The 69,030-nt window shown below is 43.0% G+C and overlaps 1 protein-coding gene across 1 annotated transcript; it reads right to left on the reverse strand.

Moving 5' to 3' along the window:
• Positions 1-1,846: 1,846 nt before the first annotated feature.
• On the reverse strand, positions 1,847-41,596 carry LOC111152632 (SEC11 homolog A, signal peptidase complex subunit). Its single transcript, XM_022511167.1, has 6 exons — positions 41,417-41,596; positions 20,323-20,432; positions 15,186-15,335; positions 9,237-9,356; positions 2,565-2,622; positions 1,847-2,373 (listed from the first exon to the last, which is right to left on the reverse strand). The coding sequence occupies exons 1-6, from the start codon at positions 41,465-41,467 to the stop codon at positions 2,323-2,325; spliced, it is 540 nt and encodes a 179-aa protein (XP_022366875.1). The 5' UTR covers positions 41,468-41,596; the 3' UTR covers positions 1,847-2,322.
• Positions 41,597-69,030: the final 27,434 nt, after the last annotated feature.

The raw sequence follows: 69,030 nt of genomic DNA on the forward strand, positions 1-69,030 counted from the left end.
TTGAAAGAGGGGACAATCAAGTAGAAGTGTCCGGAGAGAACAGAGAGACAGAGATGGAGTGAGGACAGGCATTTGCAAACAACTCGCAGAGCCTTACTCCCTGGGAGTGAGGACAGTGGAAGAGTCACAGCCCAGAGACCATGCGATGATCAAATTCTCACTTGCAGTTTTATCGGTCCTCATTCTCCTCAATCCCCGACACTCACAGTGGCACTCCCAACTTCCCACTGGCCCAGCCATATCTCAGCGTATAATTCCATTCCACACCAAATCGAACATCTCTGGCATGTCTTACATTCTCTAAGAGCTTTTAAAACACATTACATTTACTAATAAAAAATTGCCCAGCTGTAAGTCTTAGGTTTTAGCACTAAACCAGACAATATAAAAACTGACAACATAAAATCTCTCTCCCAAAATAATCTTTATTTTTGGCTAAGAGAGAAATTCAAATATTTCTGAGTATTTGATTACTTCTCAGAAAAATTTAGCTGTTGCTTCCAATGAGAGCATCCAGCAAAGGAGGAAAACCAAAACTGGGTGTGAAAATATGCAAATGAGGAAAATATTTAATGTTTCAAGCGTATACGGAGCAGAAATGTGGATGGCTGAGGATACAAGTACGGGTCGGGCAAGCTAGAATCACAAAGCCCCCAGGATCCCAACACCGGGCAGCGAAGCACACGACTTCTCCAGACAAGCCCCAGAAAGGTTGCTGCAAAAGCAGAGCGAGGATGGTTAGGCCAAGCGGTTAGCCCCAGCGGTTAGCCCCACCCTCTGCAGGTGATTAGGAGGGAAAACATGGAGAGAGTAGCAATTTTCTGCCATTCTATGCACGGGGGACTGCTTCCACACTCCGCGGCTCTGAGAAAATCTCAGTACAGTACAAGCCTCACAGGCGGGCTCAAAGAAGCACTCGCTAGCCTAATGGGCCAAGTTCCTTACTCGGTTGAGGTCATTCAGAGCCCACATCCAGAATTTAAAGGCTAACGCCTAGTTAAGGGATGTCGGATGGCACTATTCTCTGCGTGGGAGAGCTTTGTAAGAGTAACTGTTCTTAGCTGTAAACTGTCTCCATGTTTTAATGCTGATTCCATTTGCGTTCAAGTGTGGACCGATTTCCACTTCAGCTGATTTCACTCAGCTGAACAAACAACAGAAGCGGCTCACTTAGCCCAACACAGAAAATCTGCTTACTTCCAGGTTTCACATTAAATACAAGACGAGAACAAAAAGAATCCTGAGTATTTTGTACTTAAAACACACTGGCTTGCTCTACACTGGCCCTTTCCCTAACTGCCTCAATATGAGAGGAAGAAAGACACAGCTGGGCTTTGCATTCACTACTTTAAACTTTTCCTCCTCCAAGTCTGCACGAGGGAAAAGTGAAGCCAGGCACTTAGGAGAACAGGCTTTGGCAAATGAGAGTTTTTTAAAAAGCAAGTAGCTCGCTCGCCTCCTAGCACTTTCCTCCTGCTTTCTCCATATGCTGAAAACCACTGCCATCGTGTAGAAAGGACTGAGAGTGTCTCAAGTGCAGAAAAGGAGAGAAGCCTTTACAGCACAGTGAGGTTTTCTGAACCTTTCAGCAACACTAACTGCGTTTCTACACATCTCAGTCGCACCCCGGCAAAGAATCCATTTTATGGCTAAGAGATTTCCTATGAACGCCAACAGCCATTTCTGCTCCACAAAAACAAAAACAGACCAACAAAAACCAGTTGTTAAAATGAGGACAACGTTCTTAGCTGAAGGACTGCACACATCAAAGCCTTTATCTCCCCCCAAGGGTGCTACGAACCAGAAGGCAAAGCTTTCCCGACAAACACAAGTCAGGGATAAGGGGTTCGATATGCAAAGTCTTTTATTTAAAATTTGAAAAGTTAAGACTTACGACCACCTCCGTATATGCCATTCCCACCTTATACGGAGGAATGACGGTTCCAAACTCGTGCAGAGCTGCGTTTTCCATTTCCAGAACTCTGTAGGCACTTTAGAGGTGAAGCTTGGCTTCAAAATACAAACACTGGGGGCTTTGGCTCAACCTTTTAATATAAAAAATTCACTGATGTACAAAAATGTGAAAGGGTGACAATGACAACATATGAAATCCTGTGATTGAGAGTCCCCTCGAGTGCGCGCCGCGGTGCCCGTGCACCTGCCCACATGGGCCCTGGCGTGGAAACAGAAACTAATGCAAACGTTGCTACCCAGAAGCGCCGACAGGTGCGAGCTGCACTCCACCGATCACAGCCCAGTATCTACGCCAAACATTCAGGAACGAAAAGTACGGCATCTTCCAGGAACAGCGACGCAGACGTCTTACTCACGGTGGACCAGCACGAATAAACCCAGCAAGAAGAGTACTGCATACTAGAAAACAAACAGAACGCAGGTCAGGGAAGCTTTTCCAAGTGTCCAAGTCCTCAGAGTTCAGTCATGAGCTGGCTCTTGTGACCGTGACCAATTACTAAACTAACCGATCCGTCTGTAACCCATGTGACAGTTTCCAAAAGGAAGAAAAGGAGCGCATGTTTAATGAACCGTATAATGTAGGCTCTTACCTTAAATTTCGGATAGTCGTTCATGAGGATCGTCACAATCCCAATATAAGGAACAAATCTAAACAGACAAGCAAACAGAAAACGGGTCATCACAATACTCCCCTGTAGCCAGTCTCATTTACAGAACAGTCTCAGTGTCTCCAGCGGAAACGGATTTGCAGTCTACCGAGTCCACTTGTGCAGACTCTCCTATTAGGTCCTTCCAACCACTCATGTGACAGGGAAGTTAGGAATATCACCATTGTACAGATGAGGAAACAGATGCTCGTGCCCGAGGTACGTGGTTTCGGTGCAGGAGGACCAGTACCAGACCTAAGGTCTCGGGCCTCCCGATGGGGACTCTCAGGCTACACGCGGATTCAGTGCTCGTGGCTGGGTTTGTTGTCATAACCTTCCAGGGGCAGGCAACGTAGCTGGGGCGACAAGGCAAACACAGCCCAATCATTACAAGGTACTTCAATGTTAAGCGTCTAAGAAGTGAGCGTAAGAGCTCCATATAGTACTTAAGATTTCGCTACCCTCTCATTTCTTAGCCACCTGTAATCTGGCTCTGGCTCTCCTGATCCCAAACTTCCGGAACACTTTAAATCGCCGCATGCAGTAGACCAGTCTCGCCTCCCGTCTTCCCGTTCATCTCTGCAGAATTTGACTTTGAGGACCACAAACTTCCCCTGAAATCCCTTCCCTCCTCGGTTTCTTGAACACCCCACAAATCTATTTTTCCACCTACCTCTTGGCTGCTATCTCTTTGTGTTTTTCACTAGCTCTTTCTTTCTCCTTGCCCCTAAAGTTTATCCCCTTAAACTCGAAAAAGATAAAACCATCTGTTAAATAATCTCACACACCAGATATATTTCCTTTGGAGTCTTTATCACATTTTTTTAAATTGCGTAACTGGTTGCAAAACTAACTGCACAGTGTCTGTCCCTCTGACTCGACTCTAAGCTCCATAAGGGCAAAGACGACGCCAGTCTTGCTCCCACTGTATCCTCAAGGCTTGGTGTAACCCTGCACACGGCAGACCTCTGGTAAACACTGCCCAACAGAATGTCTGGATGTCCAGGCCTCTTCTCTTCCTTTCCCTTGGAGATCTCATTTACTCCTGCATTTCACTTCTCCCGCCCAACAGAAAACACTCCTCGACCTCGCAAGAATTCAGGGGGGAAAGGAAAGGTTAGCAGGGTACTGGCACTGTGGGAGGAAATGGCAGTTAGCAAATGCACAACTTCCTTCTTTCTCCTCCTCTTTTCCTGCTGGACTCTAGAACAGGCCCAGTGATGCTGACCTAGAGCTTGTCCTAGAGGAGGGAGGGCAGGCTGAAGTGAAGACGGAACTTCGCATACTTTAAAATAGCCCAGATATTTCTATTCAGGGCATCCACAACCTGTGTACCATAGTCCCAAAGGTGCACAAACAGAAATCACCTCCCACATAACACCTCTACCATCAAAGCCTTAGGCAAGCTTGAAAAACAGAAATTTTGTCTTTGGTGCACTTCCTTCCTTTGAAGAACTCCTCTTACTTCCTGTCTCCTGTCCTCACCCCGTCCTGCCCCTCTCCCTTCTGGCAGCATTACCAGACCATCCCCTCCCCGCCACCAACCACCTCTCCGCATCCCCAAACTTCCATTCCATAAGCTGATGTTTCCTAAAACCAGGCCTCCTTTGTCAGAACCACTCGGAGAGCCTGTTACAAATGCAGACTGCTGTATCTTCCTCACATTTACTGAGTCAGCGCATCTGTGGAAGTGGGGCCCAAATAATGCTTCTGCACACGACAGCACCAGCAGCTCAGTTCTAGCTGGGGGATGCCTGCAGCAGGCATGTGGTGGCAAATAATATCCCCTCCTAGGACCCATGCTTTGGTTTCAACCCCTGGAACCTCTAAGAGCTGCAAAATGACAGTCCCTCCAGGATGGCAGAGCTAAGCTCTAGGAGGGTAGACGGGGGCTTTCTGTGTTTTTAAACACGTATTTTTTCTTTGTAATATAAGAACTTATTTGTCTCACTTATGAGATCTTCATAAAAGCAGTAGCTTTCAGTGATCGTAAGTCATCTAATTTAAGAAGGTGAAGGCAGATGCCTCACGGTAAGACGCAGACTAAAAGCTATAAAAGTATCTGTGATTTCTACTAAAACACTATCAGGCTGCTGATTCTGGTCTGATGATCAACCAGCAGCCACTCTCACAGAGAGAGACTTTTCGCTGTTCCCTCCACGCAGTACCCGTGCTCCGGGAACCTTGAGCTCCCCGTGATCACACAGCCTGGTCATGAGTTAGCCATGGAAACATTGTCCCTTCTAAACTTGGTTTTCCCTTGCCCCACTGTAAGAGAAATGGAAGCAGCTGGGTCTTTAGGAGGAATGTAAGTGACTAATAGGACAGGCAGTCCAAAGTCAAAGAAGAGATTTAATGATTTGTCTCACTATTTCCCTCCTCCGACAGAGACAGCAAAAGGCTGCTTATCAAGTACATGACGCTGCCATCATTATCACCTTCAATTCAAATCAGCTGCACTTTTTTCCTACTCTGCTTGGAGAAAGTCTGCTAAAGGCGAGTTGACAATAAGCAGAAGAAGGGTTAAAAGAAGTCAAACACGCCGCCCACAAAGGCAGCTCCAACGGCAGCCCGGGCCCAGTCAACATCTAGAAGGCCGAGTGCGGAGGAACACATGCCCCTGGGAGGTGCTGGTGAGGGAGGGGCCTCCGCTGGAAGAACGACCTGCTGATGTTTGGAAAAAATAATTTGGTCGGATGTCGAAGGGACCTCTATCTGGGAAGCCTGGACCCCGGGGAGCTGACTGGAAAAGGATCATTGTTTCTACCCCAGAATAATCGGTTTCAAGGTAAGTAAAAGGCATATTTTAAAATCCTCATCCATAAAACTGGTCTTAGTCCCCAGAGAGCTCAATGACTCTACTTCTTCCTTCTCCTGCGCGTCTCTCCTCCTGGTCAATAGTCTCTGTTCCCAGCCTCCGGCCTCTCACTCTCTTCTCCTCCTGCTCCTTTTCTGTCACTAACAGCTCCTCCTGTGTTTTCAACCTTCTCAACGGAGAAAGAATCACCCCTTCTTCAATACGTAGCTGGTTCAGTATTAGTTTCATTTTCTAACACTGTTTTTATTACACACTGCGACATGAACAAAAGTCGAGGACAAGATGCCAGGTGAAAGAAGCCAGACGTAAATTAAGACCACGTGTTGTGAGCTTCCATTTAGAGAACATGTCTAGAGACAGAAAGGAGATGATGAGTGGTTGCCAGGGACTGCAGGGAAAAGGGGATGGGGAGCGACTGCAAATGAGTATGGAGTTTTCCTTTTGGGGTGTGGACGTGCTCGGAAATTAGTGCTGACAGCTGGGTAACCTTGTGGATATAATAAAACCCACTGAACTGTACACTTTTAAATGGTGAATTTTATCTCCTAATATATGTGAATTTTATCTCAATAAACTTGTTTTAGCTTGTTTTTACTTAGGGCCTTAGGCCTCAGTGTAAAATTTTTTAGTTTGCAACTGTTTGAAAAAATCTGTTTTTACTGTGTGAAGACACTTGTACCACAGTCTCAGACCAGTCTGCAGAAAAGCTATCCTCAAGGCGTGGGTACAGTCTGACTTGGAATTACCAGTTTGTGCTTTATAAACACAATCTCCGCCAAAGGCAGTGCTGTGCCCCGCTATGTGTCCAGGTAAATGGCAGGATGATCGACGCAGAGCTGCCCAGGTAAGAGCCAGCGCTCCTGCTAGGTAGCTACGGGTGTCCCAGACGTTTCTACTTCTTCATGGGAAGTTACTTAACTCAGACAGTACCAGGTCACTGCTTTTTTTTTTTTTTAACTAAAAGCCACAAAAAGACCTATATTTTCAATGTCGGGATTTTATTTTTGTAAAGATTTTATTTTTAAGTAATCTCTACACCTAATGTGGAGCTCCAACTCACCCCCCTGAGACTGAGCCAGCCAGGTGCCCCTCAATGCTGGGATTTTAGAAATAATATTGTATGTAGTTTGAGATTTAAAAAAAAAAATTCTTCAGAAAGACGAGTTACTTGAGTGAAAGTCTGGCTCCTCTACCCATGATGCATCTTCTACCCAAACAGGGGGCCAGAGTGAGTGGACAGAACTGGATTAAATACCTAAGAATCAAGATCCACATAAAGGGACACTCTGTTATACTGGTTATAGTATAAATAAAACATACTTTAAAATTTAACAAAAGCCTTAAAGTATGCATAGGTTTCACCCAGTAATTCCACTTCTGTGAATTTATTGAAGAAATGATTACTGGGCAGAGGCACTGAGATGTAAGATGTTCATTATAACATTATTCACACACACACATACACACACACAGAAACAGTCAAAGCACCTACCAATAGGAGACCAGCTAAATAAAAATATGGTCTATCCATTCCATGGAATAGCATACAGCTATGAAAATGATGATATGGAGATATGTCTTTTGACTTGTAAAAATACTGAAAACTTTGGGGATAAAAAAGTGTTATAAACAACGTGACTATCTCTCCTCACACATAAAATGTCTTTATGTATATATACATACATACGTTATCTGCATCCTTTACATAAAGACTAAAAGAACCTAAACCAAAAAGTTGAATATTTACAGAGGGGGAGGGGAAGGAGAGCTGTCACTTTGCCTAAAAAAGAAAAGATTTTGGGGCACCTGGGTGGCTCAGTGGGTTAAAGCCTCTGCCTTCAGCTCAGGTCATGGGTCCTGGGATCGAGCCCCGAATCGGGCTCTCTGCTCAGCAGGGAGCCTGCTTCCTCCTCTCTAACTGCCTGCCTCTCTGCCTACTTGTGGTCTGTCAAATAAATAAACAAAATCTTTTTTTTTTTTTAAGACTTTATTTTATTTACTTATTTTACAGAGAGAGATCATAAGTAGGCAGAGAGAGAGAGGAGGAAGCAGGCTTCCTGCCGAGCAGCGAGCCCGATGTGGGACTCGATCCCAGGACCCTGAGATCATGACCCGAGCAGAAGGCAGAGGCTTAACCCACTGAGCCACCCAGGTGCCCAATAAATAAAATCTTTAAAAAAAAAAAAAAGACTTATTTTAGAGAGAGAGAGAAAAAAACTCAAGCCTACTCCCTGCTGAGCTCAGAGACTGACACAGGGCTCAATCCCATGACGCGAGCTGAAACCAAGTCAGATGCTTGACTGACTGCACCATCCAGAGGCCCTCTGACTTTACTTTTAGATGACTGTTATTTATGTTTCTAAGTGAATGTGTACATTACAATCAAAAGAAAAACAAAAAAGACTCAACGAGACTGACAAGTCTGAATAATCACATTAGCAGCATCTTGGGAACTGTGGAAGATGGGAGCATCATTTCTCCGAAGCACTGATGATCTCATTTGTATTATAAAAGTGTCTGGGGCACCTGGCTGGCTCAGTCGGTGGAGTAGGTGACTCTTGATCTCAGGGTTGTAAGCTTGAGCCCCGTGTTGGGTGTAGACATTACTTAAAAATAAATTTAAAAAGTACGTTTAGCTCCAACACGGGAGGTATGCACACAAAAGAAAAGACAAAACACACCGGTGCTTGTTCTGATCCTACCTCTCTGGCCCCAAGCCAGCATCTCTCATGCCATAACTGAAGCAGCTTTCACTCAGTACTGCACACTGACTTCTCTGTGGGAGGAGAACTGCTCAGTGCAGTGGCCTGATCTCTAGCAGAATCACTCTGAATTCCGTGTCTACAGAAGGAACAGATGTTCTGACAGGGGGTGAAAGCCCATGAGGCATCTGAATAGTGAGACCCAGCAGCTCTCCACTTTCAGAAGTACAGTACCAGTAACTCTGGCGAGATGGTTATGTAAGGGTGGGCTCCGGGGTCGGCCGGACCCATCTTCAGTGTGGCCTTAGATAAGCAACCTACCTCGCGTTTCCTCATCTGTAGAATGGAAATATTAGGGTTGTTTTGTGGTTAAAATGAGGTAATACTTGTGAAGAATTTAGAATGAGTCTCTGGCACATAGGAAGCCCTGGTAAGTGTGAGTTATTGTTAATACTATTAATAACATGAAGGTAGTAACAATTCTATTACGTCCTCATGTCAGTAACTTACAATTCCTGTCCTCCACTGATCTGTTCTCCTGATAAAATCTGAAATAAACAGGCTTAATATAACTTTTAAATTTCATTTGACCCCCAATAATTTTAAGGCTAGAAATAAAAACAGTATGAAATAAACATGGTAAAATTGATTTAGATGAATACTTTCAGTTGCTGATTCAGTAACTACTTAAGAAATACATTTTAGGGAGCAGGATCAATAACTGGTCTAGACCCCCAAACCAGCACGGTTTAGACTCAGAGTACAAGAGGGTGCCCAATAACATTTCCTTTTTTCTTCCCCACTAACATTTCTTGAATGAATTAAATAAATGAATTTTTTAAATTGTCACTCCGATCCATCATCTCATCACTAATATTCTACTCTTTTGCTGTACCCCATCTCCTACCCTCTGGAGCAGTATCCCCCCGGTTTTAGATGCATTTTAAGAAGTATGCTTTTTCAAAGGACACAAGGTGATTTGGTAGAACCAGGACCAAAACGTCTTATTTAATTGTGTGTGCCCAAACAATATGACTGGGGGCCACATTTCCCATGCCACGGAAGAGCTCAGTAAATGCTCCCCTCTATACTTACCCCCTTGCTCTCCCCACGACATCTTTCTTCTCTAACCAGTGTTGTCCTTGTTTATAGAGGCCTCTATCATCAACGGCATTATTATCTCCTTTGGTCAAAAACTTGATATGTCCATTTTGCCTTAAAAGAGCAAGGGGAAATAAAAGTGAAGGAAAGCCAGGTCATCAAGCACAAAATTTCCACAGCACCAAAAATGCTGTGGCACTGTGTATTTTATCATCATTCCGAATATCAAAATGATTATCTACTTAGCTAAAAGGATGTTCCTAGCTGTGTTTACACTAGGGAAAAACGAGAAACAAGCTGAAAGTCTAACATTCAGGAGTTGAAATATGTAAGCATTGAGGACAGTGTCACAGAAGAATAGTTAAGTGACGCTGGAAGATAATACACATTTATTAAGTGAAGAAAAACTTAGACAAACACAAACCACCAGTTTTCTGTAAATACAAAAGAGCAAAGGAACACATTAAACTACCCCACATGATATAATCCACAACAAATACTAAGGAAACGACAGAATAACTTAGTTTCTTCAACAAGTTGTGAGGAACAAAGAAAGTTGGAAGAAGAATTTACAGCTTAAATAAAAAAGATTATAAAGCCTTATCAACCAACTGCAACCAAGGACTTTAAGTGAATCTAGATTCAAACAAACTGTTAAAAAAAAAAGCTATGACACAATTGGGAATTTGAACAGAGATTGGAAACACAATGATACAAAGGTATGGTTGTTCTTTTTTGGTGTGTAAGCATGCTAACTGTAGTTATATGTTTGTTTGTTTTTTTTAAAGATTTTATTCATTTATTTGACAGACAGAGATCACAAGTAGGCAGAGAGGCAGGCAGAGAGAGGAGGAAGCAGGCTCCCTGCTGAGCAGAGAGCCCGATGCGGGGCTCGATCCCAGAACCCTGAGATCATGACCTGAGCCGAAGGCAGTGGCTTAATCCACTGAGCCACCCAGGTGCCCCAATGTAGTTATATGTTTTTTAAAAGCTCATTGTTTATGCTATATAGATATTTACTAATATTTACATATGACGTGATCTAGGATCTGATCCAAATAATACAGGAGGGAGAGTGGGAAGCGGTGGTAGTCAAAGTAGGGCAGACCTGGCCATAAATTCATAATTATTGGGACTGGGTGAGAGCACATGGGAGTTCATTATACAGTTCTGTGTACTTCTATGCACATTAGAAATTCTATTTATTTATTTATATTTTATTTTATTTTTAAGTAGGCCAACATGGCACTTAACATGGCTCTGAGATTGTAAGTTGCAGACTCCACTGACTAAGCCTGCCAGGCACCCCAGAAATTCTCCATATTTAAAAACTAAAATGAGGGACACCTGGGTGGCTTAGTCAGTTAAGTGTCTGCCTTCAGCTCAGGTCATGATCCTGGGGTCCTGGGATCAAGTTCCACAACAGGATCCTTGCGCAGTGGGGGCCTGCTTCTACCTTTGCCTGCCGCTCCCCCTGCTTATGCATGCGCTCTCTCTGACAAATAATAAAATTTTTAAAAAATAAAAGAAAAAATAAGATAGTGAAAAAGATCTAAAGTGATGGACCGAAGTATAAACAGTGGCCATCTATGGCTTTCTTTAGCTTCTAACTTTTCCCTTTACTTCTAATTTTTTTCTTCAAAAACCATACATTGCTTTTACATGCCAGGGTTTTTAGGAAAAGCAGTTTACTTGATCAGGAAATTATTAGTTTAATTCTGCTAAAGAACAGGAGGTTGGGGCGCCTGGGTGGCTCAGTGGGTTAAGCCTCTGCCTTCAGCTCAGGACATGATCTCAGGGTCCTGGGATCGAGCCCCACACGGGGCTCTCTGCTCAGCAGGGAGCCTGCTTCCTCCTCTCTCGCTGCCTGCCTCTCTGCCTACTTGTGATCTCTGTCAAATAAATAAATAAAATCTTAAAAAAAAAAAAAAGAACAGGAGGTTTCTAGTAATTTTAAAATTTAATTGAAAGCAGAGTACATTTTACTGTTTGATAAAGACTACCTTTAAAACTAATTCAAGTGTGTCTGGGTTAAGTACTACACAAAGAAGAAAATTAACCTCAGACTCCTACTTACTAACATCCACTTAGATTCTAAGCCAGAAACTGGCTCACGAGACATGAAATGTGCAGATGAAACCAAATCGGAAGGTGTTGCAAACACCAAAAACGGTTAAGTGCAAAGAGTCACATTAAAATGAGATTCTAGTTAGAAAAAAATGCAAATATAGGGGCGCCTGGGTGGCTCAGTGGGTTAAAGCCTCTGCCTTCCGCTCAGGTCATGATCCCAGCGTCCTGGGATGGAGCCCCGCGGCAGGCAGCGGGCTCTCTGCTCAGCAGGGGGCCTGCTTCCTCCTCTTTCTCTGCCTGCCTCTCTGCCTACTTGTGATCTGTCTGTCAAATAAATAAATAAAATCTTTAAAAAAAAAAGAAAGAAAAAAAAGGAAATATATACAGAGAAAAATAATCCTTAGCTGACAACTCAGTGAGGGAAGGAGAGGCTGAAAACTTGAGGAGAGTGGAAGAGAGCAGGTGCCAAGCGGGGAAGCAGCAGGAGCAAAAGGCAGGAGCCCAGGAAGGAAGAGCACACTGAGCCAGGAAAACAGCAGCGGAGCCCACGGAAGCAGAACAGGAATGTCAGATTCACGAAATGAAATGGGGGGGGGTGGAGAAGCTCCCCAGGAAAGGACAGGGACGCTCCAGGAGGCTGGGGCTCTCCTCAAAGACTTGATCTGCCAACAAGGCAGAGACACACACGTGTGCACACACACACACACTCAAGCTCCCCGCTCCGGGGCGGTGTCGGGAGACACCACTAGAGCTGGCGAAAAGGCAGGGTCTCCGTCTACGAAAGGGAGCGGCGGCACTGGCTCCTGTTGGAGCCGCTGTCAAACCTACCCCAGCACTTCACCGCTCACGGCCCCAACACGGACTGATGACCCACGCACGCGGGGCGTTCCCCCGGCTACCACGGGGACCAAATATTCAATACCATCCATCTCCAAGGAGCTCTACGCGCTTGCAGTTTAATTCAACCATCATAATACCGTGATGTTAGCAGGGAAGAATGAATCATTTTCTAGGTAAGAAAAAGTAAGACCCAGAAAGCTAAATGGGGCAAAACATACTCTCTCTCTGCCCAGAAAGAGCAAAGCTGAGGACTAAGTCATCGCAACTGCAAACTTTCTCCTGCCAAATATTTGACCACATGCCAGTGTTCACCATCATCAAACCATAATAGGAATTTAGTAAGTGCCCCTCAGAGAGGACTACAAAATCAAGCAGGAATTTATATGTAGGAAAAGCGTCATCATTAAGAGGGAGTTGACTAGCAGGCTAATGTGAGAACTACCCCAGAGAGTTAAGTAAACTGAGAATATTTCAAAGTGATGCCGTCTCTTAAATGAAAACACAAACCTCGCTACGTCCTAGCTCTTTCCTGACTCGTTTCTGTTGGAAGAAAATGGAAAACAAGAGAGCAGGTAGGGGGAGAAGGACTCAGAGAAGAGATGTTCTGCTGTCTGCCGGAGCATGTGTAACCTTGCCTGCTGGTGTTATACAGGGGGGAAATGTATATTTATAAAACAAAGAGTGAATTACCCAAAACTTAACATTTCTTCTGGGTGTTAAGGTTGTATGTGATTTCTGGTTGCTATATTTACCCATTTTATTTTTATTTTTTTAAGATTTTATTTATTTTACAGAGTGAGAGAGATCACAAGAAGGCAGAGAAGCAGAGAGAGAGGGGAAGCAGGCTCTCTGCTCTGCAGAGAGCCTGACTCGGGACTTGATCCCAGGACCCTGGGATCATGACCTAAGCCCAAGGCAGAGGCTTAACCCACTGAGCCACCCAGGCGCCCTACCAATTTTATATAGCATCTTATTATATGCTGTATAATAAGACTATTACAAGATGGAGAGTCAATATATGAAAAAATGAGCTTTTTCTGATATTTACAAATTTACAAAGGCATTGGACATAAGAAGCAGGTGGAGAAGGAAAGGAGGAATGAGACCAAAGAGACAGGTCAGCTGAATGATTCACCTTTCTTCTCAGAGTTCAGGATTTTATTTCTTAAGACAATGTTCAGATGAAAGAAATGAGTAACAGTGCACAAATCAGCCTGAAAATGTTCAGGGCACATTTACTAAAGCACTTCCTCCATTCTGGTCATTACTTAGTCTCGTATTTAAGAACACTGTTAACACTACTAAATCAAATGATATTCACAATCAGGAAATTTAGTGCCCCCAAAAGAAAAACAGAAATTGGAAGCTTCAGAATATTAACTGCAGCTGTCATCTAAGCAGACCTGCAAGTTGAAGGCATCTCAAGAGTCTGAAATGAAATCACCAAAAACCCTAGGTCAGTAGAGCTCCCTGCTCTTCGGGAAGCCTGCTTCTCCCTCTGATGGCCACTCCCTCTGCTTGTGCTCTCTCTCTCTCAAATAAATAAATAAAATCTTAAAAAAACAAAACAAACAAACAAAAAAAACAGTTGACAGTTCCCTCTTCTCTAAGTGGAGAAAATAAATGACTTTAGAGGGTGGGGTAAGAATAAGATACTGTTTATTCAGGGCTCCCTCATTCTCAGTAAGTGAAATCACTGCCTCACTGTTTCCCTTCCCCTCCAGGTGTCCTCCAGGACACTTACCTTTTCCTTCATTTCTTTCTTTCCTTCCCTCCTGAACGTTTTCTTTAACTAAAAATACTACAGAATTGTAAGGGAGGGGTGAGGAATATGGAGTTGGATAGGGAAGCATAGGCTCCAAACTCACAGATGTTGTAATTCATCTTCCTACTCTTAATATTGCGGATACGGAAACAGACCCAGAGAGGGAGATTTTTTGCTCATTGTTACGCCCCACCTCCACCTCCAAGTGATTCGAAAGGTTTCATATATGGCCCTTCCAACTGTAAAATATAAGAGTTTATGTTCAAAAGAGTAACTTAGATTTTAAACATTTTCTTTCTTTTTTTTAAGATTTTATTCATTTATTTGACAGAGAGAGAGAATACAAGCAGGGGAACAGCAGAGGGAGAGAAAGAGAAGCAGGCTGCCCGCTGAGCACAGAGCCTGACTCGGGGCTCGATCCCAGTACCCTGGGATCATGACCAGGCATATGCTTAACTAACTGAGCCACCCAGGAGCCCCAGATTTTGGAAATTTTCTTTGGAATTTAGAAATTCCCCTCAGTCAGTGAAGTGCGCAACTCTTGATCTTGAGGTTGTGAGTTTGAGTCCCATGTTCGGTGTAGAGATTACATAAAATTTTAAAAGAAAAAGGGGCGCCTGGGTGGCTCTGTGGGTTAAAGCCTCTGCCTTCGGCTCAGGTCATGATCCCAGGGTCCTGGGATCGAGCCCCGCATCGGGCTCTCTGCTCAGCAGGGAGCCTGCTTCCTCCTCTCTCTCTCTGCCTGCCTCTCTGCCTACTTGTGATCTCTGTCCGTCAAATAAATAAATAAAATCTTGGAAAAAAAAAGAATTTTAAAAAATTTTAAAAGAAAAAGAATTTTTCTTTGAAATTTGAAAAAGTTGGTAAATTTATTCTTATTGGATATGTCTGTCAGCTTTTTTTTTTTTTTTTTTTTTTTTTTTAAGGATTAGGTAGGGCTACCTCATCAATTACATTAGAAGATTCTGTTTACAATCAACCTTCATGTAGTTTTTTGGGGGGTGATACACAGGGCTATGGATCTCGTTGGGAAATAAAAGGAAACCAAGAAAAACTTCCAGAAAAAGCTTCAGAGAAATAAATGAATTAATGAATAACTATTTAGTTTTCCAAATGTTCACCAAACCTTCAGATAGTCATAAAAATGGATTGGAGGAAGGACCTATGCTTTCCCCACTCTTCTTAATCTTCAGGTTATCAAAATTAAACACTGCAAACACTAAAACATGTAAAGATCTTAAAACAGAGAAGATACAGTTTGCACATACTTTTCATGAATCTTCAAGACTCGGTGAACTATAGGAATCTCTCGTCCTTCTATCCTAAAAACAACAATTTCTCCCACTCGGATGGGATCTTCAACTCGATTTGTTAAAAAGAGAAGATCTCCTCTATGAAATGCTGGCTCCATGCTGCCACTACGAGGGAGAGAAGAATAGAAAACAAAAAGTGTGAGGTTAAATTTACTTTCAAAATTAGATACTCAACAAAACAATCCTAAGTATCACCCTTGGAGTATACTCAATACTTTAACAAATATATCAGCATTGATGTGTGTTGTTCCCAAAACATGGTTTCCACAGACTAATGAGTTATACAAAAGTTTCTTTAGTTATTAGCCTTTACTGACTAGATCCGTTTCAAGCATTACTATTCAAAGGAGCTTAAATCTTGAAAAGGGCAGTGTTACTAATTCCTTAACCTTTTAGAATTTCAAGTGACAAATGGAATATAAAAGAATGAACTTTATAATCACTGCCCTTATTCTCACCTCATCTGAAAACACTAAACACATTCAAATATTCAAACGAGAGCTGGATTGCCTTCTGCCATTTATAAAGATACAGACCAAGATGACCTTACAGTTTTGATTTGAAGAAGGAAAAACAGTTCATCAAGTCAAAGAATAGTCAGCTACAGAGATAAAACTTCTGTTAATAACTTAGGTATTTTAAAAAGAAACACAAGAAAGAAAATCAGAAAAAAATGCAGAGATTTTTGTTTTAGAATTTCAGAAAGGAGGAAAGGCTTCAATTCCATGGTAATGAGGACAAACTTCCAGAGTGTTTTCTTACCTCTCCCCTGTTCTACCCTATACCAAGTTCTTCAAAGAGCCCAAGATATTTGCAATAATTAATGAAACTTTTCTTGCTATGAAGAAGTAGCCCAACAGTATTATTTTCTGAAACTCAAACTCTAGTTTTCAGTAATAGATTTACTAAGAGAAAAATAGATAAGGGTTTAAATCCAATATAGGAATAGCGAAGTCCAAACATTTCCATATAAGCCTCTGGTACCTCAACATAAGAGAATACGGCAGTCATTCCCAAACTTACTAGAATCACCTAGGGAACTTAAAAAAATAAATAAATAAAAATAAAAATCCCAACGTCTAGGTCATAGCTCCAGCCATTTAAATCAGAATGCCTGGAGATGGAAGGCAGACATCAGTATTTTGTAAAGACCCCAGGTAACTCTGATATATAGCAGTATACAGGGAACCACTGGGGACATGGATTTTCAGTACATGTTTATTCTTAAAACTTTTGTTAAGATTCTTCAGGGTACAATGAGTTCCCTTTTTCAGAAGTTGTTCTGAAAACAGGACATTGGTGAAAATATTAGAGAAAGTATTTTAGACCTGTGGTTTTCAAGTTTTTCCTTTGATTGATTTTTAAAATCAGTGACATCTTTTGTTTAAATAAAACCTTGCTTGAAAATTATATCAATAAAACAGATACAAGCTGAGCTGCTATGGTTTATTCGCTCATTTTTATTGAGCACTTACTGTGTACAAAGTGCCATTCTAAGTTGTTTTTTTTTAAACAATCTTCAGAACTCTATGATGTAGATACTCTTATTATCCCAACTTTATGGACAAGGAGATTGAGGCTTAGAAAGTTATAGGGTTATAAATAAAAAAAAATGTTAAAGTTACCTTTTTAAGATCTGAACAGAATTCACTCTCACTGTGCTAACCTGACTCTTAAGCCCCTCTAGAGTTTTCAGCAGGGAATTTCATAATCACATTTGCATTTTAGATTCATCACTTCAGAAGGGATAGAGTATGTAGAGGACATCTAAGTAACTATCAAATTAATGAGTAAACCAGAAAAGATCAGAAGGTAGACTGGGAGACCAGTCCAGGCTATTACTTATAATTGAATTCTTGGCAATCATTAATTGTGTTATTAAAAATATGGACAGAGGAGAATCGTAAGGAGACACATAAAGAAAAGGACGCACATACAGAATCACTCCAATCACGTAAGAAGTAATAGACATGAAAAAAGAGACTAAAATGTTAGTAGTGATTGTATCCCAGAACTATGGGAAACTTCATTTCATTTAGATTTTTTTCTATGTTTTCAACATTTCATATAACGAAAATATATTAACTTTTTCAGATTATAAAAGCATATTTTTAAAGGTCACTACAACAACCCAGAGAGGAAATGAGGAGGGCCTGAACTAGAACAACAGTAGAGAAGACAACTATAAAGTAGAAGAGACAACGAAAATAACAAATCTGATGGCCAGTCGGATAGGACAGGAAGGGGTGATCAAGGATGACTCCTGGGTTTTTAACAATGGCGATGGAACAGATGGCAAGGACAGTCACAGAAACAGGAGGAAGGAGAACGTGTGTGGCGAAAGGAGATGAATTTTACTTTTATTACACGGAGTTTCTTTTTATTTTATTTATTTATTTATTTGACAGAGAGAGTCACAGTGAGAAAGGGAACACAAGCAGGGGGGGTGAGAGAGGGAGAAGCAGACTTCCTGCCGAGCAGGGAGCCCGATGCGGGGCTGGATCCCAGGACCCTGAGATCATGACCTAATTGAAGCAGATGTTTAATGACTGAGCCACCCAGATGGTCTCTTAACATGGAGTTTCAAGTGCCCCGTCAACATTCAGATGATGTCCAGTGTAGGGAGAAAACAAGAGTCTAGATTTCAGGGAAGAAAGCTGGATGAGAAATAAAAAGATTTAAAAATTCAGATACAGGGGCGCCTGTATCTGTGTCAGTGGGTTAAGCATCTGCCTTCAGCTCAGGTCATGATTTCAGGGTCCTGGGACCGAGTCCCGCATCAGCCTCTCTGCTCAGCAGGGAGCCTGCTTCCCGCCCCTCTCTCTGCCTGTTTCTCTGCCTACTTGTGATCTCTCTCTCTCTCTGTCAAATAAATAAATACAATCTTAATAAATAAATAAATAAATAAATCTTAAAAACAAAAACAAAACTGTGCAGTGAGAGGACCATTAAAGAAATACACTGGGGGACACTTTTTAAACATTAAATTATTAGTAAACTTTTTACCACTGCCTGAATAAAATTTTAAAATGAATACATCAATTGTAAATTTTATAAGAAGCTATACATAGACCACTTAAATATTTTTAAACTGACTTCAGCTCTACAAAGGGGAAAAAAAAGTTTTGAACGTTCACTGAAACTCCAGTTAGAAAAATAAATAAGAAAGTATTTGCCTTCACCTGGAACTAATATAACACTATGCGTTAAATATTGGAATTTAAAAAATAAATATGTATTTTTTTAAAAGTTATTTGTCTTTATCCCCAGTGACTTCACAAAAGTCCTAAAAGTGGATTCTCAGTTAACCTGAACCCTCTGAGGCATATTTAGTTCCAGGTAATTATTATATTCCTCGAAGTTACATGAAACCCAGGCCGCCTGGTTTTACTCGGTCACCCAGTCATGCACATTACCTTTCTCTAATGACTGCTCTTTCTAGTCTTGACCAGATTCCCTCCCACTAGGACCTGGTCTCTTTTAATTTTCCTTTCTTTATTCCACGTTGGTAATCAGAAAAGCTTAGTATACAAATAAACCTACCTGCGAAATAACTTGTCCAAACACCACTTTTTTTTTTTTTTAAGATTTTATTTATTTATTTGAGAGAGAGAGAGAATGAGAGAGAGCATGAGAGGAGAGAGGTTGGCAGGAGAAGCAGACTCCCCACTGAGCAGGGAGCCTGATGTGGGACTCGATCCTGGGACTCCAGGATCATGACCTGAGACGAAGGCAGTTGCTTAACCAACTGAGCCACCCAGGCACCCCCCAAACACCACTTTTAAGCCCCAATTTCCAACCGCAGCAGAAGTGAACTATTTTCAGGACCGCTGTGTTGAACAGGTCCTCAGCCGAATCCCCTGCTCACTCCAACATCCCCAGCTTACAGGCTATTAGACTGTCCTTAAGCATCTCCACTGAAGAGAACTCAATCTGAAATAATCCCAGAAGAATCCCTAAAAGAAGCCTCCCCTGGGCCCTCGCTCTCTCTTTTCCCCACAGTGCCAATTAGTTGGCTTCTCCTGTCAGTGTTTGAAGCCAAAGCTCTCCACTGAATTTAAAACTGTCTGGCAACTTGGGGCCACGTCTCTGTACTCCCAGAGTAGTACATTAAATGCTTTCCCAGCTTGTAAAATACATACATGCCTTTGGATCTGTCAAGTCACAGCTGGATGTGTTCACTAATAAACACAGAACAAAGGTATGAGTAAGAGTAGGCGTAAGGTAAGAGTAAGACACTGGACAGCCAGTGCCTTGCTGGGGAAGCACTTGATGCCGATGTAGGCAAATCCCAAGATGACAATGAAGGAACCAAACTGATCTTGTTAAGGGCAATGCACTGTTATCTACGCTGTAGATGACGTTAATGATTATTTTATATTTATACACAGCTATCTCCAGAAAAGATCTGAAATAGCTTGTATAAGTAAGCTCCAAATTAGACGAAACTATAATGATTCAATTATACAACCAAGTGGTAATTCTCCAAAAAGGAGTTAGTTACTAAATCTGGTTTTTAAATCACTAGAGTATGAGTTCAAGGGTAGAGAAGGAAGTACGGTGGGCAAAGATTCAGTACTGTCACTTTAAGAGGCAGCACTAATGTCTTCAAAATTCCAGAAGTCTGTTTAGAAGTGATATTTAAAGGTCAGCAGGAAACCTGGAAATAATTAGTGATGCTTCTTTACTGACACTGAGAACATGCTGTAGAAAAACTCTTAATTAATATGTCGAGATGATACCTAATCTAGCAAACTAACAACTAACAGCCAGCCCAATGTATCAAAATGAGGAATATAAGAAGACAGAATTATCTCAGGAAAATACAGCACACTGGAACACTTTCTTACAAGATGTGCCGAAAATAAAACTCACATAGTAAACGTTTTGGAGAAAAGTCATGAGCCTGTTGGGGGTCTGAATCCTAAGTGACTAACAAGGCTGCGCATTTTTCACAGTTGAAAAATGGTAATTGATTTTCTCTCAGGCCCGAAAGCATGGTTTCCCAAAAAATACAATAGTTATCCAATTTCTCATTTTCTTCCTCAAGTAATGCCATGCAATTCTATGCCTTGAAAAAAAAAATTGTTACCTGAGCACCACTACAATTGGACTTTCACTTCCAGTTATGACCATTAGCCCCTTCCAGATCATTAGTGCCGATGAGACAATCATTCCAAAATTTAGGACTTGATAATACAGCTGTAAGAACAAAAGAGAAGAAAGGAGATCCATAATTATCCCCACTCAAGAAAGCAACTGAGAGTAGTATCGATTTAGAAGTTTAACAAAGAAAATGTTTCAGGTAGTACTATTACAGCAGCTGAAGTTCTACGACATTCTTTAAAATTACATTAAAAAATTAAAATTAAAAATTAAATTCTTTAAATTACACCGTCAGCATCCAGCACAGCCAATAATCCTTATCACCCAATAACCATTCTCCCATTTGGTCGCTCAATGTGCTACCATTACATAATAACTTGTGTTCAAAACTCTTCACAGATGTTTTCATTTAGGTTTCACCACAATTCACCTTAAGTTCAATCACATCTGTGATACCTTCCACTGTTTCTCAACTCCTCTAGGACTTACTTTTCTACAGTGTTTATCCCTTGACAACAATGGGCTATTCCATGGCATTTAACTCCCCTCCTCATCTTACAGTTGAGGAAGCTTCGTCTCAGACAGAGAAAATGGCTTCACCAAAGTCATACAGTGGGTCAGTCACATAATTAGGACTCAAAAGCCAGCCTTTTCTGTCTTACTAAATTTCTACTACTTGACAAATTGTAAGATTCTACCTCAAAAAGCAGGTATGACACCAGAAAGGCATTTCAGGTGAGAGAAATAATGGGAGCTTACCGTGCTGGACTAAGGCTGAGTAAGAGGATGATGGACTCATTTTTTGTTATTTTAAAAAATATACGTGCATGTGGACATTCTGCAAGACAACTGTTCTAGTCTTCAAAAATTCAATGTCATGAAAATAAAGGTAGGAGACTGTTCTAGAGCAAAAAGGACTACAGAGACATAACCAAATGTAATGCATAAACTTTGGATCTTGGTTCAAAAGAACAAAATGCATATAAGAAAAAAAAATCCCAACTATTGAAGACATTTTGCCTGGCTGGCTTAGTTGGTAGAGCAAGCGACTACTGATCTCGGAGTCACCAGTTCAAGCCCCATACTGGCCATAGCAGGGATTACTTAAAAAAAAAAAAAGAGAGATGTTTTGGGGTCAAGTGGGGAAACTCAAACATGAAACAATAGTAGGAAATTAGTGTTAATTTTCTTAGGTATGATAACAGTATTATGGTTATGTAGGATACTGCATGCTAGCAGTAGTTAGCCAACAGGAGTAGTTGGGGGTAAACTGTCGTATCTGCAACCCATTTGAAACGATTCAGAAAAAAAATTACATGTACACATAAGTACACATGGAGCAAATATGGCAAAATGCTAACAACTGCTAAATCTATGTGGCAGCTTACAGGTGTTTGTGTACTATTCTTTCAAGTTTTTTCAGCCTTATTGAAATATAATTGACAAATACAAATGCAAGGTTTTTGTTTTTGTTTTTGAAGTAGGATACATGCCCCACGTGGGGCTTGAACTCAAAACCCTGAGATCAAGAGTTGCATGCTCTACCAACTAAGCTAGCCAGGTGCCTCCAAAGTGTAGGATATTTCAAGTGTATAACATGAGGGGGCGTCTGGGTGGCTCAGTTGATTAAATGTTTGACTCCTGATTTCAGCTAAGGTCATGATCTCAGGGTCCTGGTTTTGAGCCCACACTAGGCTCCGTGCTAGGCATGGAGACTGCTTGGGATTCTCTCTCTTCCTCTCCCTTTGCCCCTCCCTCCCCACCCTGCATAAGTGGATCTTTAAAAAAAAAAAAAAAAAAGGATAGACATGAGGATCCGATATATGTATACCCTGTAAAAGGGTTCCTCCATGGAGGGGGAACACATCCACCGCCTCATATAACAGCCCCTTCTGGCAGGGGAGGGAGGTTAGGTCTTTAGATTTTTCTTGAAACAAAGGTATAGGGGCGCCTGGGTAGCTCAGTCGTTAAGCGGCTGCCTTTGGCTCAGGTCATGATCCCTGGGTCCTGGGATCAAGCCCTGAATTGGGCTGCTTACTCAGCATGGAACTGGCTTCTCCCTCTCCCTCTGCCCGTACCACCTGCTTGTCCGCTCTCTCTCTCCTCTCTTTGTCAAATAAATAAATGAAATCTTAAAAAAAGAAAGAAACAAACAAACAAAGGTATACAAAACTGGAAGAACATAAATCTTTGAGTGGTTACATCTGGGGCTACAATACTAGCCCATTTGGTGTCATTTTGTTTATCTATATTTTCTACTTTTACAATTTTTATTTCTATCAAAATATTATTTAAAAACCAGCCATTATCCTGGTCATGGGAGGCCACCCCAACAATCATTTTTGTTTCTTTTAACTATTTCTTGTGCTATTTACCCTCATGCTCCTAAAACTAATTTTACTCCTATTTTGGTTGCCCTAGAAGAAAATATGAATACTTTATAACAGATACAAATATTTCCTATTCTTTGAGTAATGGAGTAAGAGGAGCATACAGGTATAATCTGATACCTAGTTAGACATTCCCAACTGGGGACATTTCTTCCCATTCACAGGGAAGGAAACTGAGGCACAGAGAGGCTAAGTGGTATGCTCATAGCTGCACAGCTACTGGCAGGCAAAGCAGCAACTATCAGAACGCACATCTCCTAAATTCCACCTCTTCAAGATGGTAGCTTTTTAAAAGATCAAAAAAAAAATGGTCCTCTCACTCAGAAAACAGAATTGAGGAAGTGGAGGGAGAGGTTAGAAGCAAGAAAACTAATTTCTAAGAAGTAATTCTTGCTAACCAGTGGATACACAGACAGGAATCCAGCTAAAGGTCCTACTTTCCAAGCTTTTGATCCTGAAAAATCACCTACAGTATTGGTTAGAACAGCAAAATCTGCACCCCACCCCTGAGTCTCTGGGGGAAGGGCTGTGAGATTCCACATAAACTACCAAATATAAAATATAGCTCCATGATTCCTTACCTGGGGGTCAGACAGGTTTCTTATTTCAAAACTGGCCGGATTCTGAAAAGGTAACCCTTACATGTACCACCTATTTACATAACATCCCTGACAGGGTCTATGGCAATATCCCATAATCAACCATGTTAATATTTCTGCAGCAAAACGTTAAAAATTCACACTGACATAAATAAAATCTAAAAATAGCCGCATGTCTTATCAGTTCAGGTCTGTTTCATTGATGAAAATCTTTCCATTTTCAGAAGGGTACCGAAGTAGCATTCTCAGAACAGGTGTGGGATACCTAATAACTATTCGTTTGCTTTTTTTTTTAAAGATTTTATTTATTTATTTATTTGACAGAGAACACAAGTAGGCAGAGAGGCAGGCAGAGAGAAAGAGAGAGAGAAGCAGGCTCTGCACTGAGCAGAGAGCCCGATGCGGGGCTCGATCCCAGGACCCTGGGATCATGACCTGAGCTGAAGACAGAGGCTTTAACCCACTGAGCCACCCAGGCGCCCCTCTAATAACTATTCTTTAAAAGAAAAACGAAAGACAAAAATTACAATTTCCCAGGTCCCTGCAAGGAGGTCACTATTCTCCCCATTATTAGCCTTCTCTTCTCCCTCAGACTGGTAATACTACCTTTCACTACAGAGTCATTGTTGTGAAATGTATCTAATCACCAAAATCACCGCCATCTTTCTTCTTAGTGAGAAAGAGGTTAAAAGTCCCTTGCTGTGTACACCCGGTGTGTTCCTTAAAATGTGCCTGCCTGTGCACTGCTAATTCAGTCTGTGAGCCAAAACCTAGACAGAAGCACACTACTTGCTGAAACAAATACTGCAAAAGTCTGCAAAATGTCATATTCTTCTTCCTTTCTTTTCCCCCTTTTTTTCCTATCAACAGTCTTCACTCAGAAGACAAACACATGGCCTCGCTAGCTCCTCCTTTCTTTACCGCTACACGTGAAGACTCATGAATATACATGATTACAAAAAGGGCCGTCTCTTTCTGGTATTAGCAGAAATAAGGTGGCGGCTACCTAACCTCCTACCATTTGGCAACATCATGGTAACTATTAATAAGACATTGTGACATATGTAGAAAAACAACCACAGAAGTGAATAGCCCTGTCACTGTTTCTAAGAAGTGACTGGAACAATTTGCTCTTCAATGCTCAAGGTGAAACTAGAAAAGAATGTTATTAAAATCAATCAAAGCAGGAGCATTGGGTAGCTCAGCTGGTTAATCGTTGATCTTGGGGTACTGGGACTGAGCCCCACATTGGGCTCCCTGCTCAGTGGGAAGCCTGCTTCTCCCTCCGCCTCTGCCCCTCCCCCTGCTCATTCTCTCTCTCTCTCAAATAAATAAAATCTTAAAAAAAAAAAAAAAAATCAGGGCACCTGGGTGGCTCAGTTGGTTGAGCAACTGCCTTCGGCTCAGGTCATGATCCCGGACTTCCAGGATTGAGTCCCGCATCAGGCTCCCAGCTCCTTGGGGAGTCCGCTTCTCCCTCTGACCTTCTCCTCTCTCATGCTCTCTCTCACTCATTCTCTCTCAAATAAATAAATAAAATCTTTAAAAAATAAAAAAAATTAAAAAAAAAATCATAGCTCTTGGTAAGCATGGTATGGGGATTTGTGTGTGCTATTTTACTTTTGTAGTTTTAGGAAGCAGAACCCTCCCCTACAAGTTCTGTGACAATTTAAAACACTGTAAGAAGTAACAAGAGTTTTTAAAAATGTTGGACAGAAAATACAGCAAAATAAAAGCTGACAAATTTAACAGCCGTAATCTGGAAGTTATGTACTGTGCATTTATCTACTATAGTTATCAAATACACCACTATATTTCCTATTCTTGCAAGAGATATTTGAAGTGCAACACATAGGTTATTTTCATAGAAGTCACACTTCCAGCAATCTAGCAAAGACAGAAGTGACCATGGAACCAAAAATGTGACTCAGACCTAAAAAATTGCGGCTGGCCTAAGTTTTCTACTCCTCTTATCTTAAGACCTCAAATGAAGAGACTCATCAATCCATAACCACAATTCTCCTGCTTCCTAACTCACAAAAGAGGAAGCGATTAGAAGCTGGGGTATTAGAGGCAGATACCTCCACGGCAACTAGAAGTAAAACTGATGGTGTTGGAAAAACTGAAGCATATTCAGAGTATCTGCCATTAGTATGGACCAATAAAGTCACTGGCAGTCCCAGTGATGATCTTAAATAATAATAGTAAAACAAAAAAATCCTGAATAATCTAAACAGGCATAATATCATTAACAGAAGACAGGTTTCATTTAAAAAATCTGTTCAATCTTTTGGGACACCTGGGTGGCTCAGCCGGTTAAGCATCTGTCTTCGGCTCAGGTTATGATTTGAGGTTCCTGGGATGGAGCCCCACATTGGGCTTCCTGGGCTTCTTGCTCAGCAGGGGAACTGGTTCCTCCCTTTCCCTCTGCCATTCCCCTGATTATGCTCTCCTGCTCACTCTCTCTCAAATAAGTAAAATCTTCTTAAAAAAATTTTGGGGGGGGGGGGCGCCTGGGTGGCTCAGTGGGTTAAAGCCTCTGCCTTTGGCTCGGGTCATGATCCCAGGGTCCTGGGATCCAGCCCCACATTGGGGTCCCTGCTTCGCGGGGAGCCTGCTTCTCCCTCTCTCTCTGCCGCCCCCACCCCACCACTTGTAGCTCACTCTCGCTCTCTCTCAAATAAATAAATAAAAAAAACCTTAATTTTTTTTTTTTTTTAAAAACGTAATTGACTAAAGCAGAAGTAGGGGCACCTGTGTGGTGCAGTCGACTGCGCATCCAACTCTTGGTTTTGGCTCAGGTCGTGGTCTCAAGGTCGTGGATCCAGCCGTACTTGGGCTCTGCATTCAGCACAGAGTCTGGGATTCTCTTTCCCTTTCCTTCTGGCCCTGCCCAGCTTGTGTGTGCTCTCTCTCTCAATAAATAAATAAATCTTTAAAAAAAATAAATAGGGGCGCCTGGGTGGCTCAGTGGGTTAAAGCCTCTGCCTTCGGCTCAGGTCGTGATCCCAGGGTTCTGGGATCGAGCCCCACATCGGGCTCTCTGCTCAGCAGGGAGCCTGCTTCCTCCTCTCTGCCTGCCTCTCTGCCTACTTGTGATCTCTGTCTGTCAAATAAATAAATAAAATCTTTTTTAAAAAAATAAATAAATAAATAAATAAAAAAAATAAAGCATGATAACAATAAGGTATTCTGGCAACATGTACAGAGGTAAAACACACAACAGCACAAAGGCCAGAGGAGGGGAAATAGAAATATATTACTGCAATGCTTTCATACTATACATGAAGTCATATAATAGAAGTTGAAGATAGGCTGAGGCAAGTTAAAAAAAAAACCAAAAACACAGGATGGGGCACCTGGGTGGCACAGTCAGTTAAGCATCCGACTCTTGGTTTTGGTTTGGGTCGTGATCTCAGGGTCAGGAGATGGAACCCTGCATGGGGCTCTGCTTTGGACTCTCTCTGCCCGGCTTCTCCCCCCAAAGTAAATAAGTCTTAAAAAAAAAAAAAGAAGATAAACCTTAAAACAAACAAATAAGGTATACCAAACAATACAACAAAAGAAATAAAATGGAAACATTGGAAAAAAAAAAAACCCTCAACTAATCCAAAGTAGGCAGAAAAAAGAGGAATAGGGAACAATAAACAAAGGGGAGAAATAGAAAATTAAGATGGGAAATTCTTAAACACATTAATAATCACATAAAATACAATGACCTAGGTATTATACTTTAAAAAGTAACCATTGTCCAATTAGATTAGAAAAAGAAGCTCAATTATACATTGCCTACAAGAAATGCATTCTAAATATAGATATAAATATTGTAAAAGTAAAAAGACAGGAAAACATACCATGCTAACATTAATCAAAAGAAAACTGAAGATCAGACAGATGGATGAAGTGGCCATATTAATATTACACAAAGCAGATTTTTTAAAAAGATTTTATTTATTTATTTGACAGAGAAATCACAAGTAGGCAGAAGAGGCAGGCAGAGAGAAAGATAGGAGGAAGCAGGCTCACTGCCGAGCAGAGAGCCCAATGCGGGACTTGGTCCCAGGACCCTGAGATCATGACCTGAGCCAAAGGCAGAGACTTAACCCACTGAGCCACCCAGGCGCCCCCACAAAGCAGATTTTATAGTAAGTAATATTACCAAGAATATGAGGGTCATTTCATAATGATAAAGAGGTGAGTTCACCATTAAGACATACTCTTAAACATCTATGCAACTAATAACTTCAAAATACAGGAAACAAATACTGGCAGAACTGCAAGTAGAAACAGACAAATCCACAGTTGTGGTTAGAAATTTCCAAATCCCAGGGAACCTGCGTGCCTCAGTCAGTTAAGCATCTGCCTTCAGTTCAGGTCATTATCCAGGGTCCTGGGACTGGGTCCGGCATTGGGCTCCTTGCTCAGGAAGGAGCCTGCCAAGGACCCTGCTTCCCCCCAACCCTCGCTCTGCCTGCTGCTCCCTCTCCTTGTGCTCACTCTCTCTGTCTCGGTCAAATAGATAAAAATTTAAAAAAAAAAAAAAAAAAAAGAAGAAGAAGAAATTTCCAAACCTCTCTATCAATAACTGATACAGCAAGACAGAAAATCGTTAAGGATAGAGAAAAGATGAACAACACTTCCAACCAATTTTACCTAATCGGTATTTACAGAACATTTTGCCCAATGGCAGGTACACATTCCTTTTAAGTCTACATAGAATGTTTACCAAGATAGACCATATTCAGGACCATAAAATAAGTCTTAATAAACAGAAAAGGATTTGCATTATGCCATGCGTATTATCCAATCACCACGGAATGAAAACAGAAATCAGTAACAGAAAGACACCCAAACCCCCCCCTCCAATATTTAAAAATCAAATAACAGATTTCTAAGTAACCCAGGGTAAAAGAATAACTCAAAAAAGAAGTTAGAAAGTATTTTGACCTGAATAAAAATGAAAATACATCAAAATCTGTGGGATGCACCTAAAATCTGTGGGATGCACCTAAACAGAAGGAATTTTATAGCAATAAAGGCCTATGTTAAGAAAAAAAGAAAAGTCTCAAATTACATGTTGTATTTTTGTTTATACTCAGTTCAAATTATTTTGTAACTTCTCTTGTGATTCTTCTTTGACCCATGGGTTGTTTTGAAACTGTTTAATTTCCAAATATTTGTACACTTCCTAAATTAAGCTTCTACCTTAAAACAAAAGAAAAAGCAAATGAAACCCAAAGTAACTCACTGCAAGTGAACACAAAAACTAAGAGGAGCGCCTGGGTGGCTCAGTCGGTAAGCGTCTGCCTTCGCTCAGGTCATGATCCTGGAGTCCCAGGATCGAGCCCCAGGGATAGAACCCCATGTCAGGCTCCCTATTCATCGAGTAGCCTGCTTCTCCCTCTCCTTCAGCCCCACCCCTCTTGCTTGTGTGTGCGTGCTCCCTCCCTCTCTCTCTCTCTCTCTCTCTCTCTCTCATGCTCTCTCAAACAAATACAACCTTAAAAAACAAAAATAGAAAAATCAGCAAGGATACAGAAAACCTGAATACCATCAACCAACTAAACATCTAGAGAACACTCCACCCAACAAAGCAGAATACACATTCTTTTCAAACACACATGAAGCATTCTCCAGGGATCAGGCTCTTGACGTAGAAAAAAAGAGCCTCAAATTTTAAAAGAGTGTGGTCATAAAAACTATGCTTTCCAACCACAATTGAATTAAATTATAAATCAGCACTGGAAAGAAATTTGGAAAATCTACAGATATTCAGAAATTAAACATTTTTCTAGATAACCTGTGGGTCAAAAAAGAGATCACAAGGGAAATCATAAAATATTTTGAGAACCGAGTGTAAACAAAAACACGACATATCAAAATTTATGGAATGAAGCTAAAGCACTGCTTCAAGGGAAATTTATAGCTTTAAATACATATACCAGAAAAGATTTTAAATCAATAACCCAAGATTCCACTTTAAGAAACTAGAAAACATAGCAAACTAAACACAAAGCAACCAGGAAAGAAATACAGTTTAGTTTTAAAAAATAGAGGTTTTTTTTAAATCTTAAAAAAAAAAGGAAAATATGGTTGAGACAATACATTTTATGTGTATTTCACCACGATTTTTAAAAATTATGCTAAATGAAAGTAGCCAGCTGCAAAAGACTACATTTTAGATGATTCCATTTATACTGATCCAGCTAAAGCAAACTGTAAGAGACAGAAAGCAGATTAGTAGGTGCTGGGGGCTGGGAATGGCAACAGGCATCAACTGTAAAAGTGCACAAAGGATCTTTCTGGAATGATGGAAATGTTCTAAAACTGGTTTGTAGTGACTGTTGCACGATTCTATAAATGTACTGAAAAATATGAACTATACACTTAGAATGGGTGAATTTTATAAATTGTATGTTAATAAAGCTTTTTTTTAAAGGATTTTATTTATTTACTTGTCAGAGAGAGAGAGAGAGAGCACACAAGCAGGGGGAATGACAGGCACAGGGAGAAGCAGGCTCCCCGCTGAGCAGGGAGCCTGATGTGGGACTCAATCCCAGGACCTTGGGATAGTGACCTAAGCCGAGATAGACACTTAGCTGACTGAGCCACCCAGGTACCCCAAAGCTTTTTTTTTTTTTTTAAAGCACACACAAAATAGAAGCAGAATAGGAAAGGCCTCAGAGTAAAGGAGGTCTTTTTAATTGACCTGAAATCCAGAAGCTATAAAGAAAATACAGGTAAATGTGACTACCAAAACAAAATAAAAAAGCAAACAATAATCAAAAAACCCTACAACTATGCATGGCAAATTATACTATCAGTCAAAAGACAGATGACAAACTCTAAGAAAATATTTACCATAATATAGAAACAAAAGACCAATCTCCCCATAAACAACTCTGAGAAATCAGTAAGAAAATAATCACCCAAAAAAGGAAAATAGGCAAAGGCGTATGAACTGCTAGTTCATGGAAAATGAAGTAAAAACGACCTCAAAATCATATGAAAATACACTCAACCAAGCTCAGAATAAGGGAAATACAAAGTAGAACTATCTTGAGGTACCACTCCTCACTTACAAGAACAGCAGAAACTCAAAGCTGGAAAGCGTACAATGCCGGCAAGGCTACAGGAAAAAGTCACTTTCACTTTTTAAATTTTTGAACAATGTAAATATAATATCTACTCATTACTCATTAAACTACTCATTACAAGGAGGGGAGGGTGAGCCCACAAACTTATTTCAACTACCTTAGTTGTCTCTCTGAGGCACTTGGCATTTGATTAACTGTCTCACCCCCCGGTTTGTTACATCAGACCTGTAAATACAGGTGTTCTAAGATCCAACCTTGGTCCTTTTCTCTTCCCATCCTGCATGCAATCTTGTCTCTTCGTGGCTTCAATGACAATATATATGCTGATGACACCCAAATCTCTATCTTCTATCTATGTGTATCTACCCACATACATCCCCTAGGTAAATACATTCAGTTACTTACTGATAATCACCCCAATGTTACACACACCATAAATTCAGCAGGTCCAAAGCTGAACTCAATCCCTTTCCTCAATTCTCTTCCTCCTTCCACACTCTCTAGCATAGCGACTGGTGCCATCATCAGCTCGAGGCCTCTGGATTTCACCTCCCCAACAACTCTCACATCCGTCTGTGGGCTCCCTGTCACTACTGCTTTATCAGGTCTTATTTCCTCTCACCAAGATGAAAATAATTCCACAGGTAAACAGTTCTACCTCTAGACTTGCATCCATATAACTCATCTGCCTATGTATTATTTTTTTAAGGTTAAAATGAAATTATTGTACTGTCTGCTCCAAAATTTTTTTTTTAAAGATTTGTCGGACAGAGAGCACACAAGCAGGGGGAGCGACAGGCAGAGGGAGAGGGAGAAGTAGGCTCCCTGCGAAGCAAGGAGTATGATGCGGGGCTCGATTCCAGGACTCCAGGACCATGAGCCAAAGGCAGACACCCAACTGACTGAGCCACCCAAGCGCCCCTGTCTGCTCCATTTCTCACGACTTACAAAGTCTGAACTCCTCAGCGTACAAGGCCTTCCACGATTTGGTCCTTGCTGCCCTCTTCAACCTTACTCCTTGCTACGAGTGATATTCCAGGCTCATAACCATAATCATAATCTAGCTTAGAATGCAGGATATCACAGCCCCTCAACAATACTCCATGTGGCAATCAAAACTACAAGGTACTTTCGTTTTCCCCCAAAGTAGGCTCCATGCCCAGCGTGGAGCCCAACATGGGGCCCAAACCACAACCCTGAGATCAAGACCTGAGTGGAGATCAAAAGGCAGAACACTCAACTGACTGATGCACCTGCGCCCCAGTACATATTCTTAATAAGTCTTAATGATGAAAATCAGGGGTTAGGTGCCTGGTCTTAGTAAGACAATCAGCTTCTAGAAATGCCAACTTAAAAGAGGCTCATTCCATGTTTTTGTGACAATTCCCTATCTCTGAGGACCCCTGCAGCAAGAGAAATAAGACCACTAGGTATGCTTTTGGTAACAAGGCTTACTTGAAGGCTACATCAGCTCTAGAGCTTTCTATCATAATCTGGTCAAGGGGACCCTTGACCGGCCCTCCATTCCAGAGTAAATTTATTTACTATATTGATGATGTCAGACTGACTGGACTTGGTAGTTGAACCTCGTGACCTAGATTACCTGGTAAAATACGTATACAGCCAGAGTGTGGGAAATAAATTCCACAAAAATTCCCCACCCAGTGAAAATTCTTGGGGTCCAGTGGTCCCTGCTAAGAGATCCCTCCGAAGATAAAGGCTAAGTTGCTGCATCTGGTTCCTGCTACCACTAATAAACTTAAAGCCTAGGGGGCCTCTCTGGATTTGGGAGGCAACATATACCTCATTTGGGCGAACTACTCGTCTCTTACCCAGTAAACCCATTCTGAGCCAGTTTTGCGTGGAGCTCCACAACAGGTCTGAGCTGCCATGAAAGCCATTCTAGCACTTGGGCCATATGACCTAGATGTCATGGTGACTGAAGTATCTGTGACACACAGGGAGCCTCTGGCCATTCTCTATAGGTGAAATGACAGTACAGGTCTTTGGATTAGGGACGGAGCTATGCTATGCTCTGAACCATTCTCTTGAGTAATAGCTTCTAGCTTGTTACTGAGTTCTAGAAGAGATCGTGCATTTGATCACGGGTCACCAAGTTACCACGTGACCCGAACGCCGAGGCTTGAACTGGATGTTGCCAGATACACCAAGCCATAAAGCTGGGCATTCACACGGCACTCCACCATCAAATGGAAGTGGTCTGTACAAGTCTGGGCTTGAGCAGGTCCTGAAGACGTAAGTAAACTGTATGAGCAAGAGACTCAGACACTCACACTCACGCTCATGTTACATTGCTTCACCTCTCTCCTCCTATACCTGTCACCTCCTGGGGAGTTCCCTATGGCCAGCTGACTAAGTTAGACTTTGGGTTCTACATAAACCATCTAGCACCACCTGAAAATAGCTGTGGCATTACACGCCCACTCAAGAGTTGTCCACCAGGGCCTGTAATTAAGGGAAAACCCTCCAGCCAGCAGAATTTTGAATGATACAACAGTTATTCATTTTACCCGGAATGAGAGATGGCCACAGGTGTGGCTTTAACTGATTCAGGAGTGACTAACAGTGTGGCTGGACGGCCAGGGACTTAGAAGGGATATGACTGAAAAGCCAGAGACAAGAAGTTTGGGGAAGAGATATGTTGAATGAGCTCTCCAAGTAGGTATTTAGCATGCGAAGACAGCTGGGTTCCATATAAAAGTTCACCAAAGAATGACGTCAGCAGAGCAGTATCTTAATACTTAGGTAGATAAAATGCCCTATTCTCTGGAAATCAGTCCCCCACTCCGCCCAGCTCTTCCTGTCTTGCACAATGATCAAAATGGCTGTCTGTAGCAACCAAGCTGAAGGTTAGCAACATGGATTTTCACTCACCGAAACCAACTTGGTTCTAGCCACGATGAGTGCCTAGTCTGCCAACTGCAAAAAATCAACAATGACACCACTCCTGATGCTGGTTCAACTCCATCATGGGAGGGGCAGCAATTTCTCCTTACTAGACTATATTCTGGAAATGGATCTGTCTTCTTTGTCCTTGGTATTTGTCAAAACCACCATCCATGAACTAATGGAATGCCTTATTTCCCCATCACGGTATTCCATTCAACACTGTGTGTGATCAGGAAACTTATTTTATGGAAAATTAGAGCTCTGCCCCAATCCAAAGGTCTGTGCTATCACTTCACCATTTCCATTTTATGGAAAATTAGAGGCATACAGGCCGTGGAACTCACTGGTCTTACTATGTCTCCCATTACCTTGAAAGAACAGCGGAACAGTAGGCTAGTTATCAGTTTACTGTCTCGGAGCTCCAAATCCATCCTTGTGTTACCTAACCAGATTCTTTCCCAACTGGCTCAATGATGTTACGTTTTATTAATAAAAGGCATAGGGGGGACCACTGCAAGGTGACGAGAGGGCTTATCCTGTCAGTTCCATGTTTTATCTCACACAGTAGCGAGTGCATCTGTGTGCAGGTCTCACAGTGCTCACTTCAGTTACTATCACAGCCTGCTGCTGGCCACACGATCTCTGGCAAGCTTCTCAGCCTCCCGGCAGGCCACTGCTATGGACCAGCTCCAGCTCACTGCCATGCAAATGTCACTGCCATGGTAGATGCATGTTCCCACACCCTCTCCAAAAGGGTCTGAATCTCAGGCTTGGGAGGGGGGTTGGAGAGAGGTTATTTTCTTATTCCTTTCCACTCCCTCATCCTAGAGGGTATTAGTTGTTTTCTGGATATGCTATTTCCTGAACCTCTTAGGAGTGCTCTTGTACCCATTTTTAGTAGTTAACCATCTTTTACTAGTTAACAGTTTTTTTATATTAAACTTGTCTCTGTTCAATTACTGATAAGGTTTCTACCTTCTGAGTGATACAGATGGTCTTTTGAGAACAGTTATAGCACCAGCAGCACTTTGTGGGGCTGGGATGATGTCTAACGCCTTTCAGTATATGGTATATGCTCTGAATCAGAAACGAACCTATGGGATTATTTCTTCGACAGGTACAATTCACGAGTCTGGAATTAAAGGGTGACTGGGACGCCTGGGTGGCTCAGTTAGTTGTCTGCTTGTCTCAGATCACCATCTCAGGGTCCTGGGACGGAGTCCCACACTGGGCTCCTTGCTCAGCAGGGAGCCTACTTCTCCCTCTGCCTGCCAATCCCCCAGCTTGTGTTCGCTCTCTGATAAATATATAAAATCTTTTAAAAGAAAAAGGAATTAAAGGGAGAGAATGGGAGCGATCCTTCTCACTATAACCCCTGATAATCTGCTAGTGAAAATTCTGCTTTTTATTTTTATAACTTTGGATGATGCTGGCTTAGAAATTTTCATTCCCAAAGGAAATATCCTTGCATCAGGGGACACAATGGTTCCATTAAACTGCAAGTCAAGACTACTACCTGGCCATTTTGGGCTTCTCATGCCAGTGAACCAAATGCAAAGACTGCGGGTTATTTACTGGCAAGGGTGATTGATGCTGACTTTCAGAAAAAAATAAGGCTGTTTCTAAATAATGAGGGAAGTGAGTATAACTGGACTACAGAATCCTCTGAGGCCTCTTAGTCCTCTCATGTCCTGTGATAAAAGTTAGTGAAAACTACAACAATCCATTTCAGGCGGGACTACTCTTGACATTAACCCTTTAGTAATGAAGGTTTGGGTCACTCCGCCAAACAAGAAACTATGACCACTTGAGCTCTTGCTAAGCGCAGAAGGTTTATGGAATTTTTTTTTTTAAGATTTTATTTATTTATTTGACAGAGATCACAAGTAGGCAGAGGGGCAGGCAGATAGAGAGAAAGGGGGAAACAGGCTCCCTGCGGAGCAGAGAGCCCAATTTGGGGCTCGATCCCAGGACCCTGGGATCACAACCTGAGCTGAAGGCAGAGGCTTTAACCCACTGAGCCACCCAGGCACCCTGGTTTATGGAATTCTTTTTTTTTTTTTAAAGGAGAGAGGCTTTTTTTTTTTTTTTTTTTAAGATTCTTTATTTTTTTATTTGACAGAGATCACAAGCAGGCAGAGAGGCAGGCAGAGAGAGGAAGGGAAGCAGGCTCCCGGCTGAGCAGAGAGCCTGATGCGGGGCTCGATCCCAGGACCCTGCGATCATGACCTGAGCGGAAGGCAGAGGCTTTAACCCACTGAGCCACTCAGGTGCCCCGGATTACGGAATTCTTAATGGAAGAAAGAATACATCTAAAACTACATGACCAATTACAGAAACAAAGAACAGCTGCATATTAGACAGAAGCATAACTTTGCCTTTACCTTTATTTGAAAAATTAAATACAATTAGAAGAGGTGTATATGGTTGCCGACTTGACAAAGGTAGACTACAGCGGTTTTGCTCCTTGCTAACTTGGTTGGCTAAGATCCCGGTAGGGATCTGGGGTAAAGTTGGCCAAAAAAGGAAATGTGCCCAAGATCTGGAAGGTGAAAGGGAAGCAGCTGCGACTACGCTGAAGGCCACTGTGGTTAGAGGTGGTGAGCAACAGACGTCAAGAGCCTACCGCAATCTGGTCTGTCCTTGCTCCCTCCTGTCCACGCCCGGCTCTTCTGGCCGACTGACAGAGCCTGATGCAGACGCAGCAGCCACCCACAGGCTTCACCTAGTCTCCTTCCGAGCGGTCCCACTCCATCAGCAAGACATGGAATCCATCCCCAGATGCCGCGGGAGGCTTGCCTTTGTCCGCCCACAACAGTGCTTCAGAAAAGCCGGTTAATGACATTTCTCTGATTCTCCGTCTCTCAGTTTTAGACTATTACTTAGCCAGCTTCTCCCACCATTGTGTAAGATCTAATTCCTAGGACAAATCCTTAATTCCATAACAGTCATAGTGGTTCTGCTTCCCAGACTAAACTCGGACCCGATAAACCATGGTTTTCGGATAAAGCTTTCTGTCTCTGTGCACAAGCTGTGTTTGATACCACATGTCACCTTGTTCCCTGAAGTCAGAAAAGGCAACTCTTTAAAGTTAAAACCACAATTTCTGCGTAACTGGTAGGCTTGTGCCATTTGGCCGTGGGAATGAACTATCACGCTTGTCTTTGCGTCCTCAGAGAGGAATATTACGCAAAAGACCCCCCCCAAAACTAAGAAGTATGAAGTATCTAGAAACCATTGCCAATAAATGCCTTAATCCTTACTATGGGGCTATATTCCAGATTTTACTTGAAGTTACACAGGATAAAGAGTGGTTTTTGGATGCTTGAGAATATGCTCATGGACGGTAAGTGCATTTTATAATTTACCTGGGATTTCCCTGTCTGTTGAGACAGAAGTTAGTATTTCTACTCTGAAACTTGACAGTTACTTACTGAATGCAGATACCCTGTCAATAACATTTTTCGGATCCTAAACAAAACTATTAGTTTTCAAAAATCTGGATAGATCTGTCCTCTGCACTGTATATACCGCCTATTTGTTGCACACTCACTCATATTTGGTTGAAGACTAAGAAAAATCTCCTAGGTTTCTGTGTGCTTTACTGGAGGGCCAATTTATTAAAAAAAAAAGTTATCAAAGCTATCTAGAATTCAATCAGGTATCATTACAACAGCCACTAGGAGTTGAGCAATCCTAAGCGATAAGAAGATACAAAAAGAATGAAGGATTCCACTAAGTCCTAAGGTCTTTAGATTTAGGCAGGAAGACATACAGATAATTAAAATCCAAAGAAATGCAAAATTCAATCAAGTAATATGAGGAGCTAATAAGCAAATTTCATGAAAGTTGGATTCATCTCATCAGGGCTCAAACATGAATCTAAATAAATAAATAAACTCTTTTAAAAAGGATGGGGGCACCTGGGTGGCTCAGTGGGTTAAAGCCTCTGCCTTTGGCTCAGGTCATGATCCCAGGGTCCTGGCATTGAGCCCCACATCAGGCTCTCTGCTCAGCGGGAAGCCTGCCCCCACCCCTGCCTCTCTACTTGTGATCTCTGTCTGTCAAATAAATAAACTCTTTAAAAAACAAAACAAAAAATAACATGAATCTAGTCACATCCTGGCCAATATCCTCTGGTCATTAAGAATTCTCAGCAAGGGGCGCCTGGGGAGCTCAATGGGTTAAAGCCTCTGCCTTCGGCTCAGGTCATGATCCCAGGGTCCTGGGATCAAGCCCCCCCCCCACCCCCCCACCCCCCGCCGCGCGCATTGGGCTCTTTGCTCAGCAGGGAGTCTGCTTCTCCCTCTCTCTGCCTGCCTCTCTGCCTACTTGTGATTTCTCTCTGTCAAATAAAATCTTAAAAAAAAAAAATAAGAATTCTCAGCAAGCAGAGAAGACAATCCCAAAAATTACATGTGAAAGCAACCTAAAAATTATTTGGCATGACATACTCATTTTCTTAGCAGGTAAACATCTTTTAACCCAAGGAAAATTTGTAATTAAGAACAGAAATGCTTAAAGGAAATTATGTATAGTGTTAATATTTTAATGTTAAAAACTCTGTGCATATTTAGTATTTTAAGTACTTACAAAATTTTTTTTTTTTTTTTTTTTAGTACTTACAAAATTTTAAGAGAATTTGCTCCATTAAAGTAATAGGTCAGATTTGCAGTTCCAATTTGAAATATACAATCAATTGTTGCAGATTATTATTTTAATCAGAAAGTTTACTATTTATACAGAGTTGAACCATTTCAGAAAACTTAAGTAGCCCCAGACACATAAATATTATATAAGTATGCAGTGGTTTGTTGAATAATGGATAAGGAAATTTTTAAATTTATAGTATTTTTAAGATGCTTGTTTGTAAATTAGCCCAAATATCCAAAGGCCCTTAAAACTGACTGTTAAAATTTCCTATACTTTCTTTTTCTTTCTTTCTTCATCGGGCTTCCTGCTTGGTGGGAAGCCTGCTTCTCCATCTCCTACTCCCCCTGCTTGTGTTCCTGCTCCTGCTCTCTGTCAAATAAATAAAATCCTAAAAAAAAATTTTTAGGGGAGCCTGGGTGGCTCAGTCATTGAGTGTCTGCCTTCAGCTCAGGTCATGATCCAAGGGTTCTAGGATTGAGCCCCGTGACAGGCTCCCTGCTCAGCAGGAGGCCTGCTTCTCCCTCTCCCATTCCCCTTGCTTGTGTTTCTTCTCTTGTTGAGTCTCCCTCTGTCAAATAAATAAATAAAGTCTTAAAAAAAAAAATTTAGCTTTTACAAACTGAATATTATATTTTAAAATGAAAGATAACTATTAACGGGCTTTTCTGGACACAAAGGCCACCTCAATGGGCATCAAAAAACTAACTTATTACAAGGGGTACCAATCAATTTGCCAAATTTTCAGTTTTACAAGCTGTGTTGTTAAGCAGTGTTATTAAAAATAAGTACAATTAAATTACATTAAAAACAAAGATAGTAAATAATTTAAATTCATTAGTTCCTGGCTATTTTACTTCATTTTCTCATCATCTATATTCTTGAGGTTATTTTTTCTATGTTATCTCTAAGGTGGAAGTTTTAGTTGCATGCTACCCCCTTTCCTCCTAATTCCAGATTCAGTGACGTCACGTTAGTAGTGTGAAGTCAGCCATGTTGGGTGTATCTGCACCATGGAAACAGGCAAACTTGATCAATCAGGGTTTCGTGGATTAAGAAAAGCCTCAGGGAAACAGTGACCCTATACTTCAGTAAAGGAGCCACACACCAAAGGGGAGAAGACAAATGAGATAGTATACAAGTGCTAAAAGGGAGCTCAAGTAGAAGGTAGAGCTCACCTTATATCCTAGGACAGTCCATAAAGACTCACAAAGAATACAAGAGGAGTTCTCAAGACAGTTGAGTATGCGATGTTTGAATACAACAATGTTCACAGAAACAGTGACATGAAATAGGTAGGAAAAGTAAACTGGGACAAGACTGAAACAGTGAGAAATGGCAGCCTGTAAATGACTGGGATTTACAGCAAATGCCATTCTAAGGGTTTGGGCCGTTACCTACAAAGCAAGGAGGAGCTACTATAGGTTTGAGGGTAAGAGGGAGGGCTTTAATATGGCAACCACATATAGGATTCAGTAAAGACAGTGAAACACTTCACTCTTGGAAACTGTGATGCCGACCAAAAAAAACCTGCATTACATATAATAACCAAAAGTCTTGAGTCAGGTGTTAAAGAACCAATGAAAACTCAAAGCTCCAAAGAACACAAGCTCTGTGATTCTAAGTATATAAAATGCAAGGTCATCTACACTGACAAAAAGCAAGTATGTGGTTGCCAGGTGCTAGAGAGATGAACTACAAAGGAGCACAGGGGCTCTTGCGGGTGACAGAAATGTTCTGTTATCTTAAGTGAGCTGGGTGCATAGAACTGTGGAAACTTATCAAACGGTCCACTTTAAACGGATGAAGCTCATCACACTCACACGCATTCCCCTTGAACCTGATAAGAAAAAGAATTACAACTCAACTTAATCAAACATTTGATGTTATTTAGAGACAAATGGAAAAGTTATGCAAATGACAGCAGTTTTAGAAGAGTGGAACCAAACTGGTTTCCCTCCTTCCATCTGATTAGCTCTCAGTTATCTACAGTCACTGCCAGATACCATATACAGGTAAAACCTCAGTTCAAAACTTTCCCTCGCCCCACGACCATGCTATCCAATCCCTCCCATCCCCTCCTAACGACCTCCAGGAGGTTGCTCGTTTTCTTCATCTGTATTATGGGAGTAATATGACCTACCTTGCTGTTATACAAAACACTCCACATATAGCAAGAGCTCAAAATAGTTATTATTTGCCTTAGTCATTCTCTACACACTTATGCTCCTTGAAGGCAGAGTTGTCTCATTGAACTTTTCATCTCTCTCAGTGTACCTAGCATATGTTACAACGAACAGTAGGCCCAAAGTACGAATTTCTTCAGAGAAATGTCTGTAGCACCTGGAAATTCAGATATGAAGAAAACACTTTGCCACAAGTGAGAATGGAATTGTCACCATAAAGACACAAACCTTTCATGCCATTTGAAAAGAATGATCACTTATGACTGTAGGAATTACGAAACAGGTCCAGGAGGGGACACTGAGCTAGGTGAAGTCTGAAGCGGAGAAAGGGAAAGAAAGGTGCATATCCATTTCCTTAACTGGTAATTATAAATAGTGTAAAATAAGTCCAAGAGAAACATCTTCAATAGTGACATGTTAAATTCTTAACAGTGAAATACTACAAAAAGGTCCAAGGCGAGCAAAACCAGGCTCTGCGAGCAGAAGAAGAACCTTTTCTAAGGACTGAACAACTGCAGCCGTGTTCCAGTACCATCTGGCACACGGTCTATTAGTTCAAGATGGAGTAAGGAAGGTTTAAGGACAAAATCAGAAGATCTGAATTTCAAGATCCCGGTGCCATTAATACTGGGCAGTAAACCAGAGGATTCTGAGGGCTGCCACCTGCCTGCGAAGCGGTCTCAAGGACAAGTGTCACTACCGTCCCAACTCTTAAGTCAGAGGTGGTCCAGGGAAAGGCATGGCAGCCCGCTGGGGCCCAGCTGTCCTAGAAGGGTTGCTACAGGCTAAAAGCAGCACAACGGCGGCCTACACCGCCTTCCCGAGCATCCCAAAAGCCAGCATAGTCCTGAACTGCTAAACCTGGTCGCCGGAACTGATCTGGAGTCGCGGCGATTGCAGGAAACACGAGTTTGCCGCCTTCCCAAGTCTCAAATGTTAAGCAACCCCAACTCCCACAGAGAAAGCGCCCTGCGGTTTCCATTTGCTCTCCTGCCTCCTTAGCAGGAACGGAACGTGAGGAGCCGGCTTCCCGCTCCGCCCCTGGCAGGCCCGGGCGCAGCTCGAGGCTAAACCCAGGGGGCGGACAAAGCGACCTCTGGCCACACGCTCCACAAAGACAAGGAATGATCCGGGCGTCAGACCCACTCGGGCCCTCGCACAGGCGAGCAGAGGTCTCTGCCGGGCTCCGCAGGGGCGGCGTCAAAGGGAGACGGGGAGCCCCGGGAGACAGTGGGCGGCCAAGCTCACCTGCCGCTTGTTCATTCGCCGCACATCGTCCAAAAAGTCTAGAGACAGCATGGCGCGGCCGGCGAGGGGAACACGAGCAGCGGAGAGGGCGCTAAGTGACCAGCGGGCGGAACGGCTGGCGCACCGGCCGGGCTCGCACTGGACGGGACCCCGTGGCGCCCGCACTTCCGCTTCCGGGGCGGGAACCGGCGCTCCCTTCTTCCCTCCCTCCCCCGCCCCGCGCGTGGCTGCGGAGAGCAGACAAAGGGACCCGCGACTCTTCTAATCGGGTCTCCCGGCCTCGTCTCGATGCAGGAGGGCGCTCCCACGCCGAGCCTCGCCTGCCGAGAACCCACCAGAGCCCTGTTCCCGCGCTTAGCCCCGGCCCCTCCCGGAGGCGGCGGCCCGGGCTCCCCAGGAGGCCGCCCTACGACCTCCGGAAGGCGGGCTCTCGCGCACGCCTGGCCAATCGGGAGCGGGTCTCCGGTATCCCGGCGGCCGCGGCGGCCCTGGAGTGGCCGGCGACTCCACTTGGGCCGCGGGTCTGGGTGTGGCCCTGGGCGTGTGTGACCAGGTCCTGCCTTCGCAGCTGGGGCTGGTCTCTCGCGCCGGCAAGTGGCGGATGGGGTGCTTTCCTTAGCCCCTTTACGGGGAAAGGTGGAGGCTAGGAGCGCCTTTCAAAGCACTGCCTGAACCTCCCGGGAGTTAGGAGGCTGCTGGTGGAGGAGGGAACAACCGAAGAAGGCTACGGTGTGATGCGACCGCCAGGGGTGCGGGGTGTCAGGAAGTCCCTAGCTCCCCCGAACGTGACCTCGCTAACAGGACCTGCCCTCTCCTTGAACTCTGCCTTCTGCTTTTGGTACCTTGGGCATCTGGATCCGACCTTCCTCTCGCTGCCCCTGACTCTCAGGCTGCTAATATGCACGGCGGACGAGAGGGACCAAAGCTGGTCTCTTACCTGTATTTTTCTCTTTTTTCAAAATACTAATCTCACATTAGGGTGAAGGATCTACTGGAACTTTTTGCACGCTCTTTGCAAATTCTTTACTTCGAAAATTATCTTGGAATAAAATTTAAATATTTTGGAGGATGGCTGTAATGAAAATGATAGATGATAAATTTGGGGGAGGAGGGAAGCCTCTTAGGCTGCAGGTGGGAATGTGAACTGAGACAGCCATTTTGGAAAATGGACTGGTAGTTCCTCAAAAGGTTAAATATGGAGTTTTTAATCATATTAACTAGCAGTTCCACTGCTAGTATATATCTAAGAGAATTGAAAACATATGTCCAAGCAAAAACTTGTACATGAATATTCATGACAGCATTATTCATAAACCAAAATGTACGAATAACACAGATGTGCATTAAATCATGAATGGATAAGCAGAATGTGGTATAGCCATACAATGCAATATTGTCAATAAAGAGAAATACAGCAACATGGATTGAACCTTGATAACATTAGGCTTAGTGAAAAAGTCATTTATAAAAGTCACATACTGTATGATTCCAATTACATAAAATGTCTAAAATAGTCAAATTGATAGAGATAGAATGAAGTGGTTGCCTAGGGCTGGGAGGGTTGAGAGAAATGGGGAGTGACTGCTATTGGTTACAGGGCTTTCTTTCTTTCTTTTTTTTTTTTAAAGATTTTATTTATTCGAGAGAGGGAAAACGCAAAGGGAGACCGAAAGGGAGAAGCAGACTGATGTGGGACTCGATCCCAGGACCCTGGTTCATGACCTGAGCCAAAGGAAGATGCTTAACGGACTGAGCCATCCAGGCGCCCCTGGTGTATGAATTATATCACAGTAAAGCTGTTATGAGAAAGAAAAAAAAAAATTGACGTCTTGTTCACTGTTAAATTCCCAGTGGCAAACATACAACCTGGCACATATTAGGTACCCAATAAATATTTGTTGAATTTAAAATGTGCATATGTGTATGTATGTGGTGATCTCCAACTGCTACCTGTAGGCACTCCATACTGAGTAAGTTGAAAGATGAATTCCTGATTTCCCCAAATTAGGAAGGCCTGTGGAAGAAAATACCCATAGATTCCATGCAGGCAGGGACCTGGTCCACCCCTTTATCCCTGGCTCTCATAACAGTGCCAAATTCATAGCAAATACTTAATAAGTATTTGTTAACAAATGTTGAATATGGAGTCTAATCTAAATTCTGGCTAATAGAGTGCTTGGCCTATGCTTGTTAATGTTGAATTCAAATCTAAAGATAAGGCTCTATAACCATCTAAATGGGTATGAACCTCGGTCAGTCTTCATATTGTGAAGAAAAGATCCGGAAGAGAAGCACAAAGTTCTGGGGGCTTCAGATGTACCAGGAGTCAGTGTAGTTGGGGATGTTCAAAGTTGACCTCAGAAGGGAAAGAACTTCTGATATATGGGTAAAATTGATTTGTTATGTGGGTCAAGTTGGCAGGTGAAAAGGATATACCCAGTGGAAGGAATTGTAGAAATAAAGGTATAGGGGCAGGAAACTGGGAAATGTGTTTGGAAAATCCAGTTTGATTTTCCAACTTTGCCTGTAACTAGTTGGGTCTGTAGGTGCTCGTTTGTCACTGAGGAAATCTGAGCGTGCCTAAGATGTCGTGTGTTGGATTTGCACAATTCGTATTTAGGGCCACATTTAGGTACTGCTCTACATCTGAAATCTTACACGTCCATAACCCACTTTCTGATAGTTACTTCTTTTTTGTTTCTCTGTATGTTTTAAATTAAATAAATAATACATGAGTACATTCTGATCATAAAAGTTAAAATAAGACAGACAATCCAGCCATTCCATTTCTGGGTACATACCTAAAAGAACTGAAAGCAGGGATTTAGGGGTACCTGGCTGGCTCAGTTGGAAGAGCAGGCAAGTCTTGATCTCAGTGTCATGAGTTCGAGCCCTGCATTGGGTGTAAATGTTACATAAATAATTAAAAAAAAAAAAGCAGGGTCTTGAAGAGATATTTGCACACCCATGTTCATAGCAGCATTACTTAAATACCCAGAAGGTGGAAGCAACGCAAGTGTCCGTGAAGGAAGAAAGAAAGGAAAGAAGGAATAAACAAAATGTGATATAAACACACAACAGAATATTATTCAGTCTTAAAAAGAAAGAAGTTTTTCTTTTTCAAAGATTTTTATTTACTTATTTGAGAGGGAGCAAGAGAGAGAGCCCAAGCTGGGGGTAGGGGCAGGGGCAGGGGCAGAGGGAGAAGGAGAAGCAGACTCCCTGCTGAGCAAGAAGCCTGATGCGGGACTTGATCCCAGGACCCCGGAATCATGACCCCAGCCAAAGGCAGATGCTTAACGAACTGAGCGACCTAGGTGCCCCAGTCATTCAGCTCTTCAGGTTTAGGTTGTGTTGGCTCCATAGTTTGTCTCAGCTAATGTTCAATTATTAGGGCTTAGTTAATCTAAACTAATGGGTTGTTTCACAATATGCATCGTTTATGTGTTCAATGTAAAATTTCATTGTGTTACATTTTATTTTAAATTTGCAAAAATAGATCAGTAATTCAATTAGTGGAAAGTTAATTAAATCAGGATGCTGAATGCTTTTAAACTCGGGGGGAAAAAAGTTATAAGTGAAACAATGACCAGGAATCTAGGGTAAATAACAATATAGTGTGACTGACTATGCTGGGGCCAGGCAATCCACAAGCGTGATGAATTGTGATGAGCTTCTGAAAAAGAAAAGGGCTATTAAGAAATACGATGAGCCTCTAGGACATATGTTTTATTAAACTGGTAATCTATTTTCCCCTGGTTCCCAGTACGTTAGGTTATGAAACTGACCAAATAGTGGCATAAAGCCAATGAAGTCTTAGTGCCATTTTTAAGAAAAGCTCAGTGGCCAATCTGATAATCAAAACCAACATTCTAGAGGAAGAGAAGCCCACAAAATAATGCTTCTTAATAAAACAGTGATAACACTTACCTCTAAAGATAAGAAAAGTGGTCAAAACTATAATAAAGGCATCCTTTAAAGTTGCACTTTTCAGAGCCAAAACAGTGACAGGTATATTCTTGCCAAGAAGCTTTTAAAGTCAGTCATAACATTAATGATAAACATGCAGAGTAAGAAAGGTAAATAAGCTTTTGGCAAAATTCCTTTATCAAAAGATGATGTTGGGGGAAGAAAGATACTGTTGTACCTTGCATAAAATCAATGGCACATAAAGTAGATGAGCACATCGTCTGGAGTTGTCTGGAGCTGCTGGAGAAAGTCATCCAATTTTGCAAGGCCCTGGAAACCTATCTCAACACATTCCCTTCATTTTCATTGATCTGATGACTTAGTTGCCTATTTCTGCATAAGAAATCACCCCCAAACTTAGCGAATTAACAAACTTTATTTCACAATGTCTATGGGTCAGAAATTTGGGACCATCACAGCTGGGTGGCTTGAGCTCCAAGTTGTCCGTGACAGTATAGTCAAGCTGTCCAGAGGGGCTGCAGTCTCATCTGAAGGCTTAACTGAAGGACGTGCTTCCAAGCTCCACTCATGGGGCTGTCGGTGGGTCTCAATTATTCTTGGACTACTGGATAGAAGCCTCAGTTCCTTGTTGGCTGTTGAGGGAGACTCCAGGTCTCCCTCAGTTTCATGCCATCTGGGCCTCTGTTTAGGGCAACTTACAACATGGCAGCTAGCTTCCATCAAAGTAAATTATCCAAGAGAGAAAGAGCCAGGTCAAGAATAAGATTACCAATGCATCCTGTTTTTGCACTGAAATTTCTGCCTCTCAGAAAACCCTTCAGACAGAGATCACAAGTAGTCAGAGAGGTAGGCAGAGAGAGAGAGGAGGAAGCAGGCTCCCAGCAGAGCAGGGAGCCCGATGTGGGGCTTGATCCCAGGACCCCAGGATCATGACCTGAGCGGAAGGCAGAAGCTTTAACCCACTGAGCCACCCAGGATCCCCTGCAGTGTTTTTTTGAGCCTGATCTCTGAAGTGACATATCATTATTTCTTCCACATTTTGTTCATTAGAAATGAGTTCAGTACAGACTCAAGGGGAGGGAATGAAGTTCTACGTTTTGAAGGAAGGCGTTTATCAAAGAATGTATAGACATATTTTTAAAACCATCACATATGGAGTCCAGTTTCATGGTGAAAAGAAAATATTACAGAGAAACTAAACTTTCTAACTTACCCTCTACCCAACTTATCTGCTCCCATTAACATTGCTTTCTCCTTTTCTCTCCCTCCATCAGTGAAAGAGGCATCCCTACTCCTGTGTAAAGCTACCCTCTTCCACCCACTCAAAACCATTCTCTCATTCCCGCAATTTCTTCCCATTAACTTTCTCTTTTCCTAGCATCTGATCATGTTCAAATAGATCTTACAAAATTTATATGCTGAGTGTTTTATGGGGGCATAATACACAAACAGTAAAATGTGTAAATAGTGTGTGTATACAGCTCGATAAATTTCAACAGACAGACCTACCCATTCATCATCTATATCCTTCTTTAGCTCACTGAATGCTGGTTTCTGCTCCCAACCCATGGCTGAAAGCCATAAAATAGCCTCTTTAAATCCCGTTAGGTCCATTGGGTCCCCTTTCAGTTTCAGGTCCATTGTCTCCTGCCTCTCTGGCTTGTTGTTCTCAATCTCCAACATGGACTCTTTAGCTTACTACTTATGGAGGAACCCTGCACCACTTCTCACTCTGCAATGCCTCTGGGTGATTTTTCTCTGTCCTCCCAACTTCAACTACCTTCTCTATGCATTCACGTCTCCAATATCTATAGCTCTGACCTCCTCCTGGATGTCGACTTTTATATCAACCGCTTCTAGACATCTCCACTTGGATGTCCAACAGACACCTCAAGCTCCCTGTGCCCCAAATGTTACAGCTCCCCATCCTCATTACTCCCCACTGAAGACCTGTTCTTTCTCTTATGTTTCAAATCTCTATAAAAGGCACCACCTCGGGGCACCTAGGTGGCTCAGTCAGTTAAGCATCTGCCTTCGGCTCAGGTTATGATCTCAGGGTCCTGGGATCGAGCCCTGCATTAGGCTCCCTGCTCAGTGGGGAGTCTGCTTCTCTCTCTGCCTCTGCCCTCACACACACCTCCCTCCCCGCTCGGCTCATGCTCTCTCTGTCTCTAACAAATAAAATCTTTAAAAAAAAAGGCACCACCCAATCACAAAAGTAATTGTTATCCTTGATTCTTCCTTCTTACTCACTTGTCAAATCCAATTAGTCACCAGGCTTGTTATTCTACTTTCTTAATGTCTCTCTTATTCATCCGCTTTCTCCAACCCCACTGTCACTACCTTGGTTCATGCTACTTATCCTGATTGTTGCAATGAATTCCCAACCAGTCTTTCAGCCTGTAGTCTTGTTCCCACGTCTTGCCTCACTCCAATCTCTTCTCTGCATTGCAACCAGAGTGATTTATTCAAACCATCAATGTGATGATGCTACTTCCTTACATAAAACCTTTCAGTAGATCTTCCTGACTTTCAGGATATGGCCAAATTCCTTGGCGTGCTACAAAAAGCATTTTGTGTTCTGGCTCTTGCCTACCACTCGCGCTGGTCTTACTCTCCTCCTGTTTGAGAGTATATAGTTCCCTGAATGCTGCCTGTTCTCACTTAAGTGGAAGTTGCTTCCACTGCCTGGAAAGTTCTCCATCTCGCCCCAACACCTTTTATTCCTCCTTGCCTTTCAAATGCCTCATGTCCTCTGGGAAGCCTCCACTCTACTTCTGCAAACTCACCATCTAATTGTGTGTTTGTTTCTCTCACCAGACTGAGTTTCCTGGGAGCAAGGGCCTTCTTACTTTTTACCCCCAGAATATTACATGAAATAAACACTTGGCAAAAATTGTCAAATGAATGAATGGAGATGTTAAAGCCTGGGAGACTCAGTCCGCCCAGAGACAGGTGGATCAAACCAAACTCTAAGGTTAAGGTTATCTTCATTCAGATTACTGGGGATGGTGTGTGTGCTGTGTGTGCTCAAGGCTGAAGGAGGATTTTTTGAAGTAAATAGCAAAAGACATAGCCCTAGTCCTTGAAGAATTTTCAGTATCATGTGCAGCAGAAAAAAAAAATAATAAAAACAGGGGCACCTGCGTGGCTCAGTCAGTTAAGCGTCTGCCTTTGGCTCAGGTCATGATCCCGGGGTCCTGGGATCGAGCCCCGCCATCGGGCTCCCGGCTCAGTGGGGAGCCTGCTTCTCCCTCTCTCTCTGCCCCTCCCTCCACTCACACTTGCTCTCTCTCTAAAATAAATAAATAAAATGTTTAAAAAATACAAATGAAAATAAAAGCTCTCTTTATGAAAGCAAACAAGTTAAGGGGTAACTCTCAGCCTATACATTCTATAGACAGTCAAGAGAGGAGGCAGAATTTTGCAGGTACCATCAAAGGACACTCTCATCTGTATCTCAAAGGAGATTTCCAAGGGATCCTGGGCTAGAGTTGGGCCAGTCTAGCAGTGTAAAAGAGGAAGCATACTGTCCAGCACAAACTAGGAATGGGGTGAGGTGTGGGATGCTTCCCTCCTAGAAGTTTACAGTCTTGAAGAACGGACAGATTGAGCAAGAAATAATTGGGATGAAAAGAATCTGGTAGGAAGGAATAGGACCCAGAGAGATTAATATAAACTGGGTGGATCTGGAAAGGCTTAATGAAGTTTCCCTGCTGTTACTAGAGTGGAAACAGTGTGTCTTGGGAAAATAATTCAGATATTTAGGACAGGTGATTCCAGACTAGATAAAGACATAAAGCTTAAGGCATTACATTTTCCAATTGTGGGACTCTGCCATGCTATTTTCTCTGCTCACTGGGCTGCCAGTCTTCCCAACATATAAGTCTTTTAGACCCCGTCCATCACAATGACATGTCTGGTATTTTCTTTCATAGATAGCCTGCTGGTCTGCCTGAAGAAAGCTTCTTCTTCTTCTTCTTCTTCTTCTTCTTTTTTTTTAAGATTTTATTTATTTATTTATTTGACAGAGAGAGACAAAGCAAGAGAGGAAACACAAGCGGGGGTGGGGGTGGGAGAGGGAGAAGCAGGCTTCCCACCAAGCAGGAGCCTGATGCCGGGCTCAATCCCAGGGCTCTGGGATCATGACCTGAGCTGAAGGCAGCCACTTAACACCTGAGCCCAGGTGCCCAAGGAAGCATCTTCTTATAGAGGTTAAGTCAGACCCACCTGTTTTATTTTATTTTTTTTAAGATTTTATTTATTTATTTGACAGACAGAGGTCACAAGTAGGCAGAGAGGCAGGCAGAGAGAGAGAGAGAGGAGGAAGCAGGCTCCCTGCTGAGCAGAGAGCCCGATGCGGGGCTCGATCCCAGGACCCTGGGATCATGACCTAAGCTGAAGGCAGAGTCTTAAACCCACTGAGCCACCCAGGCGCCCCACCTACCTGGTTTTAAATCACATAACCGCTCACTGGCAGCATGATTTTGGGTCATAAGTTAATGCTCTATTTTTAAAGTTTATTTTTATTTATTTAAGTAATCCCTATACTCAGTGTGGGACTCAAGTTCACAACCCCAATATCACGAGTGGTATGTTTTTTTTTTTTTTAAAGATTTTATTTATTTATTTATTTATTTATTTATTTTAAAGGTTTTATTTATTTATTTGACAGAGAGATCACAAGTAGGCAGAGAGGCAGGCAGAGAGAGAGGAGGAAGCAGGCTTCCTGCTGAGCAGAGAGCCCGATGCGGGGCTCGATCCCAGGACTCTGAGATCATGACCCGAGCCGAAGGCAGCGGCTTAACCCACTGAGCCACCCAGGCGCCCCACCTACATGAATATTAAACAAGATAGTAGATTAAACATTATTAAACAAGTTAATAGAGCCGTTGGATAACAAATGGCAAGTGGACAATGGATGTTAATAATTATTAAGAACAAGAAGTGGGTTCAAACTGATGTCCAAATGCTCAGAAAGTCAATCTGTCATTAGAGCTGAACCTTGGTCAATCACTTCGGTACAAATCAAACACGTCTACCAGCAAAGGCAAAGTTGACTCCATTTAAAAACAAAAAACAAAAAACAAAAAACAACTACTGAAAAAACCATGATCTTACCATTTTCTCCTTGACCTTCCCCATGAAGGAAGTGGTGGGTAGAAGGAGAAGGTTCTTGTATAACCCTGCCAGGAAGGGAAGTGGTCCAGGAATATCAAGGCAAACCAGTGCACAGGCCACCCTGAGAGCTTCATTCTTCCCTGGGGTCACTTCCCAAAAGGACCTATGTGGGTTTGCTGGGAGGACACATCCATCCTAGCCTCCCCTGGGTCAGGTCAGGAGCTAAAGAAATGAGATTCTCCACCTACCAACCCAATAGCTATGGACATCAGAGAGCCTGGCTTTTATTTCATTTATTTATTTATTTATTTATTTATTATTTATTTATTTTTTAGAGAGCCTGGCTTTTAAAAGATGCAGCAGCTCTGTGTCACATAGGGTGTTAAGAAGAAGTCTCATTCCCCCAAATTAAAAGTTCCTTCTGTGCAGAGAGGTTACCAGAGCCACTCAAGTCTTCCTGGGAGGTTTTTGGGGGAGTTCCCTTAAGAAATCCTGGACAGCTGCAGAGGCAGCCTTCTGAGTTGGTATGTGTGTCTATGCAGTGCGGGTGGGGAGACACCAGTTTCCTGTTTGGACATTCTGCCTTGGCTCAAAGAAGAAAGGGGCCATGCTGTTGGTTCTATAGGATCTTAGAGAGGAGATGGGCTGTTGTCAGTGTGGAGGTCCTGTGGGGGAAGGGCCAAGCGTGGGGACAACCTTAGCTTCTCTCCTCTAACTAGGGCTTCTACCTCCTCCCTCACTGATGCATTGTCTTTGGAGCTTTTGCATTTTGTAGTTAATACTAGGGACACTGAAGGGACTCCATTTTTAGAAAGGCTCTGCCTCTGCTGTTTTTCTGCGAGGCCCCATTTATTCATGTTCTATATTTCACTTTGCATCTGAATAAACCAAAGAAACTATGTTCCCACTCCAAAGGGGGGAAGCAAGAAAGTTAATCATTTTTTGAGTTTGGTCCTCGGCCCCCAAACACCTGATCACATCCAAAAAGTACTGGATCCCAAACGTTCCAGGACATTAGGTTTGAACAAACCCCATCTGATGCCAGCATCAACACCTCCTACCCTCCACGAGTTATGAAATAACACATGTTGTTCACCTGAAACTTGCCTTTGATCAGATCCTACCCTGGATTCCCGAAGGAACACGTACCCTGAACCGCTTTCCAATACCACCTCCTGAACCCAAGCACTGAAGAGGCTCCCTCTCCTTTCGTGACTCAGCCAGGCACTTCATCTGTTATATTCTGTCCCTTACACTATTTGGTAAACTCTGCTCTCCCTTCTTCCTGGCTTGTGTTTGATTTCTATCCTGCACATAGCCAGAGACCCTCTTGGCTGGTCCTGCGGGAGCCCCTCTGATGTAGGCCTGCCTACATCAAGCTGATGGTTTCAAGTATCCTTTGGGAATCTGTTGAGGCACTGAATCACCACTGGAAATGTGGTTTGTGTAAATCTGGATTTGAATATAATGTTCTCTTAATGTAACCACATTCAAAAATATGATCATTAGCAATCACTTATACATGCACTCAAGTAATAAAAAAACATTTACCTAAAGGCTGCTACGGAGCCTGTCTTCAAGGTGCTGGTGCAGAAACGCTGCATGATTTGGCCACTCCCTCCTTCATCAGTCTGATCTGACATTCAGTGCTAATCCCTCCTCCTGCCATGCCGGCATCTGCAAAGACTTGCAGCCCCAAGATATGGCAGAGGGGTTAATGAAGCGAGCTCTGCAGCCAGACCATTCTACCCCTTCCAAACTGTGTAATTCTAGACAAGTCACTTTATTTTTTAAAAATATTTTATTTATTTATTTGTCAGAGAGAGAGAACAAGCAGGGGGAGCAGCAGGCAGAGGGAGAAGCAGACTCCCCACTGAGCAAAGAGCACAATGCAGGGCTCCATCCCAGGACCCCGGGATCATGACCTGAGCAGAAGACCCACACTTAACCTATGAAGCCTCCCAGGCATCCCGACAAGTCACTTTAATTTACCTCTCTGTACCTCTTTTCCTGTAAATAAGGATTGTGGGATCTAGGGGGTTTTTTGGAGCTAAAGTGAGCTCAGAATGTAAACCATGAGAACAGTGCCTGCCTGACACTTAATAAATAATGATCATTCTTACCAACAGAACCTCCTTCCATCTGGAGACCTGACAATCCTACTTCTTCTTCCAGACCCTGCTGAAGTGTCTTCTGCCGTGGGAAGCCTCCGCAGACCTCCCCTGGGCAGAGTCAACACCCACTCATTAGTCCCACTCCTGTATTTTATATGTACTTTTATATGACCTTGATTACATGGAACTTCAGTCACATCCAATTTTCTGAATCAAAACAAAGGCTTCAAAGCCTGAGATGATCTGAAAAGAGAATAATCACTATAGGAAAGATTCTTGCTTCTACAAAGAACAGCTCTCCAAAACACAGACCCTTCACTCCAGAGAACTAGTGGCTCCCAGAGGGGAGGTGGGTGGGGGGATGGGAGCAATAGGGGAAGGGCTCAAGAGGGCGTGTATCCTGATGAGTGCGGGTGACGTAGGGAAGTGGTGAATCACTGTATTGCACTCCTGAAACTAACATCACACTGTATGTTAACTATACCGGAATCTAAAAAAAAAGGAGAGTGAAAAAGAACAAGAGAGCAGCTCATGAATGCATCTGAGTGTGCAACTAGTGAACTTGAACCGAGCTGCTGAAGGAGTGTTTTCAGGGTGGAGTACTTCCTGTCTTGGGCCTGCCTATTCCCAATTTGTCAACATCCTGCCTCCCAGCTTGTACCACTCACAGGGCCGCCCAGAGAATGATGCCTGAAACCAGCATTCCCTCTCCCCGCGGAGGCCCCAGCCATGAGGAACCCCTTTCAGTTCCACAAAAGGCTTCTGGGCCTTTATTACAGCTGCTCTTTCTCCTTCTAGCATTTTCCAGCTCTCCCTTCTCCCTTTTGCTCAGCTGTTCTTCCTTCAATCTGCCTTCCTTCCTCCATCCCTACAGCCTTCTCCTCTCTTATCTCATCTCCAGAGATGGATTCCACTCTTCCCCCAGGTGGCCGCTCAGCAGCTCAGACTTCCCCTTTCATAACAATGACTACATTTGATGGTGACTATTTCTCTGGCTTTTCTGCCAAATCGTAGGTTTCACAAGCCAGGGACTATGCCTGGAAGACTAACCTCAGACACAGTCCTTAACCAGTAGGTAAAGAGCGGTAATTGCTGTCACGAGCAAAAATGAATGAATGAATGAATGAATGAGGGATTAATGCTTGGTAGTGGGCACCCACCTGTGTCACATTATCTTCCCAGGGATTTCTGTGCACCGTGGGGCTTAAAAAAGAGGAGAAGAAGAAGGAGAAGGAGAAGAAGAAGAAGAAGAGGAAAAAAAGCAGCAGCAGCAGCATCTCTCAAGGAAAGGAAAGAAACTGACGAGGAGAGCAATACTTGAATCATTTAAAATTTCACACTAGATGGACGCCTGGGTGGCTCAGTCAGTTAAGCACGGCCTTTGGCTCAGGTCATGATCCCAGGGTCCTGGGATTGAGGCCCTCATCAGGCTCCCCGCTCAGTGGGAAGCCTGCTTCTCCCTCTGCCTACCTTTCTCTCTCTGTGTCAAATAAATAAATAAAATCTTTTAAAAATAATCGATGAAATTTCACATTAGAGATTCTCAGCATCTGAGAGTTTTCTCCCACTCCCCTCAAAATCCAGCCCTTCCCAATTGAACATGTTTTTAAAAAAAGAAAGATAGAAGGAAAAATAGAGAAAATACTTTAATGCCAGAATGTTAAGTATGGTTTTCTCTAAACCTGTGTTGACTGACACAAAGGCCACTAGCCCCAGAAGACGCCGACCACCCAGAAGGAGTCTAGTTCAGACTGAGATGTACCGCAAGTACGAGACACATTGCAGGGGCCCCTGGGTGGCTCAGATCTCATGATCTCAGGGTCCTGGGATCAAGTCCCACGTCAGACTCCCAACTCAGTGGGCAGTCTGCTTCTTCTTCTCCCTCTGCCCCTTCCCCTGCTTGTGCTCTCTCTGTCTCTCTCTCAAATGAATAAATAAAATCTTAAAAAAAAAAAGTCATATTCTAGATCTTGAAGACTTAGCATGAAAAAGGAATTTAAACTATTGGCCGTTTGATTACAACGTGAAATGATAATTCTTCTTCTTCTTCTTCTTCTTCTAATGAAGTAGGCTCCATATCCACATGGGGCTTGAACTCAGGATCCTGAGATCAAGAGTCACGTGCTCCACTGACTGAGTCAGCTGGGCGCCCCACTAGTAATTCTGATATATTCAGTTAAGTGAAGTTTGATTTCACTTGTTGCTTTTCACTTGTTTTTAATAGGCCACTAGATGACTTCAAATGGCCTTTGTGGGTATGTAGAGGTTAGTTTGCAAGCGAGGTCAGGTGACTACCTCCTTTCTGCTCAGAGCTGCTTTTTCCGTCCTTTCCTGGTCTGCTAGATGCCCTTGAACCCTGGCATTTTCTCCACTGCCTTTGGTGTGACCTCTGGAGCTGGGACATTGGTGTGGCAATAGGGTCTGCTGCCTGTGTCCTGACCTTGGGTCCTGTTTGCTCAATTACCACAGCTCTCAGTTTCTGTCTCAGGCCCTGGCCTGTGACCTAACCATAACACTACACAGTTCCCTTCGGGCTATGGTTTGGTTTTGGTTTTCTCTGTGTTCCCTGCACGTGGGATTTGGAAAAAAAAAAAAAGAGAGAGAGATCTGTTCTTTAGGCAGTTAGTTCTGAAATCACCTATCAGAAAATATTGATGGGCGCCTGGGTGGCTCAGTTGGTTAAACGTCTGCTTTAATTTAGCTCAGGTCATGATCCCCAGGGGCCTGGGATCGAGCCCCATATCGTTGTCATAGTCCTCGTCTGCTTTTCCCTCTCCCTCTGTCAGTCCCTCTGCATATACTCTCTCTCTCTCACTCTCTGACAAATAAATGAGTAAAATCTTTAAAAAAGAGAAAGTATTGATAGATGAAGAATACATCATAAAATGTCTCAAGTCCATCGTTGCAATAAACAAGATGTGAACATATGCAAATTTCCCTCCTCTTCTCTTGAATTAAGGGAAGATTGATTCTCCCAGGAAGCAACCATTTGGGTAGAGGGTTGGGTGAATCAGGTAGCCACACACCTGCCCTGGGTCTTCAGCTTTAACTCTCTTGGCCATGTCCAATCAGTTCTCTCGCTGCAGAAAGGTCAGCTCAGTCCTCTGGCTCAATCTTTTTCTATGTCAAGTTAGGCTTCCTCAATGATGCCAACTTTAAAAGTCCATATGCTTGTACATGTGAGTGGGAAGGAGAATAACTCTAAATAAACACAAAACCTTCAGCACACACATGTCTTCCAAGTCTTTCTTCCTTTCCTGGGTGCCAAGAGAAGTACCCCTCCTCCCTTTCAATAGTGTCAATGTTTCCGCCTGTCTGTGGAATAGGGGTCGCAAGTACTGGCGCTTTGGAGTGATGTGACCTGGTTTTAAATCCTGGCTCCGTCACATAATAGCAGTGTGATTTGGGGCAAGTAATTTTCTGAGCCTCAGTTTTCTCCTCTGTATATCGGGGACGACAGAGTCTTCTGGAAAACACCTGGCCCAGAGCAGCTGTTTATTACCATATGCTTGCGTCACACCCCACTGAACTGGGGCTTCACTCCTCCCTTTCCCGCCAGTATCTACAACCGCTGCCTTTGCCTTAAAAAATTCTGCATATACATATGTGTACACATAGTTACTTCTCCTGACTTTTAGAAAGAAAAATAAGCCCCACTTGACTCTCTCTTTGGTTAATGTCTGACTTTCCCCTTCATTGCATAGTCAGATCTCAGATTACGGGTAGTTTACTGCTGTCCCATTCTTTCCTTCCTTTCTTCCCAGCCATGTGTCATCTACTCTGACACTCACTAGAGTGATCCTCAAGGTACCATTTCAGCAGTGACCAGTGGGTTGGCCAATCCAGCGGTCCCCTGCGATTCCCATTCCTCCTGACTTCACTTAGCGCTCAATGCTCCTTCACTGGGTGCTCTTCTCCTCCTGTGATGACCACCAGAAGTTCCCCAGCCAGGCAGAGGATCCATGTCCTTATAAACTCATCCTGAATGATCCCTGGGCATTTCCTCCCTTCCTCTACTCTCTGGCCAGCCCCTCTTTAAAATGCTCAGCCAGCTGGCCACTTGTCCCCTCTCCTCAGACCTCCCGCCGGCCCCTGCTCGCCACCCCTCCCCCATGGGTGGCATTCCTTCTCGGTGGCCTGTGGTTACTTCGGAGCCCACAGCCGAGAGCCTGCACCTGCAGCCACACCACAGTCGACTCCTCCCCTCCAGCTCACAAGCGGAAGTAGCTTCCCAGCTAAAGCCGGACCCTCCACCTCTGCCCTAGAGCCCTCCCGTCTGCCTTCTGGGCAGCTTTAAGGGAAAAAAACCAGATCATCAGTGATTTGCCTTCAGCTTCTCCCACTCCCCGGTGTCTTCCCCATAGCATAGCACTTAGGATCTCACCCATCTTTAAAAAAAATTTTTTTCCCTCGCCCTCACTTCCCCCTCTAGTTACTGCCGATCTCCCCTCCTCCATTTTAGCCCAAGCTCTAGAAATCAAGCCCCCGCTCTCTGCTTCCTCCTTTTGCTCTCCACTCTGGTTTCTGCCTTAAGGCTCTGCCAAGGGCTCCCTCCATGCCTTGAACTCTAAGTGTTTTATTGGGATGTGGATTCCCTTAACAATGAGGGTGATGATAGGACCGTCTCTGTGAGACACCTGCAGAGGGCCAATGGATTCTGCAAATTAGCCAAGGTCACCTGGCAGGGGTTTGAAAGCAGGCAGTTGGGTTCAGAGTCTGTGCTGTTGACCACCTTGCCACACTGTACTCCATGCTTTAAACCGGACGGCATGTGTGTCTAGCAGTCACCACGGTGCCTTGCGTCTAGTTGGAGACAGATCAGCATGTCTGAGTGAATAAACACATTCTGCCATCACGGTTCAGGTTCTTTGTCTCTTGTTCTTAGAATAGCCCACTGATCACAGGTTCTTAAAAAGTGCAGGGGCTGGGACGCCTAGCTGACTTGCCTAGCATGGAAATCCTGATCTCAGGGTTGCGAGTTAGAGCCCCACATTGGGTGCTGAGATGACTTAAATAAAACAAAACAGAAAAAACTGCCTTAAAAAAAAGTGCAGAGGCTGATGTTTAGGTCTATTTTTCTGAAAAAAGGCCTAGTTTTCATGAATTTTTCATAGGAGTCGGACTCCCCCTCCAAAGTTGATAACTTCTGGATTCATTCATTCCTCTGTCTTCCGTCTTATTTTCCCCAACCTCCCCCCTTACATCCCGTACTCTGACATTAGATGACTAGATTGTCGATGTTTTATTTTAATTCTGTCACTAATAAAAAAGAACCTCCCTGCACCCAAAGTGGCCTTGAGTGCCTCCTCCGCTGGCTGCCTCCAAGATAAGAACCAGATACTTCGGCTCAATGGCTAAGTCTTTAAGTAATCAAGCCCCAGAACATGTTACAAGTATGAGCCTCCGTTTTTCTCCAACCTGAGTCTTCTAGTCTTCTGTTCTGGTCAAACTGAAGTCTTGTACCTTAAAAACTTATTCTGACCCACCTTTCAGGAGTGAGTTCAACAGTGATGTGCTACATTCCTGATCTAAGCCAGGACTTCGCCTGGGGCTGAGAGTGCGAGGATGACTACCACACAGTCCTTTCTTTTGAGAACCTATCCGGTTTGGGAGACATACGTGAAAACAAAATCCCCAAAGTATGGGGCAACAAACTTGTGGGAGTTCTTCCTGCTCAGAGGTGGGGTGGAGCTGACCTAAATTTAGGAGACTTTCTCTAAGCTAGACGTGTTTGTATTCTTTACATGTTTCTTTTATGACAAGCATGCCTTAATTTTGTAACCAGAAAAAAGGTCTTATTGGGTAAAGACTGTGATTAATTCAATTCTGAGTACCTGATTGCCAAGGGGGGAAAAACCCATAATTGTCCCAGAATTAGTAAAATTAGGGGCATCTGGCTGGTTGGGTTGATGAAGCATGTGACTCCTGATCTTGGGGTTGTGAGTTTGAGTCCTATGTTGGAGGTAGAGATGACTTAAATACATTAATAAAAATTTAAATAAAAGATTAGTGAAATTAATGAGGAAAGGACAATCAACCAATGGAAAAATGGACAAAAGCTAAGAATTTCCCAGATGATGAAACATTTATGGTCAATAAATATAGGAAGCCCTGTTCAATCTCATGAATCATCAGGAAATACAAATTGAGACCACAATGAGATTTCATTTGATACCCATGTTATAAGTGGTGAAAATTAAGAAATCTGACAATCCCAAGTGCCGAAGAGGATGTAGAGCGGTAGGGCCCCATATACGATGTTACTGAAACTGTGAATTGGTAAAAAGCACTTTGGTAAACAGTCTGGAATTATCTCGTAGAGCTGAAAATCGACGTAGCCTTTGACCCAGCATCTCTGCTCCTGTATAAATACACGGGAGAAATTCTTGCACTTGTGCACCAGTGGGCTTTACACGAATTTTCTTAGCAGCACTTTTGCAACAGCAAAAACCTGCAACAGCCTAAACGCTCATTATCAGCACATTGGCTGTATTAGTTTGATTTCCTCAAAAGCAGAGACTGGGTCAAGGACTTGGGTGCAGGCTCTTATTCGGGAAGTGATCTCAGGCAGCGGTAGTGAAGGACAGGAGGATGAGGCAGAGGAGGAAGAAGAGCTGACTCAGGGCATGTGGTTCCACAGATGCCTCTAGGAGGCATACAAAGTGTCTTCCAGAATTGCCTTCTGAAGGATGGGAGCCTGGGGCTTTTATCCCTTGGTGCACATCCCCCATTAGTTGAGGGTTAACTCTTCTTACTATCAGGCTGTGCCTGAGGGGATGCTGAGAAGCTCTCATAGCAGAGAAGGGCCTGGGCCCGAAACTGGAGAAACCCAAGGTCTAACACAAACAGTAGGAATTGTCAGTGTTTGGGGGCTCCCAGGTAACTGGCCACGATGTATTTGGCTAAAATCAGAGGTGAGCCAAGGGGAAAACACAGTATACCAAGGGCCTCTGCTGCAAGGGGCAAAGTACTATTAGTGTAATCACATTCAAGAATAACCTGTAACAGCCACAGTAAATAAACTCAGCTACTCGCAGCATGCCCAAGATAAATCTTAGCAATATCACATGGAAAGTGAAAAAGAAGTCCCAGGATAGGGGCACCTGTGTGGCTCAGCCGGTTAAGCATCTGCCTTTGGCTTGGGTCATGGTCCCAGGGTCCTGGGATTGAGTCCTGTGTTAGTCTCCCTGCTCAGCTGGGGGCCTGCTTCTCCCTCTGCTCCTCCCTCCTGCTTGTGCTCTCACTCCCTCTGTCAAATAAATAAATAAAATCTAAAAAAAAAAAAAGAAGTCCCAGGATATTATGTAGGGAATGATGCTCTTTAATAAAGAAAGCAACTAAAATACATGTTTTGGGACTATGTTTGTAGGCTCACACACACGAATATATACTTACATGTATATGCAAATACATAGACATACACACAGTTCTAGAAATTAAACTTTTCTGTTTACTTGAATTCTAAGGGGAAAAAAAACTCTAAAGGAATATTAAAAGAACACATAAGGAAATTCTGAAATTTAATGAGAAAAAGATAAAAAACTAATAGAAAATGGGCAAAAAGATATGAACAGATATTTCACAAGAGGAAATGTATATAGTTAGTAAAGATACAGAAACACATTCAATCTCAACTTTTTTTTTTAAAAAAGCAAGACTTTTAAAATTTTATAAACTAGGGTAATTTTTTAAATTGAAGTACAGTTGACACACCCAATATTACATTTGGTTTCAGGTGTACGACACAGTGATTTGACAACTCTGTTCCTTATGCTTAGCTCACCACGCAAGTGTTGTTACCATATGTCACCACATAAAGGCCACTACCATACTATTGACTACATTCCCTACCCTGTACCTTTCATCCTCGTGGCTTATTTATCCCATAACTGGAAGCCTGTATCTTCTACTCCCTTTCATCCGTTTTGTCCACCCCCCACCCCCTCCCTGATGGCAACCTTCCATTCTCTGTATTTATTGGTCTGTTTCTGCTTTCTGTTTGTTCATTTGTTTTGTCTTTTTAGATTCCACATATCCATAAAATCAAAGCTAGGGCAATTTAAAAAATTGATTTAAAAAAATATTTTCTTGGGGCGCCTGGGTGGCTCAGTGGGTTGAGCCTCTGCCTTTGGCTCAGGTCATGATCTCAGGGTCCTGGGATCAAGCCCTGCATGGGGTTCTCTGCTCAGCGAGGAGCCTGCTTCCCCCTCTCTCTCTGCCTGCCTCTCTGCCTACCTGTGAGCTCTCTCTCTGTCAAATAAATAAAATCTTAAAAAAAAATTTTCTAGCTAAAAATATTCTTAGAAGCCAAAAAATGATAAACACAAGATTAAGCATTGGGGGACGGGGGGGTAGGGGGATATATGTCAGTTGTCAATACAAGTTTTTAGGCTGGATGATTAGTAATACAAGAGGGACACACGTGAACCAATGAACATAGGATTCTGACCCATGGATTATATTTTAAGATATTATTTATTTATATGGGGGGGGGGCAGAGGGAAAGGGAGAGAGAGAAGCAGGCTCTCCCCTGAGCAGGGAGCTGGATTCCAGGCTCGATCCCAGGACGCCAAGATTATGACCTGAGCCGAAGTCAGACATTCAACCAACTGAGCCACCCAGGTGTCCCAAACCCACTTTTGTACGTCTTGAGATCCAAGAAATAAGATTATATGGTGTGATAAATGTATTCATAGGTACCTATAAGATACACTGGTAACATGAAGGAGGGAGCTGGGAGATGCTCCTTCCCACTTGGGAAAGCCAGGGGAGCTTGACCAAAGAGGTGATAACTAAGGGATTTAGAAGAATAAAGAGGGAATTGCCAAATTCTGGTGAAGGGGGGAGGGCGTGGGAAGGCCCTCCCAGTGGTAAGAGCAGCATGAACAAACATACCGATCTGACCAGTAAACTGCATTGTGGTGGTACGGGCAGAAGAGGAGAGTGGGAGAGGTAGAGACACGTGATGGACAGAGAAGATAAGAAAAGATCCATGGTGAGGAGCTTAGACAGTATTCCACACTGTGGGCAAATAAGAGCTTTGGAGGATTTTAAGCAGGGTACTGACATGATTCATTTCAGGAAGCTCCTCCCCACAGAGAGCAGAACTGGCTGGGGGGGGGAGGAAGGTATTATGATCTTTGTCCAGGTGAGAGATACACACGGCCTAATTTACTCAGAAGCTCAGGTGTGTGTGTTGGCGGGGAGGGGCTTTGTGGTCTAAATCAAGAGGTTTATAAGATATAGAAAGGGCAGAATTTTATTTCCCTGCTCTCTCCCATTTTTTCTTTATAACACTTATCACTCCTTGACATATTTGCTTATCTATGGTCTGTCTCCCCCCACTGGGATGTAACCTGCAGGACGGCAAGGATGTTAATTTTGTTCCCTCCTCAATCCCCAGGGCCTAACAGTTCCTGGAATATGATAGGTACTAAGCAATTATTTGTTGAACGCATGCAGTTTAGCGAGGAAGGAGAAATATAGGGTAATAGCCAATAGCGGAAGAATTTCCAGAGCTCTAGTCTAATTTAGTTCCTGTATCTCCTATTAATTCCTTTCAGAGCTCAGTCTCCAGCTAAGTATTTGGCCAAAAAATAAAATGCACCTGCTTCTGCCTCTCATCCTTGTCTCCGTCTGAGTTAATGATCTTTCCTGTTCCCTCCACCTACCCTACCTACTCTCCAGCTACCTTCACTTGTTCTCTCTGGAACCCTGGTTTCTGGATTCCCTGAAGCTCCTTGGCCATATGCTTAGACAGTTCTCACATTGTTCTATGACCACACACCTGCTAGATATTCTGCCTTTGTCTTTCCAGATCTACCCTCCGTCCTTTTCCAGCAGCTGGCCTTGAAGGACACTGTCATCTGGGCTCGGTTCCCCTGGGCTTCCTCCCAGGTTCAGCCAGTGGGGGAGTTTCCACAGGAGACCTGAGGGCAGGAGAGAGAGGTAGGGTTGATTTTCTGCAAGTTCCTAGGAGCTCTCTCTCTAGTGAGCTATTGTTCTCACTTAGCCTATGGCTGATAATGGTTTCTCGGCAGATATGAGCCCTAGGGTGCTTCACTATCCCTTGTCGGTTTCCCTCAACCCTGCTGGCCTCTTTGTACACTATCCCTTCTTCAACTCTCTTCAGTTACACATTTTGAGCAGGCCATCTGTTTCCTGCTGATCTTGGCTGATACAAAAGCAAAAATACAGAATTGTATCTTTTTTGAAAAGTTGAGCTATGATTCACAAAATTCATCCTTTTAAAGTATACAATTCAGTTTCAGGCTCTTAGTGTAGTAGAACAAATTTTATCTTTTTCCAAATAATATGTAATCAGATGTTTTCCAAGTTACTCCTTTCTGTTTACTCAGTGGTAAGTTACACAATGTTATATACCATAAGTTGCTCCAACTTTCATGACCGCAAATAAGGGTATAGTAAATATTGTACATGTGGCCATTCTCTTGGGGGGAGGGTTATCTCCCAAAGAAAATTTCCAGGAGTGGTATTGATGAGTCAAAAGGGCCCCATCTCTTTTAAGGCTCTTCAGAAGTATGATTAATCATTTCTTAAAGGGATGATACCAATTTACATCGCCACAGTTTTCTCTGAATGTCCCAATTATATCATCTCAGTAGCACTGGAAAGTGTATAAGGTATGCGTATTTTGCTAGTGCAGTATGCAATGTTACCATTTGAATTTCTTTGATAGCCATACCAATCCTAAGTCATTTAAAGCCATGTTTAGCTAAATGGGAACGGAGGGACAGTGACTTTGAGGGGATTATAAAATGGATAAATATGGAAGAAAAAGGTTAAAATATATGCACAAAGAGTTGGCCATACTAGTCTATGAGCATTAATGGCTCTCTCTTTTTTTTTTTTAAAGTTTATTTATTTATTTATTTATTTGTCAGAGAGAGAGAGAGAGAGCGAGAGTGAGCACAAGCAGATAGAGTGGCAGGCAGAGGCAGAGGGAGAAGCAGGCTCCCTGAGCAAGGAGCCCGATGTGGGACTCGATCCCAGGACACTGGGATCATGACCTGAGCCGAAGGCAGCGGCTTAACCCACTGAGCCACCCAGGCGTCCCTAATGGCTCTCTTTTAATGGACTCTCTGGAATCAACACTTTCTATTCCCTCCAATTAAACATATTGACTATACTATACTACCCATGACCTACTGAATGCTTTCATCTCTGGAATTCCTACATACTTCTTCCTACCAATTGAGTTAAATGCCTAACAAGAGTCTGTTGTGTTTGGTCCCAAACTTCCTTATGACAGCTGTATGCCAGAGTGTAATTAATTTAAGTTACACAAACTGATGAGACATAAGCATGAAAAGAAAGAGTTGTTTCTATGAAATGTCAGTTGAATGCTCTGGAAGTATTAGCTAACAACCAGTTGAAAATTACTGTCAAACCAGATGTGGGGGAGACAATTACAAAGGATTTTTTTTTTTTTTTAAAGAACCAGGCTTCGTGTATACTGCTTTGCAAGAAGTTTTAAGTCCTTAGACAACTTTAGAAACAAATTGCGAAGCACAGAAGATACACTGTGGATAGGATTTATGTAAGAAAGGGCCCAAGAACACTCTAATCAGCACTCTTGCTCAAAGAAAAATTTTGGCCTCACATCAGAAGAATGGCGAATAGGTATTCTTTATGTTTTAAGGGACAATGAGATGGGAAGGTATGGATTTGCCATTTTTTATAATTCACTGCATTAATATACTTTTCTGTTCAACTGCCTAACTATTGGGTCAGATCCAATTTGTTTGGGTAGGGATAGATCTTATTCCCTAATTTTTTTTTTTTTTTTTTTTTTTTTTTTTAGTAGGAGGGCAGGTAGGAGAGAATTTGTCTCGGACTTACCTAACTGGTGAATTCAGATCTGCCTGCCTTCAGACAGAGTGCAATCTTCTCTATAAGACACAGTGAAAGTTGCTAGGTCCCCGCAAGGGGGAGGTTGGAGTTTTGGAGGAGATAATTTAAATTCAGGGAACATTAAAAAGCCTACCAGTCGTCAGCCAGGCCACATTCTTGAGTTCAGCTCAATTGGTGATAGAGTTTAGTTTCATCTTCTCATTGGTTCTAGACTTAGAAGAAAGGGATGATACTCACCGTCACTATCATATTCCAACAGTGGTGGCTAAGATAGCCTCCGCGTACTATCACAATCAAGATACATTACTTTCCCTTTTATTTTAGTCCATGATTCTGTTCATTCAAATGACAAGTTGTCTCTGGTTTACAGGTGGTAATCCGGCCTTGTCTGAAATTCAGTCTGCCTCTCAAAGCTAAACAAAGAAGAAAACATTTATGGCTCCTGAGAAATACTGATATCAGGAAATACTTGCTAAGAAGGGAAGAGGAACCCAACCTGGCTTGTGTGAACCCTTCTATCCCTGCCCCCTCCGTATCCTGAGAGAGTCTTGACTGTCCTGTTGATTTCTTAGGCATGTAAATATGGCAAACTTAAGGTCACAGACTAGATGGCTATTTAAATGAGAACTGTAAACATGGCAGGGAATACTCTAGCCTCTCTTCGATGTCCTTTGAGGCATTTTGTAACCCTATACTGGGTCATAAAATCAATGTAGCAGATCCTGACCAGTGTTGGGAAAGAAATAAAAATAATCAAGCTAAAAGTAGCAGCGAGCAGTACGTAAGAGTAATACTTCATGAAACTTCTGTCTCAGAGGCGTATTTATGTACATGCATGTGTATATTCTGGGTTGAGATGTGCAATAGATTTTGTAAAGGGGGTCACAGTCAAAAAAGTTTGCCAAGAATATTATTCAGCAATAAAAAAAAAAAAAGAAGGAAATCCTGCCATTTTTGACAACATGGATGGGTCTTGAGGGCATTATGCTACATGAACTAAGTCACACAGAGAAAGATAAATATTGTATGACCTCACTCATCTGTGGAATCTAAAAAAAGCCAAACTCATAGAAAGTTGTAAAAAAAACAAACCACAAAACACTGGTTTAGGGTGCACATTTCTTCTTCCTCTCATCCCCACTCTTTGCTAATCGGTTCTTTCTGAAACTCTGGTGCCTCGTTTATCAAAATTGTAGTAATTAACAGGTAGAGAAGCAGGGGCCAATTCTCATTCTGTAAAGAGTTGGAATGCAAAAACGGTTGCCCCTACCTCACTGCTCTGAGTCGATCAAAAATCCAAATATCATTAAGTTAGAAGGGCTGAGATCCAGAACCTCATTAAGGAAGAGGTTACAGGAAAATTTACTTTGAAATTTATCACCTGCACAGTTCAAGCTCCAGGGGTTATTCTCAACCGCAAATTACGAAGGGTTTAGCTTGGCATTCGGGACCATGGCCCCATCTTATTTTTCCAGACTGATTCTCCTGCTTTTCTTCACTTCAAATCCTATACTTCAATCAAACTGATCTCTGGTGTTCCGTGAACACTCCATCCGTTTTTTATTTTGTGTCCTTGATTGTAGGGTTCCTCTAGCTGAGGGCTGCCTCTCCAGTTAGCCCATCTCTGCTGACCTGTGCCCCTTTCATCCTTCAAAGACCCATTCGCAATTTCCTTTCTTCCTGATTTTTTATTTATTTTTTATTTTTATTATTAAAAAAAAAAGATTTTATTTATTTGCAGAGAGAGCTCATAAGTAGACAGAGTGGGAGGCAGAGAGAAAGGGGGAAAAGCAGGCTCCTCACTGAGCAGAGAGCCCAATGTGGGGCTCGATCCCAGGACCCTGGGATCATGACCTGAGCCGAAGGCAGAGGCTTAACCCACTGAGCCACCCAGGTGCTCCCTTCCTGATTTTTCAAAGGAGGCTCCATGCCCAATGTGGGGCTTCAACTCAAGACACTGAGATTGGGAATCCCATGCTCTGTCAACTGAGCCAGCCAGGTGCCCCTCCTCTCTTAATTCCTAATATCTCTTTTCAACTCCATAAAGATCTCTTAAAAAATACCCTTCTTAAAAATACTTTAAAATATCATTTTTTCTTGAGTTAAAGAGAAATATTAATGTACTGTGAAAATAAGAAGATGAAGAAGTCACAGAAGGAAATAAAAACCCAATTTATCTAGGAATGATATCTATGTGTGATATGCATAGTATATTTATATATTACAAGCTAGTATTATAACATCTTACGATGTGCTTTTCAATTACAAATATTTCCCATGTCATTAATCTTTTCCTTCAACACGATTTTTTTTAACATTATTTTTTATTAACAACTTATAGGCACATTTCACATATAATAAGTCACATATACTTAAATACACAACTTTATACTTTTCAAAGCATATATATAACCATCATGAAACCATCGTCACCATGAACAGAATGGGCATACCCATCACCCCCCCCAAATTTCTTTATTCCCTTTTATATTTCTTTTATCTGCTTTCTTTTATCCTACTTCCAGATCAGTGGTTACTGATCTGCTTTCTGACATTAAGGATACATAAATGGAATTGTGCCGTATATTCTCTTTTTAGTGTGGCTTCTTTAATTTCAGCACAATTATTTTAGGATTCATCAGTGTCATCTCAGGCATTATGAGATGATTATGATTACATTATCATTCTTTCTTGTTGCTGAGTAATTTTCTAAGGCATGGACATAACATAGTGTGCTTATCAGTTCACCTTTTGATAGGTATTTGGGTTATTTGGGTTGTTTCCAGTTTGGGAGTATTACACATAGGGCTGCTGTGAAGTTTTATATATAAGCCTCAATACCTATTTTTAATTGGGTTATTTTTTTATTGCATGTTCTAGATTTCAACACGATTTTTAATGGTTACAAATAAACTAGAATTTATTTAACAATCATAACATTGGGCACATTGTTTTCACACATGGTGGTATATTTTGGGGGCATATAAATGGGGAGGTATCCAGGGTACAATAACAAATTTCCTAAAATAGCATAATAGAATTTTGGGAATAGAAAATTGGGGCCAATAGGACAATTAGAAGAAATGTAAGTTTCCCTGTGACTCTTTGGAAATACTGGCAGGTATGCTGGCTTTCCCCACTCTAAGTAAAATAGTGGTTTGAGCCAACTGCACTTAAGTTTTAAAGGACAGTAACTCCAGAAGGCCTACAGATGACTTTGAGGCTGATCTAGGCAGCTGATCCATGGAAACATGGAGGTCCAGTAGGTATGCCTCGCCATCTCAAAGTATTTCCATCTTTACACATCCTTTAATTCTTGTAGGAAGAGCTGAGCCTCTTCTCTGATTTCTTCCTCCCCCTCCACCAGCCCTATCTAACCATTGTCCTTTTCTGAGATCTTGCACCATTAATTATTCCATATTCCATTCTCCCCTCTCAGCTCCTTTATTCGAGAGCTCCACCTCATACTGGGGTGCGGGGGTGGGGATAAAGAAATCACTTCTCTCCTTTGCTCTTACTACCCCTCCAGCTACAGGCCTGTCCGGCTCACCGCCAAACTTCTGAAAAGATCAGCCTTTAATGCTTTCACTGCTTCACGCACTTCTCATCCAAGGGTTCAACTCAGCTCACTGTCTGGCGCACAGCGGGCCCTGGCTCAAAGTTAGTTCCTCCCCTCTTGCAAACTTGCATCTCTTTCCTGGTTCTTCAGAAGGAATTTCTCCGTGGTCAGCGGTGGGTGTCCACTGTCAGACGCCAGGCCCTCGCCTCTGCGCTCCCACACCCTGACCTGGCACCTTAAGGCCGCCTGCTTCCAGGTGCACTGGGTTCTTGGAAGGTTCTGCTGGTCGCCCTCCTGGCCTTCTGCCCGCCTCTCTGCGTTCTCACCTTGCACGGTCAGAGCTCCCCCGTCACTCGAGAGCTCTCCCAGGCTACGCCCCGGGAGGCCCCGGCTCTCGGTGGTCAACTCTGCTCACAGCGGGTCTCTCGGTTCTCCCAGAGGCGACACGTCAGAGTGCCCCCCGCCTCCAAGCCTGCGAGCAAGTCCACAAGGCCGGCAATGACCAAACACTGAGGGCGCACCCACCGAGCGCCGGGCCCGCGCCGCCTCTGCTTCCTTCCACCAGGCAGCCTCTTGCTAGGCCCCACTACGTGCCAGATCTAAGTGACGAGCTCGCCGTCCCGGCTCCCGAGGCGCCCGCCGTCCGCTGGGACGAGTCGGCCGGGAGGCAGCTCGGGTCCCTCTAGCGGGAGACGGCGGCCCCTGCCCGAGGCCCCCGCCCGGAAGGCGCGGCGGAGGACCCGCGGCCCAGGGTGCAGGGAGCGGCCGCCCGGCCCGAGCCGCTGCGCTCGGGTGCTCGGCGGGGCGGGCGGGGCGGGACGGGGGCTGGGCCCGGCCCGGGCGCGCGGGGTCAGAGGTCCAGCCCTGAGCGGCACCGCCCCCGCCCCGCCCCTCCCCTCCGCCGCCGCCGCCGCCGCCGCCGCCGCCGGCGTCGGGCCCGCGCCTCGCAGCTCGCCTCGGGGCGGGAGGCCGGAGGCAGGAGCGGGCGGCCCGAGGCCGGCCCCAGGCCGGGGCCG

The sequence above is a fragment of the Enhydra lutris genome, unplaced genomic scaffold, assembly GCF_002288905.1.
Source record: "Enhydra lutris kenyoni isolate GAN:26980312 unplaced genomic scaffold, ASM228890v2 scaffoldscaffold29, whole genome shotgun sequence".
NCBI classification, from domain to species: Eukaryota; Metazoa; Chordata; class Mammalia; order Carnivora; family Mustelidae; genus Enhydra; species Enhydra lutris.

Bases quoted from the DNA above. Each gene is read 5' to 3' on its own strand.
- LOC111152632 (XM_022511167.1), bottom strand. From the start codon at position 41,467: ATGCTGTCTCTAGACTTTTTGGACGATGTGCGGCGAATGAACAAGCGG. The intron at 15,336-20,322 runs GTAACAATTTTT...TCTCCCTCGTAG, and splicing joins CCAATTGTAGTGGTGCTCAG to TGGCAGCATGGAGCCAGCAT. The intron at 9,357-15,185 runs GTATGTGCAAAC...TGCTCTTTTAAG, and splicing joins GTCTTGAAGATTCATGAAAA to GCAAAATGGACATATCAAGT.